Source organism: Odocoileus virginianus, chromosome 24, assembly GCF_023699985.2.
Source record: "Odocoileus virginianus isolate 20LAN1187 ecotype Illinois chromosome 24, Ovbor_1.2, whole genome shotgun sequence".
NCBI lineage: Eukaryota > Metazoa > Chordata > Mammalia > Artiodactyla > Cervidae > Odocoileus > Odocoileus virginianus.
Genome location: NC_069697.1, coordinates 29,097,374 through 29,169,462, shown reverse-complemented (window position 1 = coordinate 29,169,462; position 72,089 = coordinate 29,097,374). Strand labels below are relative to the sequence as shown.

The window sequence follows — 72,089 nt, the reverse complement described above, 5'->3', positions numbered from 1 at the left end:
TGAACTGAAAGAATTAGTATTGTTAAAATGCCCACAGTACTCAAAGCAATCTACAGAATTCAAGCAAGCCCTATCAAAACACTCATGAAAATTTTCACAGAACTATAACAAATAATCCTGAAATTTGTGTGGAATCATAACAGACCTCGATAGCAACTTCTGGAGAAAAATGAATAAAGCTGAAGGTACCAGGTTCCCTGAATACTGACTATATTACACAGCTATATTAATTTTAAAAAAAACCAGTATGGTCTTGGCAAAGAGATATATGGATCAAAGGAACAGAATACAGAGCCCAGAAATAAACACATATACATGTGATCAGTTAATTTACAACAAATAAAGCCAAAATACACAATAGGGAAAAGACAAGCTTCAGTAACTGGTGTTAGGAAAATTGGACAGCTACATGCAAGAGTATAAAATTAGAACATTTTCTCATACCACATAAAAAAATAAACATATATATACCTATGATTGACTCATGTTGATGTATGGCAGTTGTTCAGTCACTCAGTCATGTCCAACTCTTTGAGACCCCATGAACTGCAGCATGCCAGGCTTCCCTGTCCTTCACTATCTCCTGGAGTTTGCTCAAACTCATGTCCATTGAGTTGATGATGCCATCCAACCATCTCATCCTCTGTCATTTCCTTCTTCTCCAGCCCTCAGTCTTTCCCAACATCAGGGTCTTTTCCAATGAGTCAGATCTTCGCATCAGGCGGCCAAAATATTGGAACCTCAGCTTCAGCGTCAGTCCTTCCAATATTCAGGGTTTATTTCTTTTAGGACTGACTGTCCAAGGGACTCTGAAGAGTCTTCTCCAGCACCACAGTTCGAAAGCATCAATTCTTAAGCACTCAGCCTTTTTTATGGTCCAACTCTCACATCCATACATGAAGAGTAGAAAAACTGCAGCTCTGACTATACAGGCCTTTCTATAGAGCTTCCAAGGTGGCTTAGTGGTAAAGAATCTGCCTGCCAATGCAGGAAATGCAAAAGATGTGAGTTCGATCCCTGAGTTGGGAAGATCCCCTAGAGAAGGAAATGGCAACCCACTCCAGTATTCTTGCCTGGAAAATCCCATGGACAGATGAGCCTGGCAGGCTACAGTCCATAGGGTCACAAAGAGTCGGACAAGAGTGAGTGACTAACACACACATGCGGACCTTTGTAGGCAAACCAATGTCTCTGCTTTTGAATACACTGCCTAGGTTTATCACGGGTTTCCCAGGTGGTGCAAGTAGTAAACAACTTGTCTGCCAATGCAGGAGATGAAAGAGACATTGGTTTGATTTCTGGGTCAGGAAGACCCCAGGAGAAGGGACTTGCAATCCACTCCAGTATTCTTGCCTGGAGAATTCCACAGACAGAGAAGCCCTGGGTGGGCTACAGTCCATAGGGTCTCAAAGAGTTGACTGAAAGGACTTAACACACACACACACACACACATACACACACACACACACACATACACACACTAGGTTTGTCACAGTTTTTCTTCCAAGCAGAAAGCATCTCTTAATTTCACGGCTACAATCACCATCTACAACGATTTTGGAGCCCAAGAAAATAAAGCCTGTCACTGTTTCCATTTTTTCCCATCTATTTGCCATGAAATGATGGGACAAGATGCCGTGATCTTAATATTTTGAATGCTGAGCTTGAAGCCAGATTTTTCATTCTCCTCTTTCACTTTCATCAAGAGGCTCTTTAGTTTCTCTTCACTTCCTGCCATTAGGGTGATGTCATCTGCATATCTAAGGTTATTGATATTTCTCCCGGCAATCTTGATTCCAGCTAGTGCTTCATCTAGCCCAACGTTTAGCAAGATATACTCTGCATAGAAGTTAAATAAGCAAGGTGACAATATACAGCCTTAACGTACTCCTTTCCCAATTTGGAACCAGTCCATTGTTCCATGTCTGTTGTAACTATTGCTTCTTGACCTGCATATAGGTTTCTCAGGAGGCAGGTAAGGTGGTCTGGTATTCCCATCACTTTAAGAATTTTCCACAGTTTGCTATGATCCACACAAAGGTTTTAGCACAGTCAATGAGTCTGACTTTGAAAATCAGCAGGATTTAACTACAGAACTTCCACAGGACTGGGGAAACAGAGACTCTTGGCAGGCATAAAGAAAACCTTGTGCACACCAGGACCCAGGAGAAATGAGCAGTGGCCCCATAAGAGACTGAGTCAGACTTGCCTGTGAGTGTTTGAGACTCTCTGGTGGAGGCGTGGGTCAACAGGGGCCTGCTGTGGGGTCAAGGGCATGGACAGCAGTCCTGGGAGGTGTGGCATGCTGGCATAAGTCCTTTTGGAGGAGGTCACCATTACTGCCATTACCCACTACACATCCCCACCCATCAACAGAAAACTGGATTAAAGATTGACTGAGCTTGGTCCTGCCCACCAGAGCAAGACCCAGTCAGTTCTCCCCACAGCCAGTCCTTCCCATTAGGAAGCTTGCACAAACCTCTCATCCTCATCCTTCAGAGGGCAGACAGAATGAAAACCACAATCACAGAAAACTAACCAAAATGATCACACAGATCACAGCTTTGTGTAACTTAATGAAACCATGAGCCATGCCATGTAGGGCACCCAAGACAGACAGGTCACGGTGGAGAGTTCTGACAAAATGCGGCCCACTGGAGAAGGGAATGGCAAACCACTTCAGCATTCATGCATTGATGTATGGCAGAGGCCAACACAACATTGTGAAGTGATTTTCCTTCGTTTAAAAATAAGTAAGTTTGGGGAAAAAAAATAAACTGAAAATGGATTAAAGACCTAAATGTAAGACCAAAGATCATAAAAATTCTAGAAGAAAATACATGCAGTACCCTCTTTTACATAAAAACTAGCAGCATTGTTAGAGGCTGTCTCCTCAGGGAGGGTAAACAAAAGCAAGTACAAACAAATGGAATAAATGGGCCTAATTAAGTCAAAAGCTTTGCACATCAAAGGAAACCATCAACAAAACGAGACGACAACCTACTGAATGGGAGAAAAGATTTGCAAATGATATGTTTGATAAGAAGTTAATATCTGAAATATACAAAGAGCTCATACAACTCAAAATCAAAAAAGAAAACCCAATTAAAAAATAGGCAGAAGATCTGAATAGACTTTTTTTCAAAGAAGACATACATATTCCTAAGAGGCACATGAAACAATGCTCAACATACTATCCTTCAGGAAAATGCAAATCAAAACCAAAATGAGGTATCACCTCACAGCTGTCAGAATGGCTATCATCAAAAAGACAGCAAATAATAAATTCTGGCAAGGATGTGGAGAGAAGGGAATCCTCATTTACTGCTGGTGGGGATGGAACTTGATAGAGTTACTATGGAAAAAAAGGATGAAGGTTCCTAATAACGTTTAAACTAAACTAAAAACTACCACGTGACCCAGAAATTCTACTCTTAGGTATACATCCAAAGAAAATGAAAACACTAATTTGAAAAGATACTTATACCCCAATGTTCACAGCAGCATTATTTACAATAGCAAAATATGGAAGCAATCAAAGTGTTCATCAACCAATGAATGGATAAAGAAAATGTGGTAGTGAGATACACACACAGACAGACACACTAGAATACTACTCAGTCATAAAAAGGCATGAAATTTGCCATTTGACACATGAATAAACCTGGAGGGTACTAAGCTTAGTGAAGCAAATTAGAGAGACAAACACTGTATGCTTTTACTTATATGTGAAATCTAAAAAAGAAAAGAAAAAAATGAATGACTATAACAACAGAAACAGACTGATAGATATAAAGAACAAACTAGCTATCAGTGGGGAGAGGAGGGAGGGAAGGGGAAATATGGAAGAGGATTAAGAAGCACAAACAGTTCAGTTCAGTTGCTCAGTTGTGTCCAACACTTTTCAACCCCATGGACTGCAGCATGCCAGGCTTCCCAGTCCATCACCAACTCCCAGAGCTTGCTCAAACTCATGTCCATTGAGTCAGTGATGCCATACAACCATCACATCCTCTGTCATTCCCTTCTCCTCCTGCCTTCAATCTTTCCCAGCTTCCTGTAACCAAAGTATGGGAGCTTCAGCCTCAGCCTCAGTCCTTCCAATGAACACTCAGGACTGACTTCCTTTAGGATGGACTGGTTTGATCTCCTTGCAGTCCAAGGGACTCTCAAAAGTCTTCTCCAACACCATAGATCAAAAGCATCAATTTAGCATCAAAAGCACAAACTACTACATATTAAATAAATAAGATACAAGGGTGTAATGTATAGCACACAGAATATAGCCAATTTTTATAGTAACTTTAGATGGAATATAATCTATAAAACTATCAAATTACTATGTTGTACACCTGAAACTAACATTGTAAATCAACTATACTTTAGTTAAAAATAAAGAAGAAAATCTGGAGTTGAGCATCAGCAGAAGCACATGAACATCCAGAGCACAATTATGCAGAAAGAAACGAATAGCCTTGAAATTGTGTGCAGATTATAGGCAATACTCTTTCATAAAAAGTATGAAAAAATACACACACATACACATGCATGCACACAAAAAAAAACCTGGTTCTTTTTCTCAGGTTTAAAATATGTCATTTCTGGTCTATTTGAATAAGTTGCTTGCCTTTCTACTTACTCAGTTTTCCTATATATAGAATACTTAACAATCATAGTAACTACTTAGTACATTTTTGCAACTCAGTTTAGTAATTTTTTGCATCATGATAATAACAAAAATAACTAACACTATTGCATCTTTAAAATGTGTCACATGCTATTTTAAGTCTTTTACTTGTCTTATTTCTTCTGAAGACATTTATAAAGCATGTAAAGCTCTTAGTTTGAGCTGCGGTGTTGGAGAAGACTCGAGAGTCCTTTGGACTGCAAAGAGATCTAACCAGTCAATTCTAAAGGAAATCAGTCCTGAATATTCATTGGAAGCACTGATGCTGAAGCTGAATCTCCAATACTTTGGCCACCTGATATGAAGAACTGACTCATTGGAAAAGACCCTGATGGTGGGAAGGGTTGAAGTGAGGAGGAGAAGGGGATGACAGAGGATGAGATGGTTGGATGGCATTACTGACTTGATGGACATGAGTTTGAGCAAGCTCCAGGAGTTGGTGATGGACAGGGAAGCCTGGCATGCTGCAGTCCATGGAGTCGCAAAGAGTCAACACGACTGAGCAACTGAACTGAATTGAAAGCTCTTAATTAATACTATGTCAGGAGTTATACTCAATGAGGTCTGGAAAGCTTTCTGCTTATCTCAACCAAGTAGGAGAAACACATTTACTTAAGTAGTTCAGTCAACAATGACTGTTGTCCAGACACACTGCAACAAGGTATAAACTTATATTAACAGCTATAATAGAATGCAATAATTTACAGTCTAACAGTGTGACAAGACTGTTGTGGGAGTTATAAGGAGGGAAAAATATCACTTCTATCAGATGCTCAGGATAATCACTAAGGAAAGATACTATTTGACTCTGCTTTAGATAAGCAAGTCTTAGGAAAAGAAGTAAAAGAAAAAATCTTCCAGGTAAAAGGTAAACAGAGAGAACATATAATGTTTAGATGAAGACCATAGACTTCGAAGTTAAACACAGTTGAACTAGAATACCTACTCAGCTCCTCACCTGCCTTGTGACCTTGGGCATGCTATGTCTCTTTCTGCTGTTTTCTTGCCTAGAAAATGGATTTGATGATTGTAACCTATCATAGATTGGTTGTAAGGATTAAATGAGTTGTGAATCAAGCACATCGTCTAGCCCATTAGTGTTGATATATATCCCTTTAAATCGCCATTCACAGTAAACAGTAAGGGATTCCCAGGTGGCACTAGTGGCAAAGAACCCGCCTGCAAATGCAGGAGACATAGCAGACAGGGGTTCAATCACTGGGTCAGGAAGAACCCCTGGAAAAGGGCATGGCAACCCACTACAGTATTCTGACCTGGAGAATCCCACAGACAGAGGAGTCTGGCAGGCTACAGTTCACAAGGTCACAAAGAGTCTGACACAACTAAAGCAAATTAACATGTATGCACGTAAGCAATAAAGTGAAAGTAGTTCAGTCATGTCCGACTCTTTGTGACCCCATGGACTATTTAGTCCATGGAATTCTCCAGGCCAGAATACTGGAACGGGTAGCCTTTCCCTTCTCCAGGGGATCTTCCCAACCCAGGGATCGAACCAGGGTCCTCCTGCATTGCAGGCAGATTCTTTACCAACTGAGCTATTAATTGCTTGATTTTTAAAATATATATTATCAAGCAGAACTAACCACATTAAACACATATATTGACTATAAGATGTGCCTTAATTTTATAAATATTAAAATATGAAAAATGTGCATCTCAAAATCAAGGAAAGTATATTATCATCATTATGAGGACCATTATGCAATAAATCTTTAATGTAATTCTGTGTATTTAGATATGATCCTATTGCTAAAATCATTCCATTCTTACTGGTTTCTAGACATTTTGTAGTTCTTAAATCACAAATTATGGTTAATGTTTAGTTTTCTCATTCATGTGGTCTCTCTGTAAATGTTCTCAGCCCACAGTGGACATTACAAAGATTATGGAGTTAGTATCTGACCAACTTGGGGGTGGTTGAAGGTCTGAGTTCCTCATCACAGTCCCATCCTAGAGCTCAAAGGAATAAGCATTTGGCTCAATGCCAAATGAATGCCAAAACAGCATTTTTGCCTGAACTTTATGGCTGACAGCTCACTTCCTCCGTGTGTCTGGCAGTCCTATAGAAGTAACCAGTACAGCAGTGGTTACCAAACTTTGCGAGCATCTGAGTCACATGTTAAAACCAATTGCTAAACCCCACCCCCAGAGTTTCTAATTCAGTAGATCCAAGGGCAGAGCCCAAGAACTTGACTTTCTAACAACTTCCTTGGCAATACCAACACATCTGGTCTGAAGACTACTCTTTGAAAACTACTGATGTGGAGAAAATTGAGCCTCCAGAGCCTCAACCAGGGGCAATCTTCCTTTTGGGGGTCCTTGGCTCATCTAACTCTCACTCTAGTGGGATAGGTAAGTCTGCCTCAAGACCCAGAAGACTTGTGAGTCTCTCCAGCCCGCTGCTTGCTCTGATTTTAGCTGTTTTGTTTGGCATACTCTGCATCCAAAATGACACTGACATATTGCCCTGGGAAGAAGTGACTCTGATCCCATTGAGCATTATTAACCAGAGGAAGAGATGACAGGGGAGGGAGACTGCCAGGTGTCCCAGCTGTTGTCACTACAAACTGCCCTTGTCCCTGCAGGCTCCGGCAGCTTCTGCTGAGGGAAGCTGCTGAGGAAAGTCTGTGGAAACAGCACCCCAGCATCTGAACCCAGGAATTACAGCTTGAGGGTGAGAATGCAGCCTCCCTCATCGAGAGACTTCTGAAGAAATTGGCCAGATGCCCATTTTGTCTTCAGCTTCCTCTCAGCAAAAGTACCCAGAAATTAAAAATAAAAAAAGAGGGAATGCTCCTGAGGTTTTCCTAAGAAGCTTCAGCCTGACCTGCCATAGCCAATTACACATACAAATTGCCTTGAGCCACACTCACTGCAATTGTTCAGAAGCTAGATAGGAGAATATTCTGGATTTAGAAAATATCTGTTGACTGATACACAGAGGAATTAGAACTGTCAAGACCCTGAGCAATAAACAGTTAAAACATATAACACAAATAATTAAACGTATATGGCATTTTATTTGGGGGGGGCGGTGTTTGGTCAGAATAGACTTCTTTTTCTCATAATTGTTCACATACACTTTCTCCTGTTTTGTTATTGTAACAGTCACTGCTTTGATGACTTTCATTTGATTAACTTTGTCATTAACTGCATGGTTCATCCAAGCATTACCGCTTCACTGCAGAACAGCAAGAGGCTTCCCAGGTGGTTCAGTGGTAAAGAATCTGCCTGCCAAAGCAGGAGAGGCAGGTTCAATCCCTGGGACGGGAAGATCCCCTAGAGACAGAAATGGCAACCCACTCCAGTATTCTTGCCTGGGAAATCCCATGGACAGAGGAGTCTGGTTCATGAGCTCGAAAACAGTCAGACACACTTAGTGACTAAATAACAATGGAACTCAGGACTAGGACCATTCTCCTCCCATTATTCACTCCCTGTTTCTAACCTAGTGCTCAAAACACATGAGGTACTTAATAAACATTTTAAAAGTAATGAACTAATGTTAACATCAACTTCATTATTGTTTTATCCCTGATACCCTTTCCACAAGTGTACCTCAGTTGCTTTTTAAATTTTATACCATATGTAAAATAGATAGCCAAAGGGAATTTGCTGAATGACTCAGGGAACTCAAACCAGGACTCTGTAACAACCTAGGAGGGTGGGATGGGGCGGGAGATTCAGAAGGGAGGGGATAAATGTAAACCTATGGTTGAGTGACTGAACTGACTGACTGATGGTTAATGCATGTGAATGGTTGACAGAAACCAACACAAATTCTGCAAAATATTTATCCTTCAATTAAAAAATACATAATTTAGAAAGCTTCAAAAAGATCTCTATCCTGGTGATAACCACTCTTTGTATTTCAGAAAGCAGACTGAGATGGCTCAGCATGGACGAACATACGCATATACTTCTAGTCTTCACCAAAATGTGTAAATCTCTAATTAGGTTTAATTAGGTTTTTAAACAGATACTAAGCACTTATTAGAGTTTTTCATATCTTTTGTCTTATTTCTACTGTTGTGCTTTTCAAAAGCATGTCCAAGTATACTGACTTTCCCTACCCAGCAATCCTTTTCTTAAACCCTAATTCCTCTGTAAGCTGGCTTTCATCTACCCTTTTCTTCAGGAACTGCATACTGTTCATTCACCAAAATCCTATTCTTAGCAAATTTTAACTACCTCTTTATGGGGTTGAATGGTGCCCTCCCCCTACCAAGAGACAAGTCCACTCAAAATGTGTAAATGTGAAAAAGGGTCTTTGCAAATGTAATTATGTTAAGTATCTCAAGATCAGCTCATGCTAGATTAGGGTGGGCTTTAAATGCAATGACAATTGTCCTTGGGAGAGAAGGGGAGAGACAGACATATCAGAGGAGAGAGTCATGAGAAGATGAAGGCAGAACTTGGAGTGATGCATCCACAAGCCAAGGAACTCCAATGGTTGCTGGCAGCTGCCAAAAAGTAAGAGAAAAGCATGGAACTGATCCTCCCATTGAGCCTCCAGAAGGAAGGAACTTTGCCAACACCTTGACTTCAGACTTCTGGGCTCCAGAGCTTTGAGAAAATTTCTGTTTTATGCCATCAAGTTTGTGACAACTTATTACAGTAGCCCTAAGAAACTAATATATCATACAATGGAATACTAAATAGCAATTAAAATAAATGAAGTATTTTTCCAGCTTGAAATAAAACTCACATATAATACTGTGTACATGTAAGGTGTATAACATGAGGATTTTATATATATATATATATATATATACACACACACACACACACACACACACACACAGGCACATTTTTATATATACACATACATACACACATATATAAATGAAGGGATTGCCAAAATAAACCTAGGTAACATATCTTTCACCGTACATAGTCACCGTTTTTGTGTGTCTGGTGGCAACATGCAAGATTCTTTTAGCAATTTTTAAGTATGTTGATACATACAATACAGTACTGCTGACTATAGCCATCATGCTGTAACACTAGATCTCCAGAATTTATTCATCTTGTAACTACAAGTTTGCATCTTTTGACCAGTATGACTGTAGCCCCTCACCCCCCAGCCCCTGACAACCACCATTATACTCTGTAACTTTGATTTTAGAATTTTAGATTCCACATATAAGTGAAATCACACAGTATCTTTCTCTGTTTGACTTAACTTCCTTTAGCATAATGCTCTTAAGGGTCATCCATGTGACCACAAAAGGCAGGATTCCTTTCTCTTTTATGGCTGAATAAGAAAGAATGAACTACTGAAGTAATCATGTTGAATGAAGTTCAAAATAAAATACTGAGTAAGAGTTCATGCAAAAGTTCATGTTTTGCATACAACATGCAAACAAAGTGCATGTTGTATAATTTTATTTACATAAAACTCTAGAAAATCCATACTATAAGGAGAGAAAGCATATCAATGGTTGCCTGAGGATGGAAAAGGTGAAGATGACAGAGAGGAGCATGATAAAGCATTACAAAGGGGCATAAGGAAACTTTTTGAGTCATGGACATATTCACTACCTGGATTTTTTTAAATTTATTTTTAATTGGAGGATAATTGCTTCACAATGTTGCATTCACAATGTGAATCAGTCATAAGTATACATATATCCTCTCCCTCTTAAGCCTCCCTCCCACCTTCCCACCCTCCATCCCCATCCAACCCCTCTAGGTCATCACAGGTGGCTTTTGGTAATGACTTCATGGGTGTACAAATATGCCCAGATTTGCCAAATATGTGCTGTTTATTGTGTGTCAATTATAATTCAATAAATTTCTTTGAGAACTAAACTTTTTAATTTAATCTGAATTTAATCTTTGTGTGTGTGTGAGAGAGAGATCACATGTATTAAGCACTGCCAACTTACTTACTTTTCTCCTTCTCACTCTTGCTGACCTCTGTAGGAGAAGGCAATATCATGGCAGAAGAAGGGTTCCTTTCCTCTGTGGGATACCCCTTGTATCCTTACCAATGGTTTCTATCCATTTCTTTGGGAGAAGTCTCCGTACTGCTGATTGGTTTATCATTCAACATACATTTGACTTGCTTCTATATTTCAGACACGGTTCTTGGCATAGTAGATATAATCAATACTGAATAAGACAAAAGCTTTCATGGCGCTTATGTTCTATGAGATGAAACATGCAGACAAACAAACTAATAGGAATTTATATTAACATGGCAAGTAATTATTAAAATAAATGTAAATCACCAATAAAGAGCTAGTCAGTGGCAGCAACTGCTGCCTTAGATAGGAGACACAGAAAGACCTGTCTGAGGAAACATCATTTGCACAGAGAGCTGAAGTAACCAAGGTTGCCAAACCCATGTTTGGGAGAAGAATGCTCTGGGAAGAAGGGACAGCAAGAATGGAAACCATGAGCCAGATGCGTGCTGGGCACACTTGAGGAAAAGCAAGGAAGCCAATGTGACTGGAACAGAATGAGCAAGATGGCGGTGTGCAGGAAATGATGTCTAAGGGGTAGGCCTGACTTGGAAGCTCTGTGTACTTTGTTCAAAGCATGATGCAAAGGGAATATGGGGTTTTGAGAAGAAAGTTATGTGATCTGTATGCCTTTAAAGATGATCATTTTGGCTGCTGCAGGAAAATAATGGACAAATTAAAAGGCTTTAGCAGTAGTCCAAAAGAGAAATGATATGGCTTCACCTGGATGAGAAGTGACCAGATTCAAGATACAGCCAACAGGATTTTCTGAAGTGAGACAGAAAAAGAGGGGACTTGATGATTTCAGGGCTTTTTAATTAAGCAACTGGATGAATGGTGGAAGCATAGAATGTGGTGGAGAGGAACAGGTTTTCAAGGTGGGCAGAATCAAGAATTCAGTTTTAGATGGTAAAAGATTTGGAGTGGTTAGAGAGAACTAGGAGCCTGAGTTAGGTTATGGCAAGTATCTGGCCATAAAAGACTAAAAGTTCCTGTATGTGGAGTCACAAACAGGGAGGCAGGTCACGATGGGAATGGCCCCAGTGGCCTCTGAGAGGGAGGGAGAGAGTAATCTCTAATCAGAGCTTCTTCTGGTGACCAATCTTTTAAGTAGTTCATAAGAGTAAGAAGTGGTATTCAGGGAGAGCCTATGGTGGTCTTGGTGTGTCTCATTAGTAGCATTTAAAGCTCTAAAATCTCTCTTCAAAGCTAGGGGTAGGCAGTATAATAGATCTTCCCTAAATACTGCTGAAGACAGGTAGGGGCAAGCAATGTCCATGCCTATATCCATGAACCTACAATGGTCTTTTGCTACAGGGCTCACACACTGTGAGTCCTCTTCATATGTCAGACCTCTCCTCCTCCACTCTGTAATTTCTGCCTGAGGGATAGCCTGGGCAGGCTGTGGAGAACTGGAAGGTAACTTGTTAGGCCCTGTCTGCCTAAATACACACCACACCATAAGTCCCATTTTATCACAATCTCCTCCTGTTGGCACAGCACCCTCTCTGAGTCTGTTCTTCCTAGGGTTCCAGTTGCAGGGAAGTAGGTCCTTAGTCCCTTCTGTTCTCAGATTTCTATACATATTGGGAGATTTCACATGTGTGTGTATGCATGTTCAGTTGTATCTGCCTCTTTGTGACCCCATGAACTGCAACCCACCAGGTTCTTCTGTCCATGGAACTTTCCAGGCAAAAATACTAGAGTGGATTGCCATTTCCTTCTCCAGGGGATCTTCCCAACCCACAGATCGAACCCACATCTCTTGCATTTCCTGCACTGGTGGGCAGATTCTCTACTACTGCGCCACCTGGGAAGCCCCAATTTACATATACAATCATCAAATAGTAACAGGTTCCTCTCAGAGCTGCACATCTACATCTAACTTTTCTCTAATACTCATTTCCTGCCTTCTTTTTAGCACTATTACACCTATTTTTAGTATCTATAGATAAAAACTATTTTTTTCTGCAGAGAACTGTTTTCATCCCTTCTAAAACTTTACAGCCACAATAATTCACCAATCTTTGCTGCTCTTTCAAGTCAAAGACTTTTGGAATTCAAAACAAAACCATTTCTCTTAAGGTGCTGTGCTATGCTCAGTTGTGTCCAACTCTTTGTGACCCTATGGACTGGAGCCCACCAGGTTTCTCTGTCCATGGGATTCTCCAGGCAAGAATACTGGAATAGGTTGCCTTGTCCTACTTCAGGGGATCTTTCTGACCCAGGGATTGAAGCCAGGTCGCCTGCATTTGCAGGCGATTTCTTCATGTGTGAGTCACCAGGACCTAACTTCTGAAATCAAAAGACCTAACTCTTTAGACCCTCCCTATTTTGAAATTCAAAATAAAACATGGATTCTTCTGGGCTCATTCCTATCATCTCTCAGAAGTACAGAATGTCTAAGGCAATGGGTGGAGGTCAATGATGTAACAAAAATTCCCAGAAATTAAAATTTCACAGTATCATCTCACTATTGTATCATTTGTATCAAATGAAGCCTGGTTGAGGGTGGGAGGAGAGAGTCAGTTGTCTCAGATCTATGAGGTCACAGCTGAGGTCACAGAAGAGTTGAAAAGGGCTAGGTTGATAGGTGAGATGAAAGGAAGCCGTTGTGAGATGTGGCTCAAGGAGAAGAAATTCTAGGAGGTTAGGGGTGGGGAGAAGAGCTATTTGGGGTGCCCAGTTGGGTAAGTTTCTGGACATAATTTTCTTATTAGTTTCTGACTCAGTTTTGGAGATGGGAAGGATGGAAGGAGGGGTTCTGGGAAGCAACTTCTCAAAGGAGGATTTAACTCGGAGTCACTGATTTGACCTCTCAGCCCCAGGTGTTTTTGACAGTATCAGCTGTGGGGTTTCCCTCTTGCCTACAAAACACTTGAAGGCTGGAGCTGACAGACCTCCAGTGTGTGGTGCTACTCTTATCTGTCTGACCAGGATGGAGGATGGGATGAGAAATTGTCCATTCTTTAATTTATTATATACTACTTCCTAACCTTGTCTTAGAGCCACCGTTACCTCAAGCAGCCACTGGCCCACTCCCTGACCCAATCCCAGCCACCTATTATTTTTTCACTTAGTTTCTCTTTTCTCTACCCACCTTCTCACTGGAATTTCTTTACCTGGGGCAAACACTTCTTCCCTCACACCCTTATCTTTACACATATGTGTACACACATACATACAAACACACTGACCCATTCAAAATACAGGTGCTTCCTGAACTACTGAGACATCTGTCTTGGTAGTTCTCCAACAAGGAAGTCTCCTCTCATCATTTATCTGCCCTCTTCCCCATTCATTTACTCTTCTCCAGGACGTGGAGCTATCTCCATCTTCAGCTCCAGAGCATCTGGTTTCCGTTCAGACTAATGGCACAGCATGCCTTCCAAGATCAAGAACAAGAGGGAGGAAGGAACTCCAGGCAGCAGAAAAGGTAAATGGGGCTAATGACGACCTTCAAATGTCCTTAGATTGGATATTCTCTATGGGAGAAGAATCAAGGTCCCCTGTCTCCCACCCCTACAACGGCTGCACCTATTTCCTGGTTGGGTTGGAACTTTCATGTGTCCTTTCTCCTCTCCTTAATGGAAGGAACAAAAGCAAGTCATTCTCATTCTAATTAGAAGGTGGGCATCAATCTGAAATTCCTATAGGAGGAGTTAGTTGTGTATACAACCAAAGGGCATTTATTTATCCCAAGACCCATTTTCTCTAAGAAGTTCTTATGTCCTCTACAATGTAAATTAAGGCCAGATGCCCAAAACTTTGCTTTCCTTGTCCTAGGATGCAGAGAAGGGCCAGAATCTGCTGCTTTAGACTGAGTATGAGACTCAGGCAATATTATACATAAAATCTGAAACAAACAAACAAACAAAAAAAAAAACAAAAAAAAACTAGGTTTTCTGTGCACTTATAGGTCAAGAAAGATTCAGAAAGGAACTGGAGCCTTGGTTTGAGCTTTTGAAGTATGCAGAAGATGTTATATGAGTTTATAGGAAGCAGAAATGGACACAATATTGTAAAGAAGTTATACTCCAATTTAAAAAAAAACTACCTAATGTATGATTATATTTATAGGACATTCTGAAAGTGGTGCAACTACATGGAGAAGAAATAGATCAGTGCTTAGTTACCAAGGTCTGGGATTAATGGAAAGAGACTGATTCCAAAGAGATAAGAGAGAATTTGGGAGAGTGATGGGAGAGTTCTATACCTTTACTGTGGTGGTGATTACATGATGTTTGCATATATCAATGTGTAAAACTGTACACAATAAAGAATAATATTTACTGTATATAAACTATTCCTCATAAACCTGGCTTCATAAATTGTGATTCTAATTACTCAATGTCTTCAGCACCATTTTAGCCAACTTCCATGAAATGCATAGTACCACTATTTCCAAATGTATTGAGATGTTTCTCATCATCAAAACTTAAGAAATGCAGGAATCAAAAAATGACAGGATTTTGTGCAGTAAAGACATTAAAGACCAAAAAAAAAAAGAAATGAGTTTAAAGGAATTCAGGAAGAAAAAGAGTTAAAAATGTCTTCTAAGGATTCTAGGTAGCATATCTTATTAAGGTGCTCATAACAATTAACTGAGCCTCAAGTCTGAGAGCCACTGAGGAATTGCGAAGCCTGACACTTGGAGGAAGATAGAAACAAGTTCTAAGAATATGAGGAATAGTTATGTAGTTCTGCTACAGAACTACGAGGAGAAAATAGTTGGTAGATATGGAGTCACTGAGAGTTCTATTTGGGAAAGTGCACTGTTGTTCCTATTCAGTTGCTAAGTCGTATCCCACTATTTGCCAACCCACGAACTGTAGCACGCCAGGCTTCTCTGTCCCTCACTATCTCCGTGAGTTTCCTCAAACTCATGGATGCCTTTTAATCCTTTTTGTTGCCTAATTGCTCTGGTTAGGATTCCCAATATCCTGTTGAATAGGAAGGTGAGAGTGAGATTCCCTGTCTTTTCCTAACCTTATAGGAAAAGCTTTTAGCTTTTTACCATTAAATATGATGCTGGCTATAGGTTTGTCACATACAGCCTTTATTATAGTGAGGTGAATTTCTTCTGTAACTAGTTGTTGAGAGTTTTATCTTGAATGGATATTGAATTTTATCAAATTATTTTTCGGCATCTATTTAGAACACTTTATGGTTTTTATCCTTCATTCTGTTGATTTGGGGCTTCCCTTGTGGCTCAGCTGGTAAAGAATCTGTCTGCAATGTGGGAGACCTGGGTTCGATCCCTGGGTTGGGAAGATCCCCTGGAGAAGGGAATGGCTACCCACTCTCCATTCTGGTCTGGAGAATTTCATGGACTGTATAGTCCATGGGGTTGCAGAGAGTCAGACATGATAGTGACTTTCACATTCTGTTGATGTGTGGTGTATCACAGTTGATATCCATTTGCAGAATCATTCTTAGAGCCCAGGGGTACATCTCATCTGATCATAGTGTATGAGCCTTTTAATGCATTGCTGAATTCAGTTTGTTGGTTGAGGATTTTTGCATCTACATTCATCAGGAATATTGGTGTGTAGTTTCCTTCTTGTTGTATCCTTATCTGGATTTTGTATGAGAGAAATGTGGGCCTCATAGAGTGAGTCTGAGCATGTGCATGCCTTCCTCTTCAATTTTTTGGAAGAGTTAGAGGACTGGTGTTAACACTTCGTTTGGTAGAATTCACCCGTGAAGCCATCTGGTTCTCAGCTTCTCTTTGTAGGAAGAGTTTGATTATTAACTTCATCTTCTTACTCATTATTGGTCTGTTCAGATTTTTGTATTTCATCATGATTTGGTTTTAGTAGGTTGTATGCATGCGTACTGAGTTGCTTCAGTTGTGTCTGACTCTCTGTGACCCTATGGACGGTAGCCTGACAGGCTCCTCTGCCCATGGGATTCTCCAGGTAAGAACACTGGAGTGGGCTGCCATGCCCTTCTCCAGGGGAACTTCCTGATGCAGGAATTGAACCTGTGTCTCCTGCAGCTACTGAACTGCAGACAGATTCTTTACTGCTGAGCCACCAGAGAAGCCCGAGTAGGTTGTCTATTTCCAGGAATTTATACATTCCTTCTAAGATATCTAACTTTTTGGTGTATAGTTTTTCATGGTAGTCTCTTTGGTATTAGCTGTGATATCTTTTTATATCATCTTGATATATGTTTTTATATTTTATTTTATTTAAGTCTTTCTTTTTCTTCGACATATTTGTTGAGTGCTGTTTAATTCCCACATGTTGTTGAATTTTAAGAATTTCCTCTTGTTACTGATTTCCAGTTTAATATCATTGTGGTGGGAAAAAATACATGGTATGATATCAATATTAAGTTTGTTAAGCTTGCTTTGTGGCCCAGCAAATGACCTTGCCTTGAGAATGTTCTGTGTGTGCTTAAGAAGAATGTGTATTTTGTTATTGGATGCAGTGTTTTGTATAGACCCATTTTGTCTATAATGCCATATATTTGTTATTTCCTTCATAACTCTACCTGTGTGATCTCTTCATTATTAAAAATGGGGTACTGAAGTCTGCTCTTATTATTATTTTTGTCAGTTTTTCCCTTCAGTTCTGCTTACATATGCTATATATATTTAGGTGCTTCAAAATTGGATGTATATATATTTACAACTGTCATATCATCTTGATGAACTCTTTATTATATAATGACTTTGTCTCATATGACAAAGTGTACAGTTTCTGATTAAAAAAATCTGTTTCGTCTGATACAAACATGGCTAGTCCTGCTCTCATTTGTGTACCATTTGCCTGAAATATCTTTTCTCATCCTTTCACTTTCAGCTTATGTGCTTGTGTGATAACATATAGGTAGACTGTTTTGTTTTTTTTTCTCCATTTATTTTTATTAGTTGGAGGCTAATTACTTTACAACATTGCAGTGGTTTTTGTCATACATTGAAATGAATTAGCCATGGATTTACATGTATTCCCCATCCCGGTCCCCCCTCCCACCTCCCTCTCCACCCCATCCCTCTGGGTCTTCCCAGTGCACCAGGCCTGAGCACTTGTCTCATGCATCCAACCTGGGCTGGTGATCTGTTTCACCCTAGATATACATGTTTCGATGCTGTTCTCTTGAAACATCCCATCCTCGCCTTCTCCCACAGAGTCCACAACTCTGTTCTACACTTCTGAGTCTCTTTTTCTTTTTTTGCATATAGGGTTATCGTTACCATCTTTCTAAATTCCATATATATGTGTTAGTATACTGTAATGGTCTTTATCTTTCTGGCTTACTTCGCTCTGTATAATGGGCTCCAGTTTCACCCATCTCATTAGAACTGATTCAAATGAATTCTTTTTAATGGCTGAGTAATATTCCATGGTGTATATGTACCACAGCTTCCTCATCCATTCGTCTGCTTATGGGCATCTAGGTTGCTTCCATGTCCTGGCTATTATAAAAAGTGCTGCGATGAACACTGGGGTGCACATGTCTCTTTCACATCTGGTTTCCTCAGTGTGTATGCCTAGAAGTGGTATTGCTGGGTCATATGGCAGTTCTATTTCCAGCTTTTTAAGAAATCTCCACACTGTTCTCCATAGTGGCTGTACTAATTTGCATTCCCACCAACAGTGTAAGAGGGTTCCCTTTTCTCCACACCCTCTCCAGCATTTATTGCTTGTAGACTTTTGGATAGCAGCCATCCTGACTGGCATGTAATGGTACCTCATTGTGGTTTTGATTTGCATTTCTCTGATAATGAGTGATGATGAACATCTTTTCATGTTTTTTAGCCATCCGTATGTCTTCCTTGGAGAAATGTCTCTTTAGTTCTTTGGCCCATTTTTTGATTGGGTCATTTATTTTTCTGGAATTGAGCTGCAGGAGTTGCTTGTATATTTTTGAGATTAATCCTTTGTCTGTTGCTTCGTTTGCTATTATTTTCTCCCAGTCTGAGGCCTGTCTTTTCGCCTTGCTTATAGTTTCCTTTGTTGTGCAAAAGCGTTTAAGTTTCATTAGGTCCCATTTGTTTATTTTTGCTTTTGTTTCTAAAATTCTGGGATGTGGGTCATAGAGGATCCTGCTGTGATTTATGTCGGAGAGTGTTTTGCCTATGTTCTCCTCTAGGAGTTTTATAGTTTCTGGTCTTACATTTAGATCTTTAATCCATTTTGAGTTTATTTTTGTGTATGGTGTTAGAAAGTGTTCTAGTTTCATTCTTTTACAGGTGGTTGACCAGTTTTCCCAGCACCACTTGTTAAAGAGGTTGTCTTTTTTCCATTGTATATCCTTGCCTCCTTTGTCGAAGATAAGGTGACCAAAGGTTCGTGGATTTATCTCTGGGCTTTCTATTCTGTTCCATTGATCTATATTTCTGTCTTTGTGCCAGTACGATACTGTCTTGATGACTGTGGCTTTGTAGTAGAGTCTGAAGTCAGGCAGATTGATTCCTCCAGTTCCATTCTTCTTTCTCAAGGTTACTTTGGCTATTCGAGGTTTTTTGTATTTCCATACAAATTGTGAAATTATTTGTTCTAGTTCTGTGAAAAATACCGTTGGTAGTTTGATAGGGATTGCATTGAATCTATAGATTGCTTTGGGTAGTATAGCCATTTTGACAATATTGATTCTTCCAATCCATGAACACGGTATATTTCTCCATCTGTTTGTGTCCTCTTTGATTTCTTTCATCAGTGTTTTATAGTTTTCTATGTATAGGTCTTTTGTTTCTTTAGGTAGATATACTCCTAAGTATTTTATTCTTTTTGTTGCAATGGTGAATGGTATCATTTTCTTAATTTCTCTGTTTTCTCATTGTTAGTGTATAGGAATGCAAGAGATTTCTGTGTGTTAATTTTATATCCTGCAACTTTACTGTATTCGTTGATTAGCTCTAGTAATTTTCTGGTAGAGTCTTTAGGGTTTTCTATGTAGAGGATCATGTCATCTGCAAACAGAGAGAGTTTCACTTCTTCTTTTCCTATCTGGATTCCTTTTACTTCTTTTTCTGCCCTGATTGCTGTGGCCAACACTTCCAAAACTATGTTGAATAGTAGTGGTGAGAGTGGGCACCCTTGTCTTGTTCCTGATTTCAGGGGAAATGCTTTCAATTTTTCACCATTGAGGGTGATGCTTGCTGTGGGTTTGTCATATATAGCTTTTATTATGTTGAGGTATGTTCCTTCTATTCCTTCTTTCTGGAGAGTTTTAATCATAAATGGATATTGAATTTTGCCAAAGGCTTTTTCTGCATCTATTGAGATAATCATATGGTTTTTATCTTTCAATTTGTTAACGTGGTGTATTACATTGATTGATTTGCGGATATTAAAGAATCCTTGCATTCCTGGGATAAAGCCCACTTGGTCATGGTGTATGATTTTTTAAATATGTTGTTGTATTCTGTTTGCTAGAATTTTGTTAAGGATTTTTGCATCTATGGTCATCAGTGATATTGGCCTGTAGTTCTCTTTTTTTGTGGCATCTTTGTCTGGTTTTGGAATTAGGGTGATGGTGGCCTCATAGAATGAGTTTGGAAGTTTACCTTCTTCCGCAATTTTCTGGAAGAGTTTGAGTAAGATAGGTGTTAGCTCTTCCCTAAATTTTTGGTAGAATTCAGCTGTGAAGCCATCTGGTCCTGGGCTTTTGTTTGCTGGAAGATTTCTGATTACAGTTTCAATTTCCTTGCTTGTGATGGGTTTGTTAAGCTCTTCTATTTCTCCTGATTCAGTTTTGGAAAGTTATACTTCTCTAAGAACTTGTCCATTTCTTCCAAGTTGTCCATTTTATTGGCATAGAGCTGCTGGTAGTAGTCTCTTATGATCCTTTGTATTTCAGTGTTGTCTGTTGTGATCTCTCCATTTTTGTTTCTAATTTTGTTACTTTGGTTCTTCTCCCTTTGTTTCTTAATGAGTCTTGCTAATGGTTTGTCAATTTTGTTTATTTTTTCAAAAAACCAGCTTTTAGCTTTGTTGATTTTTGCTATGGTCTCTTTAGTTTCTTTTGCATTTATTTCTGCCCTAATTTTTAAGATTTCTTTCCTTCTACTAACCCTGGGGTTCTTCATGTCTTCCTCCTCTAGTTGCTTTAGGTGTAGAGTTAGGTTATTTATTTGACTTTTTTCTTGTTTCTTGAGGTAGGCCTGTAATGCTATGAATCTTCCCCTTAGCACTGCTTTTACAGTGTCCCATAGGTTTTGGGTTGTTGTGTTTTCATTTTCATTCATTTCTATGCATATTTTGATTTCTTCTATGATTTGTTGGTTATTCAGAAGCGTGTTGTTTAGCCTCCATATGTTTGAATTTTTAATAATTTTTTTCCTGTAATTGAGATCTAATCTTACTGCACTGTGGTCAGAAAAGATGACTGGAATGATTTCAATCTTTTTGAATTTACCAAGACTAGATTTATGGCCCAGGATGTGATCTATTCTGGAGAAGGTTCCGTGTGCACTTAAGAAAAAGGTGAAGTTGATTGTTTTGGGGTGAAACATCCTATAGATGTCAATTAGGTCTAGCTGGTCCATTGTGTCCTTTAAAGTTTGTGTTTCCTTGTTCATTTTCTCTTTAGTTGATCGATCCATAGTTGTGAGTGGGGTATTAAAGTCTCCTACTATTATTGTGTTACTATTAATTTCCTCTTTCATACTCGTTAGTGTTTGCCTTACATATTGCGGTGCTCCTATGTTGGGTGCATATATATTTATAATTGTTATATCTTCTTCTTGGATTGATCCTTTGATCATTATGTAGTGTCCATCTTTGTCTCTTTTCACAGCCTTTATTTGAAAGTCTATTTTATCTGATATGAGTATTGCGACTCCTGCTTTCTTTTGGTCTCCGTTTGCATGGAATATTTTTTTCCAGCCCTTCACTTTTAGTCTGTATGTGTCCCTTGCTTTGAGGTGGGTCTCTTGTAGACAGCATATACAGGGGTCTTGCTTTTGTATCCATTCAGCCAGCCTTTGTCTTTTGGTTGGGGCATTCAACCCATTTACATTTAAGGTAATTATTGATAGGTATGGTCCCATTGCCATTTATTTTGTTGTTTGGGGTTCACGTTTACACAACCTTTCTGTGTTTCCTGTCTAGAGAAGATCCTTTAGTATTTGTTGAAGAGCTGGTTTGGTGGTGCTGAATTCTCTCAGCTTTTGCTTGTCTGTAAAGCTTTTGAGTTCTCCTTCATATCTGAATGAGATCCTTGCTGGGTAGAGTAATCTAGGTTGTAGGTTATTCTCTTTCATTACTTTAAGTATGTCCTGCCATTCCCTTCTGGCCTGAAGGGTTTCTATTGATAGATCAGCTGTTATCCTTATGGAAATCCCTTTGTGTGTTATTTGTTGTTTCTCCCTTGCTGCTTTTAATATTTGTTCTTTGTGTTTGATCTTTGTTAATTTGATTAATATGTGTCTTGGGGTGTTTCGCCTTGGGTTTATCCTGTTTGGGACTCTCTGGGTTTCTTGGACTTGGGTGGCTATTTCCTTCCCCATTTTAGGGAAGTTTTCAGCTATTATCTCCTCGAGTATCTTCTCATGGCCTTTCTTTTTGTCTTCTTCTTCTGGGACTCCTATGATTCGAATGTTGGGGTGTTTCACATTGTCCCAGAGGTCCCTGAGGTTGTCCTCATTTCTTTTCTTTTTTCTTTTTTCCTCTCTGCTTCATTTATTTCCACCATTTTATCTTCTAACTCACTTATACTATCTTCTGTCTCTGTTATTCTACTCATGGTTCCCTCCAGAGTGTTTTTGATCTCATTTATTTCATTATTAATTTTTAATTGACTTTTATTTCTTCTAGGTCCTTGTTAAACCTTTCTTGCATCTTCTCAATCTTTGTCTCCAGGCTATTTATTTGTAACTCCATTTTGTTTTCAAGATTTTGGATCATTTTTATTATCATTATTCTAAATTCTTTTTCAGGTAGATTCCCTATTTCCTCCTCTTTTGTTTGACTTGGTGGGCTTTTTTCATGTTCCTTTAGCTGTTGGGTATATCTCTGCCTTTTCATCTTGTTTAGATTGCTGTGTCTGGAGTGGGCTTTCTATATTCTTGTGGTCTGTGTTTCCTTTTTATTGTGGAGGTTTCACCCAGTGGGTGGGGTTGGACGATTGGTTTGTCAAGGTTTCCTGGTTAGGGAAGCTTGTGTCAGCGTTCTGGTGTGTGGAATTGGATTTCTTCTCTCTGGAGTGCAATGGAGTGTCCAGTAATGTGTTTTGCGATGGGTCTTTGTGTTAGGTGTGACTTTGGAGAGCCTGTATGTTGACACTCAGGTCTATGTCCCTGCATTGCTAAAGAATTTGCGTGGTATGTCTTGTACTAGAGCTTATTGGCTCTTGGGTGGTGGTTGGTTTTAGTGTAGGTATGAAGGCTTTTGGATGGTCTCTTATTCCTTAATGTTCCGTGTAGTCAGGAGTTTTCTGGTTTTCTCAGGTTTTGGGCTTAAGTCTCCTGCCTCTGGATTTCAGTTTTATTCTTCCAATAGTCTCAAGACTTCTCCAACTATACAGCACTGATAATAAAACTTCTAGGTTAATGGTGAAAAGATTCTCCACTGTGAGAGACAACCAGAGAGATTCACAGAGTTACATGAAGAATAGGAGAGGGAGGAAGGAGATAGAGGTGAGCAAGAGGAGAAAAAGGGGACTCAAGAGGAGAGAGACAGATCTACACAGTTATCTGTTCCCAAAGTGTTCTCCATAGCCCAGACACCCACAAAGATTCACAGAATTGGATTGGGAAGAGAAGGGGAAAGGAGGAAATAGAGGTGTTCTGAGATAGAAAACAGAGAGTCAAAAGTGGGAGGGTAATCACCACACTCCTGAATAGAAATGGGAACTGAATATTGGATTCTTAAATGTCCAAAATTTATATCACATACTGAAAAACAAATATTAAAAATCTAGTGTAGAGGTTAGACTCCTTGAAATACAATATTTAAAAACAAAAACACAAAAAAAATTTAGAAATGTATATGAAGTTTGGTTTAAAAATAGGGTTTCTCTCTCTCTCTCTTTTTTTTGGCAAGGTTATAGTGAAATGAAAATGAAAATTAAGGAATAATAGAGGAGTATTAGAGGACTTTAAAAGGAAATAGAAGAGAAAAACAAGAAAAAGAAAAAAAATTTTTTCCCTAGTTAAAAAAATCGTAAAAATATATGAAAATGAAAGTTGAGGACTAATGGAGGAGTAATAGGGAATTTTAAAAGAAAATAAAAGAGAAAAAATAAAAAATTAAAAAAAGGAAAGAAAAAAAAATTTTTTTAATAAATTAAAAAAATATATATATATATATCTAGGAATTCCTCTGGAGTTGTGGTCAGTGTAGGTTCAGTTCAATTTCAGATAGCTCCTCTTTCCAGCTTACACTTCTAGATATCTATAGGCCCCTTCTGGTGTAGTCGGTGTTACCTTCAGGGATTTTAATCTGTTGCACTGGTCCTTTCTGAAGCGGTTCCCTTTGTTTATTTGGCTTCTGTTTGCCGTCTCTTCGGTTTCTAATTTCCGCCCTGACACAGGCGGGCGGAGGTGATCTCTTATTTAGGTTCGCTAGTTCAGTTCAGTCCTGCTACGGGGAGGGCGGGGCGCTGCACACAGATACCGCTCTGTGTGGCTAGCACTCACCGGCCACACTGGGTTTGCCCCGCTCACGGGTATCAGTGCTTTCCCCGTCTACACTGCTCAGGCTCCCGGCTACTCTATGTGGAGCAGGCCCTGCATTCAGTGCGGTTCCAGTTTTCGGGTACTCCACAAAAGCGCGGATTCGGTTGCGCCTGCGTTTTGTGCCTTTCCTGGCCTGAGTGGCCCAGGCAGCCAGAGGCTTGGGCGCACTCTCCCCGGGTATGGCGCGCTTTTCCCCTCCGCGACCCCAGCGCGCGCCGCCAGTTGGGTCTCAGGAAGTCTTTAGATAGGAACCGGGGGCCTGTTTGCAGTGTGGGAGGGGGTGGCTTCTCAGGGGCTGAGTTTGCCCTTTTCCCCTTCCCCCTGCCTCCTACCTCCAGCGGGGACGGGCCGGCTCTTTTCTGGACTTTCTCAGTCCCTTTGTTTTGCGAACCGCAGGCAGTGTGTTCCGGCCGGTTAATTTTGTCCCACCGTTTAAAAAAAGCTCCCTCCGATTGCTCTCAGGGTCTTCGGGCCGGTCCTTACCCTAAGCAATGCCGCCCGCTCCTCTCCGTTCTGCCCCCGCTTGTTGCTGGCGGGTGCGGGCGTCTGGGGTACTTTTCTGCTGGGAGTTGCTTTTAGGCACGTAATCTGTGGGCATTATTTAATTTTTCCTCCCAGTTAGATTGCCGAAAACTTCCCCCAGTCCCGCCAGTGCGAGGGTTTCCTGGTGATTGGAAACTTCCTCTATTAAGACTCCCTTCCCGGGACGGGTCACCGTCCGTAGCTCTTTTGTCTCCCTTTTTATCTTTTATATTTTGTCCTACCTCCCTTTGAAGACAATGGGCTGCTTTTCTGGGCGCCTGATGTCCTCTGCTAGCGATCAGAAGTTGTTTCGTGAAATTTGCTCAGCGTTCAAATGTTCTTTCAATGAATTTGTAGGAGAGAAAGTGGTCTCCCATCCTATTCCTCCGCCATCTTGGCTCCTCCCCCAGCTGGACTGTTTTAATCCATTCAACTCATCTGTTTGACTAGAGAATTTAATCCATTTAGGTTTAAATAATTATTAATATGTAGCTATCAGTAATTACCATTATTACCATGTTGTTGTATTCTATTCTGCAGTTCCTTTGTTTCTTCCTTCCCTTCTTGCTATCTTGTTTTGTGATTTATTGAAATTCTGCAGCAGTTTGCTCTGATTCCTTTTATCTTTTGTGTATCTTCTAGAGGCTTAGGTTACCATGAGACATATTCTACAGTATGTCTTTTTAAGCTGGTCTTTTTAAGCAACTGCATACAAAAACTCTACATCTTTTCATTCCCCTTCACATTTTATGTTACTGATATCACTATTTAGATCTCTTTATAATATGTATCCATTAAAAAATTACTGTATTGATAGCTATAGCTACTCTTAATACTTTTTAACTCTCACACTAGCATTACAAGTGATTTAAGCACCACCATTACAGAATTAAAGTCTTCAAATTTGACTATATTTATCCTATTTCCAGTGAGATTTATACTTATGTTTTCCTCCTGCTGTTTAATATCCTTTCAACTTGAAGAACTCCCTTTAGCATTTGTTGTATGCCAAGTCTGGTCATGATCAAGCTTTTGTTTGTCTGGGAAAGTCTTTATCTCCACTTTATTTCTGAAGAGTAGCTTTGCCAGATAAAGTATCTTGGTTAGCAAGTTTGTTTGTTTGTTTTTGATACTATGATTCTATCATCTTACTCCCTCCTGGCATACAAGGTGTCTGCCGAGAAGTACTCTTTTGGGCCTTCCCTGTATGTGGTAACTCACTTTTCCTTGCTGCTTTCCAAATTCTATTGTCTTTGACCTTAGACAATTTGATTATAATGTCTCAATGAAGATTTCTTGATGTTTAGCCTCCTTGGAATTTTTGAGCATCATGGATCTAGATGTTAACTTCCCTACTAGATTTAGCAATTTTTCTGTCATTATTTCATTAAATAAGCTTTCTACCATTTTCACTTTCCCTGTTCCTTCTATGGCTTTCAAACTGCCCATATTATGTCATTTGATGGTGTACCATAAGTCATACAGACATTCTTTACTCTTATCAGTTCTTTTCTTTTTATTCTTTTCAAATTATTTGTCTTCAAGTTCAATCATTCTCTTTTCTTCTTGATCAAGCCTGCTGTTGAAGCCCTCTATTGAATTTTTCATCACAGACATTGTATTCTTCAGTCCCAAGAGTTTCTGTCTGGTTCTTTTTTTATAGTTTTCATTTCTTTGTTGAACTTCTCATTTTGCTCACGTGCTGTTTTCTTGATTTCCATTCATTGTTCATCTTCTCTTGTGGCTTAAAGATTCTTTAATATAACTGTTTAGAATTGCAATTGATCTCCATTTGTTTGAGATCCATCACTGGATCTCTTTGTTCTTCTGGTGATGTTATGTTTCCTTGATTCTTCATGTTCCTTGAATTCTTGCATTGCCATCTCTTTATTTGAAGAAGCAGTCCTCTCTTCCAGTCTTTACTGACTGGCTTCGAAAGTGAAAGATCTTCACCAGTCAGCCCAGCTAAAGATTTTGGGAGTCTTTCAGGTCTTTCCTATGGGTGCACTCACCTCTGTATTCTTGTTACCTCTTGAGGAGAGGCCTTCTGTTAATCCCAAAAAGTCAGTCTGGGTACTGGCAGCCTCCTATTTATTTTCCCCAGAGTATTCAAGTTTCTTCCAAACGTTCCCTCTCCCATTCTCATATAGCTGAGCCAGCTGCTGATATCTATACAGTGTCTGCAGAGGCTAACATGGACCATCTCAGGGTTATGTGAAACACTAGGAGCATTTGTCAGTCAGTTGAGGGAAGTAACCGACAGGTGAGAAGTCCCACAGTGTTCTAGATAACCCTCTTGGTGGAGTTCACCTAGATCTAATAGGTGATCTGCAGCTGGTTCTGGAGATCCATGTGGTGAATGCCATGAGTGTCCACTGCTTTCTTCTCTTCAAACTCCCCCAGTACTATTCAGCTGTGCCAATCACCTTAGCCATCTGGGTGGAATGAGATAGAAGTGGGCCTCCTAGTCAATGCCTTAGAAGCCTGGGAAGTCAGAGAGCTCATTCCACTCTCACTTCCTTCATAGGAGAAATCACAGGTTGAGAGGGTCCCTACTGGCACTAAGCTATGCTGCCTTTGGGGAGGAGTGTCTTGGGGGTGGGAGGTAAAGTGAAACTGTCTTTCCTGCCTTCTTCAAAGCATCTATTCATGGACTTCTTTTGCTTGAACGAGGTTTTGGAAGCTCTCCACTGGATTCCTGATTTCCCAAAAGGTACTTCCATCCATGGATGGTTGTCAAAAATTGATGTTTATGGCGTAGATATGAGGGCTGGTAACCTTTTATTCTGACACCTTGTTTATGTCACCTATCTAGTGACTCATCAGATTTTTATCACCCTTTCTTTCCAGAAAATCCTTTGAAGACACAATGAGACCAAAGGTGGGTGAGACTTCCAAATATACTGGTCCCTTTGGGCTTCCCTGGTAGCTCAAATGGTAAAGCATCAGCCTGCAATGCGGGAGACCTGGGTTTGATCCCCGGGTCAGGAAGATCCCCTGGAGAAGGAAATGGCAACCCACTCCAATACTCTTGCCTGGAAAATTCCATGGATGGAGGAGCCCGCTAGGCTACAGTCCATGGGATCGCAAAGAGTCGGATACAACTGAGCAGCTTCACTGGTTGGGAATCAAGGTTCCTGGGGAAAGCAGAGATGAAAAAGCTGTGGCCAGGAGGAAGGAAAACTAACAAGAACCATATCTTGGAAGACTTGGGCACTGTAGCTCAGAATGCTCTTGACCAAGTGGTGGGTCATTGTGCACCAAGACAAGTAACATCTTCAAAGCCACAACTACACTAGATGACTTCAAAAGCAGGCAGGCTATATATGTGGGTATTAATAAGGTGAGTCAACATAGGAGTCTGTTTATATCTGTCACCCACTGGCTAGATTAAGAGATGACAAGGGGTATGGGCTGAAAAATGACTCAGTAGGGCTGAAGGAGACTTAGGGCTGCCTGACAAATGGCATGCCTTCGAGTGTCCATCTCAACTCCAAAAAATGCCTCATATTCTATCTGTTTCATGATGTGTCAGTTCAGATTCTGGGAGAGTTAAGGTAATGTTCCCAATATGTGTATCTTATTTCAACAGGAAGTAGAATTAACGATCACTGAAACCCTGTGGGACCAGGTGAGTACAGAGGGGTCCTCTTTGACAGCACAGTGAGAGACGGGGGAAAGGAGAGAGGAAAGAAAGAAAGGAGCTTAAGAAAGGAGCACATTTCCTTCTTTCCCCATGAGTAATTTGCTGATTGACAGTAAGGAATTCCCATGCACCCTCCCATCTTGTTCTACTATTCATCTAGTCCCAAATCCTCAGACACTCCTTGTGTCTGTGCATCTCAATATCCGTTCTCAACATCCACTTCTCCATTAGATAAGCCTTTTCGAGTATGTTTTCTCTACCAGCATTGTATAAGCACTGTAAATTAATAATTTAAATCTCATCCACTAGCAAGTACCTTAGGGCAAGTACTGAAAAACCCATATATTTTAACTCTCAGATGAGAAGAAGATAATTTACCATTTTGATACAAAAATTAAAGATCCTAACTCCATTTCTTATTAGAAAGAAATATTTTACCTCTAGAGCCACTCAGATGATCTGACAAATTGTCTGCCAATGGCCCTTGATTCCTATGTCATAAAAAATAAAGATTTGGCCCTTCCAGAATGAGGTACCTTCAAAATTAACCTCTCAAAAATAAATAAGTCAACCTAAAGAGTAGACAGATTTAATTTCATTCATTTGAATGAAAAGTTAATTCCATAAAATGACTAATTTCTGCATAATTACTAGTGAGCTGTTGTTTCTGAGGGAAACATGCCTACTGTTTCTGGAGTTCCTGTTTCTAACATGATTATCATCGTGTCATTAGCACAGAAGAGGATTCTTTTCTTCCATCGACTACGGCAAAAAAGTCTATACAAAGACATTAAAAGACATAGAATTTGCTTAAGTCACTCATACATAATTTAAACATAATTTCAATAGGTGGGACATCATTCAGTTTTGATTATTTACAGTGATAAACTGCTTTGTTACTGAATTTCTTGAGAGTATTTTAATAAAGATTCTGAAGAAGAATAAACACCAGATTCACACTGCAGCATCAGAGACTGCCAACATGATTTTTTTAATGCTTCAGAATGTTCTACAGACCACCAAATTTATTGACAATAATTTAAATGAGAATTATGGCCAGCAGCAGAAACATATTCATGGAGCTTTCCTATCCTTTAACTTAATATATTTGAGAGATTCAGACCTGTTATTGGAGAGGTCTGAGGTGTTGAAAAGAAAAGAACATGAGTTTGTACTTGGATGTGAAGAACTGCCCTTTCTGTGGTTATGAAAAACATAGTGTTTTAATGTCATTTCAAGGAAATTAGATCAAATCATTAAAATTGCTTTAAAGAGATCAAGTAGAAAAAATATTTTATAGAAGACAGATTAATCATATGTTTGGTAATGAATGAAACTGTTGAATCTATCAAGAGTGTTTTGGGTTCTGAAAACTTTTTGAGTTGAAAGAGAAATACAGGTTCATTAGGTCACCAATGGGAATTTGTTGCCTTCAGTCTTCAAAATGAGGCAATGCCATGAGCAGTTACTCTCAGAATCCACATGATTAAGCCCTGCATTTTGAAATTGCTTTAAAATAGACTCGTATTTAGAGAATGTAAGAGAAAATTCTTTTAATTCTATAAAAGGAGATGCCTTTTTCACTTTGATGAAATTTCCTTGTTTTCCCAGAAATAGGAAAATGACAACCAAGGTGACAATTCTCAAATATAAAAACACAAGATTTCACTTTATATTTAAATGGTCTATTAGTGCAGAAGCTAGCTATGCTCATTAATAGCCAAAGCAAAGTGCTATAAACTTTCACAGAACACAGATTTTCACTTGGAGTTTCTGAGACCTTTCCAAAATTATCAGCTATTTCAACTTCCCAATCTTGATATTCTAGTTGCATTTAAACTCTGATATAGAGATGAGAATTAGAGGGAAAGTGATCACTTTGAACCTAAGATATCAATTATTCACATGAAACTAAGCAGAAAAAGACTTTAAATCAAAGACTATGAATTATTTAAATGAAAAAAAAAATTAAGTGAAAGTCTCCATAGCCTCTCTCCTGCAAGGCCCCACTGAACAATACTATGTAACGTAATCAACTTTTTTATTCTCTGTCTTTCAATGACTTTTCTCATAAGTTTTATAGAAAGAAAAACACAATTAAAATGTATGAGAATAACTAGTATTCTTATAATTACTGTATTACTGAAGAGTTGATTATAATAAGGGTCAGAAAACCTTCCTATGGGGAACCAGTACATAATTGGATACTTAAAACATAATAAGAGATGAATATAAAACAAATATAAATATATAAGAGATTTATATAAATATATAAGAGATGAATATAAAACTGCAGATGATGACTGCAAGCCATGAAATTAAAAGACACTTGCTCCTTGGGAGAAAAGTTATGACCAACCTAGACAGTATATTAAAAAACAGAGACATTACTTTGCCAACAAAAGTCCATCTAGTCAAAGCTATGGTTTTTCCAGTAGTCATGTATGGGTGTGAGAGGTGGACTGTGAAGAAAGCTGAGCACTGAAGAATTGATGCTTTTGAACTGTGGTGTTGGAGAAGACTCTTGAGAGTCCCTTGGACTGCAAGGAGATCCAACCAGTCCATCCTAAAGGAAATCAGTCCTGAATATTCACTGGAAGGACTGATGCTAAAGCTGAAACTCCAATACTTTGGCCACCTGATATGAAGAACTAACTCTTTTGAAAAGACCCTGATGCTGGGAAAGATTGAAGGCAGGAGGAAAAGGGGACGACAGAGGATGAGATAGTTGGATGGCATCACCAGTTCGATGGACATGAGTTTGAGACAACTCTGGGAGTTGGTGATGGACAGGGAAGCCTGGCGTGCTGTAGTCCATGGGGTTGCAAAGGGTTGGACACAACTGAGCAACTGAGCTGATAAAACAAAGAATGAACACAGGGTTGATGAGAAGCAATAAGCTGATAACTGGCACAGCCTATCCCACTGACTATTCAGATTCTACATGCTCCCTTATAAGCATGTGAAAGTAGGAAAGTTACTAGGCCATTCAGGTGTGACCTATATCAAATTCCTTATGATTATACAGTGGAGATTATAAATAGATTCAAGGGATTAGATCTGGTAGACAGAGTGCCAGAACTATGGACAGAGGTTTGTAACAGTGTACAGGACACAGTGACCAAAATCATTTCAAAGAAAAAGAAATGCAAGAAGGCAAAGTGGTTGTTTAAGGAGGCTTTACAAATATCTGAGGAAAGAAAAGAAGCAAAAAGCAGGGGAGAAAGGGAAAGATATACCCAACTGAATGCAGAGTTCCAGAGAAAAGCAAGGAGAGACAAGAAAGCCTTCTTAAACTAACAATGCAAAGAAATAGAGGAAAACAACAGAATGGAAATGACTAGAGGTCTCTTCAAGAAAACTGGAGATATCACGGGAACACTTCAAGCAAGGATGGCATGATAAAGGACCTAACAGAGGCAGAAGAGATTAAGAAGAGGTAGCAAAAATACACAGAAGAATTGCACAAACAAGGTCTTAATGACCTGGATAACCATAATGGTGTGGTCACTCACCTACAGCCAGACATCCTGGGGTGTGAAGTCAAGTGGGCCTTAGGAAGCATTACTACCAACAAAGCTGGTGGAGGCGATGGAATACCAGCTGAGCTATTTAAAATCCTAAAAGATGATGCTGTGAAAGTGCTGCACTCAATATGCCGGCAAATTTGGAAAACTCAGCAGTGGCCACAAGACCGGAAAAGATCAGTTTTTATTCCAATCCCAAAGAAAGGCAATGCCAAAGAATGTTCAAGCTACCATACAATTGCGCTCATTTCACAAATTAGCAAAGTAATGCTCAAAATCCTTCAAGCTAGGTTTAGCAGTACATGAACTAAGAACTTCCAGACGTACAAGCTGGATTTCAAAGAGGCAAAGAGGGAGGAGCCAAGATGGCAGAGGAATAGGACAGGGAGACCACTTTCTCCCCTACAGATTCATCGAAAGGACATTTGAACGCTGAGCAAACCTCACAAAACAACTTCTGACCGCTAGCAGAAGACCTCAGGTGCCCAGAAAAGCAGCCCATCATCTTTGAAAGGAGGTAGGACAAAATATAAAAGATAAAAAGAGAGACAAAAGAGCTAGGGGTGGAGACCCGTCCTGGGAAGGGAGTCATAATAGAGGAAGTTTCCAAACACCACGAAGTCAGAGAAACCAGAGGTCAAATTGCCAACATTCGTTGGATCATAGAGAAAGCAAGCGAGTTACAGAAAAACATCTACATTTGCTTCATTGACTATTTTAAAGCCTTTGTGTGGATTGCAACAAACAATGCAGATAAAGAGACAGGAGTACCAGACCACCTCACCTGTCTCCTAAGAAACCTGTATGCAGGTCAAGAAGCAACAGTTAGAACCAGACATGGAACAACAGTCTGGTTCAAAAATGGGAAAGGAGTAGGTCAAAGCTCTATATTGTCACTCAGCTTATTTAATTTTCTATGCAGAGTGTATCATGCAAAATGTCAGGCTGGGTGAATCACAACTTGGAATCAAGACTGCCAGGAGAAACATCAATAACCTCAGATATGCAGATGATATCACTTTAACAGCAGAAAGTGAGGAGCCTCTTTATGAGAGGGTAAAAGAGGAGAGTGAAAAAGCTGACTCAAAACTCAATATTCAAAAACTAAGTAAGATCATGGTACCCGGTCCCATCACTTCACGGCACAGAGATGATGAAAAAGTGGAAACAGTGACAGATTTTATTTTCCTGGGCTCCAAAATCACTGTGGACAGTGACTGAAGCCATGAAACTAAAAGATACTTGCTCTTTGGAAGGAAAACTATGACAAACCTAGACAGCATGTTAAAAACCAAAGACATCACTTTGCCAACAAAGGTCCATATAGTCAAAACTATGGTTTTTTCAGTAGTCATATACAGATGTGAGAGTTGGACCATAAAGAAAACTTGAGTGCCAAAGAATTGATGCTTTCAAATTGTGCTGGAGAAGACTCCTGAGAGTCCTCTGGACTGAAAGATCAAACTAGTCAATCCTAAAGGAAATCAACCCTGAATATTCACTGCAAGGACTGACGCTGAAGCTTTAATACTTTGGCAACCTGATATGAAGAGCTGACTCACCTGAAAACCTGTGATGCTGGTAAAGATTGATGACAAAAGGATATAGGGATGGTAGAGGATGAGATAGCATCACTGACTTAAAGCACATGAATCCAAGTAAACTCCAGACAACAGGGGAGCCTGGGGTGCTGCAGTCCAAGGAATTGCAAAGAGTCAGACATAACTTAGCGAATGAACAACAAAGCATGTTAAAATTCCTGAATATCAACAAAAACAAATCTATATTTCAACTGAATAAAATATACCTATCTGTCTTAAAGTCCTCATCCTTTCCCCAAAATGAAGAAACTCAGACTACCAATAGTCACGGTCTCCATCTATATCTGGGTGAAGAATATAGGTGCATGTTTAGTTTTAGAAGAATCTGCCAGAGCTTTTCCCACAGTGATCACACACTTCTGTACTTCTTCCAACAATATATGAGAGTTTGAGCTTCTCTATGTTCTCACCAACACATGGTCTTGGCCTACTGGTGTATTATAATCTAAATGCAAATGTGTTGATTTCCACAGCTATGTTTAGCTTCAGAACAAACACCAATGAAATGAAGTACAATAGTGGGTTTCATTGACATTCCTTTCACAGCTTGGCCTTCTTTAAATAACTTCCTGTATTTCACCCACCTACCATATGAAGAAATGGTGGCCCAGAAATATGAGAGTGAAATTCAATGAGATTTATTTCTTTAAGCTAGGAAGCCATAGTCTGTTAGCATTCATACTCTACAGCCTAATAATGACTGAGAGATTCTATATATAAAATCCCTTTGTAATAAAGTCTGTAACATTAATTTTTCCATAATTTTTTGTCTTGTCAGGTGCTAATGGCCTTTAAGGATATACAAAATGAGGTGAGATTAAATTTCCACTCTAAATTCCCTGGCCATATCACTTCTCTTGCTTCTGATTTTCCTGTACCCTTCTGTGCTGTTGACTTTGATCAAGCTTTTAGTTTCATTTCTTTATCTAGGGATTTCTCCCTTAAAAGACTAGCACTCATTTGTCAGTCTAGTAAGTAAGACCAGAAGATGCCTAACAATTCCCTTATGAAAATATGATAATACAGAGAGAAAAACATATCTATCAGAACTACTCTCAGCAAGAATGCTATGCAGTTATGTGAAACAGATAGGTGACTGAGTTGGGGGGATCCAAATGACATGGTAAACTATTAAGATAGTATGTTTATTAATTATAGGGTGTACAAATTAAGAGTCCAGAGCTAAATTTCGCTCTGCAACAACCCTCCTCTTCTGCTCTTTCATGCAGGTTCTAGAATTTTTTCTATACAAACACTAATTAAATATCTAAAAATATAGTCCAAAAATGGAGTATATTATTGGCTTACTCCAGACATTGAGTTACTACATTTGCTTGCTCAAGGTGTTGATGTGTCTCAGTCCTACCAAGGTTGGACCAAAAGGACCTGAAAGAAATTTCCTCTACTTCACTAACTGGATCACTCTTAGCCTTTGAACTAAGCCTTTTTCTATAGTTCAAGAAGCCATTCCATTGTATCCTGCTGCTGTGTCTGGAACTTACTCTAGGAAAAACTACAGCAGCCTCCGCCTCCATCTGGCTGGAGGTAAAAGGGAGAAGAGATCAAAATCTTGGTATTTTCACAAAGTATTTCTCAGCCTCAGAGCACCTCCACGTTACCCAGAATTTTAGTCCCCTGTGTCCTTCCTAAGTGTCCTCCAAGCAGGACTTGAGCTAGTGAGAGGAGGAGGTTTGTCCATAAGTGGGACTCACATGTGTTGATTTCATCCTTTCAAGGCCCATAAACAAAGTTAAGTGTCCCACCTGACATCTCCTGTGCTGAAGCTCTATTCTAGGTCTAGTGGTTCTTCATGGGGTTCATCAGACACAGACCCTGCCCTCATGGAACACCTGGGCTGGTGCAGACTGTTATGTCAGTGTGACAAACACCTTGAAACAGGCACATGGAGAGAAGAAAGTCAAGCAAAAGATATCTGGGAGAGACAGAACTAGAAAGCACTTCCTTGCCCCAGAGCACTGTTATGTAGAAACACCATCTAGCCAGCTCCTGGGAGCTCAGGGGCCCCAAAGTACATAGCATCAGCAGCTATTTACTCTGGGATGAGTAAGAGGGAATTTTTTAAAAAACAGATACTTAAAGGTTCATCTCAGAGAACCAATGTATACACAATGAGGAGTCAGCTCAGTTCAGTGGTTCTGTCATGTCCGACTCTTTGAAACCCCATAGACTGTAGCATGCCAGGCTTCCCTGTTCATCACCATCTCCCTGAGCTTGCTCAAACTCATGTCCATTGAGTTGGTGATGCCATCCAACCATCTCATCCTCTGTCATCCCCTTCTCCTCCTGCCTTCAATCTTTCCCAGCATCAGGGTCTTTTCAAATGAGTCAGTTCTTCACATCAGGTGGCCAAAGTATTGGAGTTTCAGCTTTGGCATCAGTCCTTCCAATGAATATTCAGGACTGACTTCCTTTAAGATGGACTGGTTAAATCTTCTTGCTGTCCAAGGGACTTTCAAGAGTCTTCTCCAACACCACAGTTCAAAAGCATCAATTCTTTGGTGCTCAGCTTTCTTCATAGTCCAACTCTCACATCCGTACATGACTACTGGAAAAACCATAGCTTTGACTATATGGACCTTTGTAGGCAAAGTAATGTCTCTGTTTTTTAATATGCTGTCTAGGTTGATCATAGCTTTTCTTCCAAGGAGCAAGGGTCTCTTAATTTCATGGCTGCAGTCACCATCTGCAGTGATTTTGGAACCCCCAAAAATAGTCTCTCACTATTTCCATTGTTTCCCCATCTATTTGCTATGAAGTGATGAGACTGAATGCCATGACCTTCATTTTCTGAGTTTTAAGCCATCTTTTTCACTCTCCTCTTTCACTTTCATCAAGTTCTTCTTCACTTTCTGCCATGGGTGGTGCCATCTGCGTATCTGAGGTTATTGATATTTCTCCTGGTAATCTTGATTCCAGCTTGTGCTTCATCCAGCCTATCACTTCTCATGATATACTCTGCATATAAGTTAAATAAGCAGGGTGACAACACACAGCCTTGATGTAATCCTTTACCGATTTGGAACCAGTCTGTTGTTTCAAGTTCAGTTCTAACTGTTGCTTCCTGACCTGCACACAGATTTCTCAGGAGTCAGGTCAGGTGATCTGGTTTTCCTGTCTCTTGAACAATTTCCACAGTTTGTTGTGATCCACACAGTCAAAGGCTTTGGTGTAGTCAATAAAGCAGTAGATGTTTTTCTGGAACTCTCTTGCTTTCTTGATGACGCAATGGATGTTGGCAATTTGATCTCTGGTTCCTCTGCCTTTTCTAAACCCAACTTGAACATCTGGAAGTTCGTGCTTCACGTACTGTTGAAGCCTGGCTTGGAGAATTTTGAGCATTACTTTGCTAGCGTGTGAGATGAGTGCAATTGTGTGGTAGTTTGAACATTCTTTGGCATTGCCTTTCTTTGGGATTAGAATGAAAACTGACCTTTTCCAGTCCTGTGGCCACTGCTGAGTTTTCCAAATTTGCTGACATACTGAGTGTAGCACTTTCACAGCATCATCTTTTAGGATTTGAAATAGCTCAACTGGAATTCCATTACCTCCACTAGCTTTGTTCGTAGTGATGCTTCCTAAGGCCCACTTGACTTCACATTCCAGGATGTCTGGCTCTAGGTGAGTGATCACACCATTGTGGTTATCTGGGTCATGAAAATCTTTTTTGTATTGTTCTTCTGTGTATTCTTGCCACCTCTTCATAATATCTTCTGCTTCCATTAGGTCTATACCAATTCTGTCCTTTATTGAGCCCATCTTTGCATGAAATATTCCTTTGGTATCTCTAATTTTCTTGAAAAGATCTCAAGTCTTTCTCATTCTATTGTTTTCATCTATTTCTTTGCATTGATCACTGAGCAAGGCTTTCGTATCCCTCTATCCTTGCTATTCTTTGGAACTCTGCATTCAAATGGGTATATCTTTCCTTTTCTCCTTTGCCTTTAGCTTCTCTTCTTTTCACAGCTATTTGTAAGGCCTCCTCAGACAGCCATTTTGCCTTTTTGTATTTCTTTTTCTTGGGGATGGTCTTGATCACTGCCTCCTGTACAATGTCATGAACCTCCATCCATTGTTCTTCAGGGACTCTATCAGATATAATCCCTTAAATCTATTTGTCACTTCCACTGTATAATCGTAAGGGATTTGATTCAGGTCATACCTGAATGATCTAGTGGTTTTCCCTACTTTCTTCAATTAAAGCCTGAATTTGGCAATAAAGAGTTCATGATCTGAGCCACAGTCAGCTCCTGTTCTTGTGTTTGCTGACTGTACAGAGCTTCTCCATCTAGGCTGCAAAGAATATAATCAATCTGATTTCGGTATTGACATCTTGTGATTTCCAGGTGTAGAGTCTTCTCTTGAATGAGGAGGGAGGGTGAAAGTGAAAAGAAAAGTGAATGTCACTCAGTCATGCCCTACTCTTTGTGATCCCATGGACTGTAGCCTGCCAGGCTCCTCTGTCCATGGGATTCTCCAGGCAAGAATACGGAAGTGGGTTGCCATTCTATTCCCCAAAGGATCATCCTGACCCAGGGATCGAACCTAGGTCTCCTGCATTGCAGGTACATTCTTTACCATCTGAGCCACTGGGGAACCCTGAAGAGAATGAAAGAGGCCAGAAAACAGAGAGCACAGAAAGGCCAGAGAGAATGAGAGAGGAGAGGCCACTGCATGAATCATTATGACTGTAGGTAATGAAGTGTGCATCTCCCACCCCTAATAAGGCCAGAGTTTGTCCTATTTATTATTCAGCAAACATTTACTGAATATGCTATATGCAGTGCATTGTGTTTGATGTGAGGGATACAAAAACAACACACATTCTTTCAGGAAACGTCAAATTTCATTACATTTCCAAGAAGCCCACATGTCTCACGCAGACATCCCTATAATCTTACCAAGTCTAGCTGGTACACTGAAGAGGAGAGTGGCCCCTGACTCTCTGACTTTCTCTCATTTTTCTCAGCTGCAGGAAGATGCCCGGATTCGAGGTAAAGAGCAATATTTCAAGGTTTGGGTAAACCAAGGGTGAGGGGAGGGAATAAGGAGTTCATAATCAAAGTCTCAAGGTGGGAGCTTCTATTTGGCTGGAAGCTGGAGTCTGGGCCCCGCTAGTCTCTCCTCTTTTCAGTCCAGTTATCTGGACAGGGACAGCAGGATCCCTTTCTCCCTTGGAAAGGTTGTTGAGGGCCAGAGGACACTCTCAGCCCTGTCAGACAAGGCACTTGTCAGGAGAGGAGAGACAACAATTGGAGGGAAGCTTCCCAGCTCTGTGTTTAGGGTTTAGGAGGCACTGAAGATTGGGGAAGCCAAAATGGAATGATTATTTAGGGTGGTCAAATTATAGTACTCAAATGATCATATGCAGATTTTAATGTTTCAAATTAAAACACGCAGGTGCTGTCTTAGTTGCTCAATCATGTCCAACACTTTGCAACCCCGTGGACTGTAGAGCACCAGGCTCCTCTATCCATGGTGATTTTCCAGGCAAGAATACTGGAGTGGGTTGCCATGCCCTCCTCCAGGAGCCTAGAATTATAGCATAGATTTAGCCATAGTTGGTGTTCCTTCCTTTCCAAAATGGAACTTATAAATCAGGGCTTTTCAAATATTTGAATGTATACAAATTACCTTGGTACTTCATTCAATAGGCCTGAGACTCGGGTTCTTTATTTCTAAGAAGCTGTCATGTGATGCTGGAACCTGTGGTTCATGAATCAGACTTTGAATACCAAGGATATAAATGAGTTCACTGAAATATCCTACTAAATATAAAACAGATAACCAACAAGGACTTACTGTATAGCACAGGGAACTCCACTCAACCTCTGTAATAACCCATATGGGAAAAGAATCTGATAAAGAATGAATATATGTATACATATAACTGAACCACTTTGCTGTACACCAGAAACTGACACAACATTGGAAATCAACTCCTTTTTTTCATTTTTAATTCAATGTATATTATAATATTTGTCCATAAGAACATTTATAACTGATCATCTAATTTGGGTTAAATGTATTGCTGTGCTTAGTCGCTCGGTCATGTCTGACTCTTTGTGATCCCATGGACTATAGCCCACCAGGCTCCTCTGCCCATGGGATTCTCCAGGCAAGAATACTGGAGTGGGGTGCCATTGCCTACTCCAAGAGATCTTCCTGGTCCAGGGATCAAACCCATGTCTCTTATGTCTCCTGCACTGGCTGGTGGATTCTTTACCACTAGTGACACCTGGGAAGGCCAAAAGTATCACTACTCAGTTTTGTCTTTTGAAGTGTTCTCCAAACAGGACTTGCTCCGTGATGCAAGCTATTGTGTTATCATTCTGTAGCATATGCTATCTCTGTATGGTTTGGAGGTGATCTTAGCTTTGGGAGGTGCACATAAGATTAATAGCATTCAGTGATTCGTGTACTGGAAGTATCCATAAGTTACCACCCAGGAATCTCTGCTGAATTCTGAATATCAGTTTCCATTCCTCAGGCCCATGCAGGGCAGCAGACAGGACCAAAAATACGGAAATATGGCCAAGCAGAATCCATCATGAGGTACAGGGAAAACTTCTCTTAGCTGCTGAGCCCTAAGGGTCAACAGGTCAAAAGGGCTAAGTTTATCTAAGCTTGAAAGAAGTTCTCTTTTATTCAAGGAAGGCTGTTTTCCAAATAGGTTACTACAGGCCCTGGAATACCTGCTTGATGACCCAATGTAAAAAACATGGATTTAGGATCTTGATTGTTGTTGTTATTGTTTCCTGCTTCCTAAAAGGTGGGTGGGTGGGTGAATGCAGAATAAGATGAGAATAATTCATCTCATTGTATTTTCTGTACTAAAAAAAAGAGACAAGGACCTAATCTAGTGTCAGTGCCCTGGGACTGAGGAATCTGACTAACTCCTAATGCCCAGAGCTGGTTAAATGGGGATCCGGTGGCCATGATTCAATATATACTTCGTAAGTGACCAGATATCCAGTGTCATGTTCTGCAACTGCCTCTCTGACAAGCCTATAGTTCTTTAGCTTCTCCACAAGTTCTGGTCTCTCCCACTTTGACTGGCCATACTCCAAACTAAGGATGTGAGCAGGGCTCAAGGCTCCTAAGGAGATACTTCAGACCCCTGCAATGGAATGATTCCTTCCTGTGTCCCACTCAGGGATGAGCTCCGCGACACCCACATCATCTGCATCCAAGACTGGGTAAGTGACCCTCTTTTGAGAGTCCCTAAGGGAGATAGCATCCACCTGGATATGGGTGTAGTGACTAGGAATACTGCCGTCTTCAGAACACTGTACTTCCAACATGTATCTCAGAAGAGGGTCCCCCACTACTCTAAATTAATGGTGAACCACAGAGCCGGGGCTTCCTCCTTCATCCTCAGCCCCACCAGAAATCTCTGGAATTTCAGCATCAGTCTGCACCTCACCATACAGATTTTGGGAGATTCTATTCACTCAATTTAAGGAAAAAAAAGGAGATGTAGAAAGAATGACAGATAAGAAAGGAACACCACAAAAAAAAAAGTAAAAAATGAGGAACTTAGAAAGAGGACTTAGAAAAAGAAAATTTTTAAAACTTGAAAGTCCAGTGTCTCAACATTCCATCCAAAAACAGACTAGGAGAAAAAAGATCAGGCTATACCACCAGAGATTTAATTTAGACACTAGGAAAAACTTTGATAGTGAAAACTGAAAAACAGAGTACTGGGTAGTAAGAAGCAGCAGCATGTTCTGGAGAGGAATTCGGAAGTACTTTTAAAAATCACTTTGACCTGTTTCAGATACGGTTCCACCTGAGCCAGAAATGGATAAGGTGAACTTCCTAGATCCCTGTTTCAACCCAATTTGATCCTACTCTAGAAAGTCGACCCTAGTGAAGTAAAAAAGCATTCCTCTTAAAAAGGTATATCACTATAGTTTAAATTGATCATTGCTGAAAGCATGAAAGGAATAAAGGACTGGCAATCTCGTATTTACATAAATCTTATATGTAATTATTATAAACCTTTACATATGAGGAGCACTTTTGATTGGTCAAAACCATATTGGATCAATGATTTTACTTTATTTCAGTATCCCTCTCTGAGGCAAACATGAGGAATTTACCTGACTTTCCTGATGAAAACATAGGCTCTGATAACTTAAGACACATCTCCTAATCCCACTAAGGGCTCTCTCTTATAGGACACAAGATCATCAGGGAATTGCAATTCCCAGAGCTAGTGATGCCCATTCCTGGTGGAGTCTGACAACAGAATAAATCCTTAAGGACAGTGGAGGCCAGGGAGGGGGCCCCAGGGATGAGATCTCTCTCCCTCACACATTCACAGCCTCCTCTTATTTGGTACAGAAGCACCAAGACTTCAGATGCTGCAATGACCCCAAAGTTGGGAAGACTGCTGCCAGGCACTGGAGAGCAGCCATCAGGGATCCAGGCCCCAAACCTGAGAGGACAGTCCTCTGATCAGTCAGCTTGCTGCCCTAGACCCTAATCCAACGATCAACGAAGACCACCTTCAGGTATTTCACCGAGGTCTTTCCCCTGACCTCCACCCTTCACATCCTCAGGAACCCAGGCCTCATCAAGTCCTCACTCCAATATGGCAGAGCAGCAAACTCCACCCCCTCTCCAAAGCTGGGGTTACCTGAGGGACAATCGGTTGAGAAGGTAGAAGCCTGAGGGCAGGGCCTTGCTGGAATCTTTCAGTTTCTTGATTGAGGAAGAGCCAGACAGAGTGAGTCAGGTACAGATAGTTCTGTATAGGGAGGAGTGCTCAGAAATCGAGAGAGACAATTATGGGATAGAGAAATGGAAAGATAAAAAGTTTAAAAAAACACTAAGAAACATGAGGCCCACTATCCCCTTCAGGAAAGTGCTCTGGAAACCTAAGTTATTTTAAGGGCTTAATTCAGAATCAAGAGTCAAACACTGTAGGTCCACAACAGACTCCATTGTCAGGATTTTCACTAAAAGCAGTTAAGTAAACTGCCTCAAAGGAAATGCTTAAGTGATAGCCCATTTCCTCAGCCTTTCAAACTCCCTGACTCTCTAGTTTCATGACATCTAATCTCATATGGATAAAAAGACCATTCTCAGATATTTATCTGTGTCACAGACTAAGCTAGTGATACCCTCTCTATGGCCCTATGTAAGGCTTACTGGGAACTCATAAAAACAGAACCTGAGTGACGAATGATAGAGAAAATCAGGCTCATCTGCATGTGTCTAAGTACAATGACTCTGTGTATTTTCCTGAATAGTCCCGTTTCAAATATTTTATCTCATTTCCCCCATATAGCATCAAAATACAAAATGTCCCAATATTTTGGCAACAAGATCACACCTTTCTGAAAGAATATATACAGTTACAAAACCTCTGTCATCATTCAAAACTCACTTTTGACTCAGAAATTAAGGCAGAAAATTTCCTTTCTCTTTAGTATAGCATAGGCAGCAAGTGTAGGACAGCAGAGTGTGGGCACCTACACAGAAAGAAAATGGTGTACAACCAGTGGGTCCCCTCCCTCAGTGTGTGTTTGATATCCTGGCATGCAGTCATGAGGGCAGAAGTATCATCTGTAGGGCTGATTTTAGTTTCAGTGCCATCTTCCTGGTAAACTAAATTTCTTTTCTTCTCATCCATATGACTGTGACATCTAGGGCACAGCTTTGGTCGCCTTAAAAACAAAGTTATTGGGCAGGCATCACCACTGATCTGGAAGAGGGAGTGATACTCATGGGCAGAGATGCCAGGGTCTATGACTACAACCAGGAACCTGGAAATCAGGTGAGACCCACACACATCACAACTGCCAAGCGAAGAAAACAGCAAACAACAACTGATAAAAATAAATGTGGTGTAAAAGACGTCTATCCTATTGGTTCTTACTGGGTAGTGGAATGTACTGCTTGAATGTCCAACTATGGTCTTGCATTTGGTTCAGAGGACAACAGCATAGATTAGGAGAAGATCTGGATTCTAAAGTCACAAACTCATTTTAATTTTACCCAACTTATGGACTCATAGGTCTCAGTTTCCTCCCCTATAAATAAGGAAACATAACTAGAAAATGCTGGAGGCTCCTTTCATTTCTAATATCTTGTGATCTGACTAGCCTCACAGTCTATGACTCCAACATGGCTATCCCCCGAAACTATAGAAAAAGCCAACTAGTCCAAAAATACTTCCTGCAAGAAAAAAACTACTTAGGATATTTATCAAAGATGTTGCAAACACATATAAAGCATATATCATGACATAAAAGGTGGAGTTTTTAATTCTTACTTGTTCTTTTCCCAACAAAATTTAGACAAAAAGAAAACAACATATTAAAAATGATACAACATAGAATTTAAAACCAGTGGTGAGAATTTGTCATAATACCAGTAAAATAATAAATAAAAATCCATTATAACAATAAGTTTTAAAAAATCATCACCTCATTAGATACTGACTTGGCATTTGTTGAGAGACAAATGTTAAGTTATTAAATTAAGACTACAAAAGTAATGGAAATTTTTTCACATGATAGAGGGACCCCATAATTTCAGGGTTGTATTGAAAACAAAAACTACACAAGGATTCCTTATATTTTCATGCTAATTCAGAAGTATTTAAAATGCTTTCAGTGGTTTTCCAGTTCCCAGAGCAGATAAATATAAATCCCTGTAAGACATTTTATAGAAGTTGACAGACAGCAAAATTCATCAAGAAAAATGGGCAAAAAATTTTTAAAAAGGAGTATTGATGAAGTTGCCTTCAAAATTTTACTTCTAAAAGTCAAGAGAATGAGAAGACAAGTCACAGATTGGCAGAAAATATTTGCAAAAGACACATCAGATAAACAAAAATATACCAAAAAATATTTAAAACTCAACAATAAGAAAATTAACAACTCAGTTTAAAAATTGAGAACAGATTGCTCGCTAAAGAAGATATACAGATAGAAAACAAGCATATAAAAAGACACTCAACATCAATGTCATCAGGGAACTTAAAACAAAAATAACAATTAGATACCACAAGATACCTATTACAATGGCTAAATCTAAAAACTGACAATAAATAACTGGTGAGAATGTAGAACAACAAGAGCTCTCATTCATTGCTAGTGGGAATGCAAAATGGTGTAGCCACTTTGAAAGACAATTTGGCAGTTTCTTAGAAAATTAAACTTACTTTGATTATATAATTCAGCAATCATGCTCCTTCATATTCCCCAAATGAGTCGAAAAGTTATATCCACACAAAAATGTACACATAGATGTTCACAGCAGCTTTATTCCCCGAACTTAGAAGCAAACAAGATTTCCTTCAATAGGTTAATGGAAAAATTAACTACTACATTCAGACAATGGAACATTATTCAGCCCTAAAAAGCAATGAGCTATCAGCTCATGGAAAGACATGAAGGAAATGCATATTACTAAGTGCAAGAAGCCAATCTGAAAAGGCAGCATACTGTATGATTCCAAGAATATGACATTCTGGAAAAGACAAAACTACAGAGATGGTAGAAAGATAACTTTGGTGTGGGATGTTGATAGGAGAGGAAGTTGCATGGGTCAGGGAAGGCATATAAGGCCTGTACTTTGTGTTCAATTTTGCTTTGTATCTAAAACTTAAGAATTTTTTTTTTAAGAATATTTTTAAAAGTATAGTGGATCACATTGTCATGAGGCGGAAGACTCATGTTACCCAGAGTGAGGAAAATGCTAAACTCTCTTGGCTAGCTGACTCGCATTTCAAAAGGTAATACAACATCAAAAAGGTTAAATTTGCAAATGATACAGTTTCTGAAGACCAGGAGGCTGTGGAAGAATTTTTTAAATACCTATTAAGTGTTACACAGGGAAAGGGTTATGTGGAAGACAAAGTTTTCAACACTGATGAGACTGACTTGTTTTACAAGGATGTTGGCAAATAAACACATATAATAAAAATAAACTCCAAAGCCCCTGGTTTATTTTTATTTAGTTTTTTTTCCATTTATTTTTATTAGTTGAAGGCTAATTACTTTACATCATTACAGTAGTTTTGTCATACATTGAAATGAATTAGCCATGGATTTACATGTATTCCCCATCCCGGTCCCCCCTCCCACCTCCCTCTCCACCCCATCCCTCTGGGTCTTCCCAGTGCACCAGGCCCGAGCACTTGTCTCATGCATCCAACCTGGGCTGGTGATCTGTTTCACCCTAGATAATATACATGTTTCGATGTTGTTCTCTTAAAACATCCCACCCTCGCCTTCTCCCACAGAGTCCACAAGTCTGTTCTATACATCTGAGTCTCTTTTTCTGTTTTGCATATAGGGTTATCGTTACCATCTTTCTAAATTCCATATATATGTGTTAGTATACTGTAATGGTCTTTATCTTTCTGGCTTACTTCACTCTGTATAACCGGCTCCAGTTTCATCCATCTCATTAGAACTGATTCAAATGAATTCTTTTTAATGGCTGAGTAATATTCCATGGTGTATATGTACCACAGCTTCCTCATCCATTCGTCTGCTGATGGGCATCTAGGTTGCTTCCATGTCCTGGCTATTATAAACAGTGCTGCGATGAATATTGGGGTGCACGTGTCTCTTTCAGATCTGGTTTCCTCGGTGTGTATGCCCAGCAGTGGGATTGCTGGGTCATATGGCAGTTCTATTTCCAGCTTTTTAAGAAATCTCCACACTGTTTTCCATAGTGGCTGTACTAATTTGCATTCCCACCAACAGTGTAAGAGGGTTCCCTTTTCTCCACACCCTCTCCAGCATTTATTGCTTGTAGACTTTTGGATAGCAGCCATCCTGACTGGCATGTAATGGTACCTCATTGTGGTTTTGATTTGAATTTCTCTGATAATGAGTGATGTTGAGCATCTTTTCATGTGTTTTTGTGCCATCTGTATGTCTTCCTTGGAGAAATGTCTGTTGAGTTCTTTGGCCCATTTTTTGATTGGGTCATTTGTTTTTCTGGAGTTGAGCTGGAGGAGTTGCTTATATATTTTTGAGATTAATCCTTTGTCTGTTGCTTCATTTGCTATTATTTTCTCCCAATCTGAGGGCTGTCTTTTCACTTTGCTTATAGTTTCCTTTGTTGTGCAAAAGCTTTTAAGTTTCATTAGGTCCCATTTGTTTATTTTTGCTTTTATTTCTAAAATTCTGGGATGTGGGTCATAGAGAATCCTGCTGTGATTTATGTCGGAGAGTGTTTTGCCTATGTTCTCCTCTAGGAGTTTTCTAGTTTCTGGTCTTACATTTAGATCTTTAATCCATTTTGAGTTTATTTTTGTGTATGGTGTTAGAAAGTGTTCTAGTTTCATTCTTTTACAGGTGGTGGACCAGTTTTCCCAGCACCACTTGTTAAAGAGGTTGTCTTTTTTCCATTGTATATCCTTGCCTCCTTTGTCGAAGATAAGGTGACCATAGGTTCGTGGATTTATGTCTGGGCTTTCTATTCTGTTCCATTGATCTATATTTCTGTCTTTGTGCCAGTACCATACTGTCTTGATGACTGTGGCTTTGTAGTATAGTCTGAAGTCAGGCAGGTTGATTCCTCCAGTTCCATTCTTCTTTCTCAAGTTTACTTTCAAAGCCCCTGGTTTAAAATCATTTAAGACTGTGCAATTAATTATTTGTAAGTATATACAAGATGTCTTTAGGCAGAAACACATAAAACAAGGTTATGTACTGATTACCTGGTAAAAATGTGGACTGAAGGTTTACAGGACTCTGATCCTGTATTTCCCCTAGGAGCAAAAAGTCTGTATTCACTAATTCAGTTGTTCACAGTGACTTTACAGAACTATCATGAATAATTAGAACTGATTGTGCTTACAGTTGTATAAAAACCAGAAGCAACCAAAATGTTCTTCACTAGTTGAATAGGTAAACTAGGGTACATTCAGACAGGGATGTAATTCAGTGATAAAAAGAAATGAGCTAGGTTCCCTTGTGGCTCAGCTGGTAAAGAATCCGCCTGCAATACAGGAGACCTGGGTTCGATCGTTGGGTTGGGAAGATCCCCTGGAAAAGGGAAAGGCTACCCACTCCAGTATTCTGGCCTGGAGAATTCCATGGACCATATAATCCATGGGGTCGCAAAGAGTTGGACACGACTGAGCGACTTTCACACACTTTATCACAACTATACATAAGCACAGTACCTTAACTGACAAACTTGTTTCCCACAGTGAGAATGGGTTAACAATTCTGATGCTACTATTCATGTATACTGGAATTAAATAAACAGCAGGAGGTAGGAACCAAGATTCTCACTCTTGAAATGGGAGATTGCAGATAAGCAGGGAAGACTAGAATGATCCATATAATAGAGTTGGAAACATCAGTATGAACTTATGTTTAGCTTAATACAGTTACAAATGGTTTCATATAAAAATACTTATAGATATGTTTATACAGATGGGTTAGAATGCACACATACATTTTCTTGCTATCAACTGAGAAGGCCTGACATATTAGAAGCAACAAATCACATCGACCTCTCAGATCTTGTATCTGTATCTGATTTCTAGTATACTGGTTTCTAGTATTAGTAGTCATTGGAAAGAACCAGGGCTCCTTGAAGAAATGGCTTATTCTAGGGATAAAACAGGGAATATACAAGATGAATTTGAAGCATCTTATAGTACCGAAGAGTATGAAAATGCTCAAAATCACAAAGACACACACACACAAATAAATAATGGGTGTTTGTCAAAAGATCACAGGAACCAACTGAAAGAGGTCTCAATGACCAAAGCCAGAACAATTTGAGCAAAAATAAAGTAGTACTGGATAAAACACAAAATATGTGATCACAATGATGTAAATAAATGACTGAACAGATAAATGGTGGATAAGAAACAAATCTCCCATGCAGAATTTCAAATAATTTATGCAAATACATCACCCTCAAGGAGGTGAAGAATAATCTCATTCCATAATTATGAGGTGTGCATGGTAACTTCCTCCCGAAGAGAATAGTATGGGGGAAAAAAGTCAACTTGGAGGAAATAAGAGTAACTACAATGCATAAATCCGAAAAACACTAGCTGAGACACGTGAGCTAGGTAACCTTCAACAGTGATAAGGTTTGTTGGCTGTGTGCACTCTTGATATGACATGATGAAAATGATACTTTACCTTTGTGATCTTCCTCCCTAAAACCTTTAACCCCAATCAAATCATGAGGAAAACATCAGACAAGCTCAAATCTAGGGACATTCTTCAAAATACCTGACCAGTATTCATCGGAAGGACTGATGCTGAAGCTGAAATTCCAATACTTTGGCCACCTGATGCAAAGAACCGACTCATTTGGAAAGACCCTGATGCTGGGAAAGATTAAAGGCGGGTGGAGAAGGGGACGACAGAGGTTGAGATGGTTGGATGGCATCACCAACTCAATGGACATGAGTTTGAATAAGCTCCGGGAGTTGGTGATAGATAGGGAAGCCTGGCGTGTTGCAGTCCATGGGGTCGCAAAGGGTCAGATATGACTGAGCAACTGAACTGAACTACTTAGAACTGTCAAGATCATCACAACAAAAAAAGCCTAAAAAACTGTCACAACCAAGTAAGTCTTATGGCAACATGACAACTCAATATAATATGGTATCCCTGGATAGGACCCTAGGGCAACCAAAAAAGAGGACATTATGTAAAACCTAAATAAATTTGAACTTTTAAACTATGGAGCTCAATGAATAATTTTCAATATTATTTCATTAATTCTAATGTATACTTTTTAATGTAAGATGTTAATAGCTGAAACTAGATTCAGGGAATATGAAAAATATACTATCTTTTCAATTTTTCTATAAATAGTTACTTCAAAAACTAACTTCTGAAAAATATAGTTAATTTAAATATTAAAAGAATAACAATAAATATTGATAGTTAATAGGTTTCTCACTGTGGTATGGGTCAAAAATTCTGAAATGTATTTTAGAATTTTTTTTGTATACATTTTACAATGTAAAATGTATTTTTGTATACATTTTACAAATGTATTTCTAAAGTATAGTTTTTTAATGTATTTTAGAAGTTTACAAAGGATTTGGAGGCAAATAGGAGCCAAGGTTCTCACTGTTAGAAAAGAGAATACCAAATACGGAAAGGCTGAGATAAATCTGTATGTTTATATAATACATTTATATAAATGTGTTCATAATTATACACAAACACATTTTTCCTAGCTCTATCTGCTAAGAGAGTCTAGAGGCAATGATATAACAGTGACATAATGATGACTCACCTAGGATTCAGATCTTATTTTCTAAATATATTTTCCTTTTAAGAAACCAGGGTATCTTGGAATAAAGACTGATTCAAGGCTAGGGCAAGGAAAGTAGAAGATGAATCTTTCTGTGCTCTAAAAGGAAGTGATTAAGTAATGATAAGTGTGTTAGTTGCTCAATCGGGTCCAACTCTTTTGTGACCCCATGGGCCATAATCCACCTGGTTCCTCTGTCCATGGAATTCTCCAGGCAAGAATACTGGAGTGGGTTGCTATAACCTCTCCACAAGTAATGATGGGACACAAAAAAAGGGAAGAGAAGCCAACTTGGAGGGAAACCCTCTGGGCATATCTGAGATAACTTGAGCATAACAATAAACAATAATAGTAACTATAGTAACTATATTATAGTAATATACTATATAATATAGTAATATATATATATAATATAGTAATATATAATATAATATAGTAATATACTATATAACTATAGTAACTATATTATAGTAATTATAATCTATGAATAAAATAAGAACCCATGAGTATGTACTGAGAAAATGAGAAAGAGAGATAGGAAGAAAGACTATAACTGCAGAAGGATGTAAACTAATAAAGAAGGGATGAAGGAGTTAGGAAGTTATTAAACAATATTATCTATGGGGTAAAAGTTTAATGGGACTTCCCAGGTGGCACTAGTGGTAAAGAACCAACCTGCCAGTGCAGGAGACATAAGAGACATGGGTTCGATCCCTGGGTCAGGAAGATACCCTGGAGGAGGGCATGGCAAGCAAAGAACAAGATATTTATATAGTCTCAAAATACCTCTCAAGAAATTAATTATAAAAGAAAAGGTTACTTTACAGTGAAGAAACTATGTAACACCATGCTATACATTTTTAGGTTTTATACACACACACACACACACACACACACACACAGACACACACACACACACACACGGGCTTCCCTGGAGGCTCAGATGGTAAACAATCCACCTGCAATGCAGGAGACCTGGGTTCAATCCCTGGATCAGGAAAATCCCCTGGAGAAGGGAATGGCAACCCACTCCAGTATTCTAGCCTGGAAAATTCCAAGGACTGAGGAGCCTGGCAGGTTATAGTCCATTGGCTCACAAAGAGTTGGACACAACTAAGCAATTAACACTTTCATTTTTCATATATAAGTACACACATACATATATATACACACAAATATATATCTAACATATGTATGTAATACTTATATATATTTTATACATAATACATATATTCTAATTTACAATAAAAACATTTTTATAAAACAAGCAGGATAACTTGAAGAAAATAAGAGCTAATACTTTATGTGCCTGAAATGAATTAACAAGCCTTATGACAAGTTGCGAAAATTAAAGGAAAAAATTAAAACATATTTAGATTACTTTCTTACATTTTATCTTTATGGTATACACATATTTTCTACCATAATTATATTAATCCCATCAAATATAACTTTGACATGTATGTCATTTAGATTACACTCTATGTTAATTAGAGAGAATAGAAATAAGACTAATCTAGAGAGTTTGAGGGATCCAATTTGGGGTCAATATTAGAATTTTTGATAACAAAATGCTCTGCCTTAACTAGAAAACCAGTTGGGGGGGATGCAAAAACAAAGCATAACTCTATAGAGAGTGATCTTTCCAAAATGAAATATATTTAACACCCCAGCTTAAAGCACTTCAGTGATGCTCCATCACACACATAGCCAAGTCCAAGTTTCTACATAGAGTAAAGAACACTTGATTACCACGTGGTCCAGTCTAAATTTCTACCCTCATAATATTCCTCACCACTCTGTCAAAAATTCCCACTGCAGGCACAATAGGTTACCTTCTGTTCTCAGAGCAGATCACGTTTTCCATCTTGGGACAATGGATATAGAGTGCTGTCACTCTATCCTCACTTGGAATTTAGTTCAGTTTTCTAAACCTTGGCATAACTCTTACTTATCCTTCTAGTCTATCTCACATATCACTTTCTCAAGGAAGCACTTCCTTATCTGCCAAATTGGAATACAATTCCTAAAATACACCCTACTTACAGTGATATATTTCTTATGAAGTTATGTTTTGTAGTGCTTCTATCTATGGGCTCTGGATAAGGCTGCCTTGATTTGAATTTTAGCTTTGCGATTTAACAGCTGTGATATGTAGTACAAGTTAGCTTGGCATTTCTGGTCTTAAGCTTCCTCACCTAGAAAACATAATTATTATACTCCTCATAGTCATACCATAATATATAGTATATACTCCTCATATTTTGACCACCTAATGCGAAGAGCCAACTCACTGGAAAAGATCCTGAGGCTGGAAAAGATTGAAGGCAGGAAGAGAAGGGGACGACAGAGGATGAGATGGTTGGATGGCAACACCAGCTCAAGGGGAATTGGAGCAAACTCTGGGAGATGGTGAATGACAGGGAAGCCTGGCATGCTGCAGTCCATGGGGTCGCAAACAGACATAGTTTAGTGACTGAACAACAACTCCTCATATTATATTCCTCATAAAGAGTACTGAAAGAAATAATACATGTACATGTAATAAGTGATAAATATAGTCCATAAGAGGATGCCATTCTATTTTATGTACATAAAAGTAGATATAAATAGCTTTTGGACCCCTGACACTGCTGGGATGAAACAATTTGGCCTAACATGGCAGCTCAGCTAGTAAAGAATCTGCCTGCGATACAGGAGACCCCACTTTGATTCCTGGGTCAGGAAGATCCTTGGAGAAGGGATAGGCTACCCATTCCAGTATTCTTGGATTTCCCTAGTGGCTCAGATGGTAAAGAATTTACCTGCAATACGGGAGACCTGGGTTTGATCCCTGGGTTGGGAAGATCCCCTGGAGGAGGGCATGGAAACCCACTCCAGTATTCATTATGGGTTCCCTGGTGGCTCAGATAGTAAAGAATCTGCAAATCTGCCTGCAATGCAGGAGACCTGGGTTCAATCCCTGTGTCGGGAAGATGCCAATCTTAAGTGAAATCTCAATGAAATTTAACATGGTAAGAGAGTTTCCTTAAGATTAAAGATCTCTATTGTTCTTTCTTGGTGGCTCAGATGGTAAAGAATCTGCCTGCAATGCAAGAAACCTGAGTTCAATTTCTGGGTTGGGAAGATTCCCTGGAGATGGGAATGGCAAACCACTCCAGTATTCTTGCCCGGAGAATTCCATGGACAGAGGAGCCTGGTGGGCTACATACAGTCCATGGAGTTGCAAAGAGTTGGACACATCTGAGCAACTGCACTTTCACTTTGAAACATTCAAAATCATCTTATAGTTTCTTTAAAGTCAACGTTTTTAATACAATTTTAGGGTTTTTTAATGTTATTAGAATAGTTCACTAGTATAAAATGACTGCATTGGGTAAAAATTACACACAAGGGTGTTTAAATAACAGTTCTTGACAGTCTGGGGTTTAGATAATTCTCTTTTCTAACCAATCAATACTTTATAATGGAATTCAATTGAACTCCGCAATCTTTGGCTAAATTGTAATAGTGTACCTAGACATTCAGTATAGAAAACAGAAAACACTTTTGTTTTCATTTTTTTATTAGTAAAAGAAAATGAGGAATTGTCAAGGATTTCTTTTCCCCTTCCTCCACCATTTTTTTTTTTTTTTTGTATTGGTGAACTGTAGAAAGTATTTTTACATTTATGATCTGAAGAAAATTTATAAACCCACATGTGATGCTTTTAAAAAACCTATAAATAGAAGTCCACTTTTCCAGAGCATGGCTTGAATACAATGTCGTTCCCTAGGATACATTCTGCATAAAAGTCTTACAATCCCTGGGGCAAACACAGCACCAGTTTTGTAACAGTGAAGAGTAAATCTGACTCCATATGAGATCTGTTTCTTTTACTTTAACCTTTGTATTCTACTGCCTTTGCTGCCAGATAAGAATGCTGCCCATATCCTGAAATAGATAGGACAGCCCATTCTCAAGATTCTGACCTTTTATTTTTCCATTCATACAGAGATAAAAAGTTGCAAAATAAAGGATAACATTAGTCTTGCTGAAAGTTTACAAGTACAGCATGACCTGACCTATGGGGGTAGCTGTTAAGAACAAGGGATTCCCCCACCAAGAAGTTTACACCAACCCTCCTTCACCTTGCTTTTAAAAATGTTTTGCTGAAACCCTTTTGGGTGTTCAAAGTTTTGGGGGACATGAGTCAGCAATTCTCCTTGTATGGCCCTGCACTAAACCTTTCTCTATTTCAAACTCCAATATTTCAGTTTGCTTGGTCTCACTATGGATCGAGCACATGAACTTGTGTTTAGTAAGTTTTTTCAAACCAGAAATAGGAAGTTGGAAATGTGCTGTTATTGTTAACAGAAAATATTTAAAGTATTGCAAGTATGCAAGAAAAGATACAGAATCTGAATAGCCACAGTCCAACAGTTATCTTGGCAGCAAGTGTGCAGTATTTGGTTACACTGAAACAAATGCCTTAGGACTGTCTGTCTTTTGCTGAACAAGCCTCAGCTATATACACTCAGAGAGTTGAGTATTTATGAGAGAAATTAATAGAAGCAATCACTCAAATGTCATCTCTGTATAGGGAATGGTACTTATCCTGATATTCCTAAAGGACTTTGTTGAAAGATTTAGAAACCTGGGATATTAATACTAGGAACACTATCAATTCATTTAATTTTTCTGGGCATAAGAGAACGGTGCAGAGGTGGACAGAGTGTGGTTTGCCGGATCCTGTGAAACCAGATTTTTTCGTCTTTCTCCTTCCCCCACCCAAACATTTGAAAAATGAAAAGATTTAGACTTTCTCTTTAAGTCACCTCACACTGCCCAATTATCACAGAGGTAAAAGTGGAGGATCCAGAGAAAAGCAACTAACAGACGAATGATAGAGAAATATAAGACAGCTCAAACTGAGACTTTTGGGGAACTCAAGGCTTTAGTTAAAAAGTTAGGCCATCATTCTAGAAATCTCATGTTTTCTGAGTTATAAAGAATGTAGACACCTTACTTCTGATCATGCAGGGCCAGCATTATTTGATCAACATTCCCTTTGAGAACTAGAAAAAGATAAATGAAAAGGAAAATGCATTTGTTTGAAAGTACTGGAAAGTCTCACAAGTCTGTCAAGAGTCAGAGAATAAGACCTCACAGGGAAGAGAAGAACACCGAGATGAGCTTGATATTCTGCATTAACTGTCTCCTCAAGGCCTTTGTCTATTTTTAAGTGGTACATGACCAAGAGATTGAGAAGCCTAGCAGAAACTGATAGCTAAGAGGCTGAGAACATTAGCTGAGCTTTTGGCAGTTCATGGGTATATGGACACAAAACTTGAAGTTCAGGGATACCAAAGCAGCCAGGATTTATTGGGCCAAGATTCCCAAAAGAAGCAAAATGTTTTAAGGTGAGCCTGATACTCTGCATCAATTTTCCCCAGGAGATACGTTTATGCCATATGCAGCACATAATAAGAGGATAATAAGATGAACAGAAAGTAGAGGCTACAAGGTTGAGAAGCCAAGCAGATCTATCTGTAGAGCTGAGGACCCACCAAGAAGGGGTGAGTGGTAATTATTCCTTTAGTTAGAACAATGGAAGGTCATGGAAGCACTATACCATAAGAGTAATACTGAACAAGAAATAGAACAAAGCAAAAGTCATTCTTTTCTGTACTAAGATAACATAAGCCAGAGTCTCTCAATTTCATTTCTAAAAACGTCAGATATTCCATAAGACAAGACTAAATGAGTCAAAAAAAAAAAAAAAAAAAGACCATAGGAACAGACTCACTGGAGATCTCAGAGCAGTTATTAGACATGCATTTTATTTTTTTATATTCATTCATCCATTTGTTTGTTCAATAAACATTTGCCTTTTTTCCTACCTTTATATAATTGACAAATAACATTGTGTGAGCATAAAACACACAGCAGGATGATCTGATACACATGTATATTGTGAAATAATTACCACAATAACGGTTCTGTCCCTGGGTCAGGAAGAATCCCTGGAGCAGGAAATGGCAACACACTCCACTATTGTTGCCTGGAAAATTCCATGGACAGCAAAGCCTGGCAGACTACAGTCTATGGGGTTGCAAAGAGTCAAACATGATCAAGTGAATGAGCATAGCAAGGTTAATTAACACATTCATCACCTCAGGTAATTACCATTTTGTGGATATATGCTGAGGACATTTAAGACCTACTCTGTTAGAAAATTTTAAAAATGTAATACAATGTTAACTAATCACCATGCTGTACAATAGATTCCCATAATTTATTCATCTTGTAATAAGAAGTTCATACCCTCTGGCCAGCAACTCATTTCCCCCAATCCTCAGCCCCTGGCAACCACCAATCTTCTCTCTCTTTCTAAGAGTTTAGATTTTTTTAGATTCTATATATAAGTAAGATTATACAGTATTTTTCTTTCCCTTTATGACTTATTTCACTTAGCTTACTGCCCTCCAGGTCCATCTATTTTGGCACAAATGGTAGGATTTCCTTTTTATGGCTGAATAATATTTCATCATATAGATATACCACATTTTCTTTAACCATTCATCCATTTGCATACACTTAAGATTGTGTCCATGTCGGCTCTTGTGAGTAAACTGCAGCGAACATAGTAATGCAGATATCTCTTCAATTAATTACTTCTCTTCCTTTGGGTATATACTCAGAAGTAGCATGCTGAATCATACATCAGTCCTATTTCTTTCATTTTTTGAGGACCCTCCATATTGTTTTCTATAATGGCTACACTAATTTATATTCCCAACAACAGTGCACAAGGGTTCCTTTTTCTCCACATCCTTGGCAACACTTGTTATCTATTCAGACATGCATTTTTTAAATGACTTTGATTAATATGTTCAAGAAAATACATGACAAAAGGGAGAATGTCTCTAAAGGACTGGATTCTATAAAATATAACCAACAGTAAACTCTAGAATTGAAAAATATAATAACCAAAATTAAACAGATTAGAAACAAGAAGATAATAAAACTAGACTGTGGGTCAACAGAAAATATCCTAACTGAAAGAGATTTTTTAAGAGAGAAATATAGCATAAAATCATCAAAGTCTTGTGGGAAATAGTAAAGATCTAATATATTTAGAGTTATAGAAAGAGAGGACAGACAGAATGGGACAGGACATATTAAATTTCCATAATTTAATATGGAAACATAGTTAAACAGAAGTTGAAAAATTAGAAAAGTGAACATTATAGTAATATAGAGATAGTAATTACAGGAACTGGGGCTAAGGGAACAAAGAGAAGAGGTTGGATCATCAGCAACTGAAAGCCTGCAAGAGATTCTCTGTGAGCTGGGACTCAGATCCCTAAGGTGGTTGCTTTCCATCTGTGCTGCCATCTCAGGAGCTCAGAGAAGGGGGTGTCTTACAGAGCTGGGAAGGGGTGCTTTCTTGCTGCTGCTATATCTGAGAGGGCATGGGGAAACTAGTTCCAGCAATGCTGAAAAAAGCTGAAACTGGAACCCCAGCTATTGCTGTGGTGGGCACGGGGTGGGGGTGATGTTAACAGAAACATCAAGTAGTCTGCCTTTGGTGCCACAGCCTAAGAGGAGTGGTATTTCAAAGAAGAAATATACTTTCCATATTCTGCACATCACAAAGCACAAGAGTAGGTTTAGAGACAAGAGTAGTTCAGTAATCACTATGAAGCTCCAGAAAGATCAATACAAAAGAAACCACATCCAGGCATTCGTAATAAAATACTGAAAATCAAAGACACAAAGAACAATTTTAAAACAGCCTGAGACAAAAGACAAATTGCCTTTAAACAGTACAGAGACAGGCTGAGACCTGGGGACCTTTGCTACAGTGCTTGCACCTGGACAAATATCTCCTCTAGAACAGAATACATAAAGGACTGAAATTAACTGCAAGCATGTGCAGCTGGGGCAAATCAAAAGCAACAAGATACAAAAAGACCAAAACCCAATTGCTACTTCTGAGGTGTCAGTAGCAAAAACAGGGTATGACCTAGGACCCCTGCAAACAGCACCATCAAGGGAGTGGGCAGACCATCTAAGCCACCCACTGGCCTGAGCCATGTGTCTGCCCTTACCCTCAGCCCATTAAAGGGACTAGGTCACCCCACCATCTCACAGAGCGAGCAAGGGCCCCTGTTACTTGTTTTCACTTCCTCCAGCTACAGTGAGTCCCAGTAAAGCCTTGCCTGAATTTCTTGTCTGACCTCACATCAATTTGTATTGATTAAATAAAGAGTTTAAGAACCCAGGCTGGTAAGGGTACCACCTTTAGACATGGGGCAACTGTGGTCCAGGCCTGAAACTGTGTTTTAGGACTTGTTTGACCTCCTTCCCCGCCTGTTACTCTTCACAGGATGAGGGTCTTGCAGAGGTAAGTGGATACAGCCAACCACAGCCAGCACACTCTGTATCTCGTGCTCCAAAGATCTGGGCCTCAGAAATCTCTGCCCAAACAACCTCAGGGTGTTTCTGGGTCTCAGGACCCTCTTTCCACCGAAGCGCAGGCACCAGGCCAGAGGAGTGAGCATCGAGTTCGACGGTATGTACTGAATTATGCAACCATGTACAGACTCCCTCACTTCATGAAAGACCCAAGGGCCTCCATCTGTACTTTTTACTCGGGAAATAAAGTAAATACGAGCCTGCCTTCCAAGGAGCCAACATTAGACTGAAACTGATTTCCCAACAGAAGTGATGGAAGCCTAGAGACTGTGGGTTAATATTCCGGAAAGCATGAAAGAAAATAAGTGAAACGCGCTCTATAATCAAAATGTACCTCAAAGGGAAAGAAAACATACCTCATAAAGCCCTGGTGAGGCGAGACAAGAGGAGGCCCACGCCCCACACGCTGCCTGGTTCCACACCACGGTTTACCATGTTGTTTGGCACCAACAGACGGATTCGGCTCCTCCAGATCAGGTAGCCGGTGGCAAGAAGCGAGAGGACTGTGAAGAAGGTTCGAAGCTTAGAGGCAGCCTGCCCCAGGGCCAACGCAAGCATACCTCCTCGTGGCCCCGCCTGCAGCACTCACCAGTGCCTTGGTCCCTGGCCTCCATCCAACCACGCGGGCCAGCTCCGCCCACCTGGCAGCACCATAGTAACCGTGATGAAACGTAAAGCTGGTTTCTCCAAACTGGCTCCTTCGGCCATGGCGCTAGCATAATGGAGGACAAGCTGATGGAAGTCGTCGAGACCTGGGAGAGTGAGGAGCAGAAGAGGTGTGTGGCATCCTGAGAATCATCAAACCCCGCAACCAAGTGCTGGTCCGGTCCATCCCCATCCTGAGCCATGGCGGCTCCTGGGAGGTCACTGAGGGCTACTGGGTCCAGCAGAGTTTAGCACTGCACGCCCTGCAAAGTAACTATTGGTTAGTGAGAAGATGTGAGTGTAGATAAAGTAAAAGCTTTGGTTTGTCTAATGGCGTATAAATATGCTGTGTTGATGTGCCACTTGGCGGTGCTAAAGCTGATGTTAAGATCAATCCCAGGAATCATACTGATAATAAAGTGGAAAAGATCACAAGGAGGTTCACCATGGAGCTGGCAAAACAGAGCTTTATTGTCCTGGCATTGATGTGCCTTCCCCAGTCAGGGTCACAGGTGAGCGAGAAAATGTCCTGGATTGCTGACACCTGCCAGACCCTTGGGCCCTGAGATATTAAATGCACATGCCTGCTATTACTGGTAAATCCATCTGTCAGAGTGGCATTTGCAGAGGTATCTCTGCCACTGGTCATGGTGTTTGCCATGGGATTGAAAACTTCCTCAATGAAGTTTCTTACATGAGCATTTTACAAATGACACCAGGGTTTGGAGATAAAGCATTTTTTCAGGGATTTGGCAATGTGGGCCTATACTCTCTAGCATATTTACATCGTGTTGGTGCTAAATGTGTTGACGGTGGTGAAGTCGATGGGAGCATATGAAATTCAGATGGCACGACCCAAAGGAACTAGAAGACTTCAGATTGCAACATGAATCAATTCTGGACTTTCCCAAGGCAAACCCTTGGAAGGAAGCATCTTGGAAGCAGACTGTGACATACCAGTCCCTGCAGCCAGTGAGAAGCAGTTTAGCAAATCCAGTGCACTGAAAGCAACGAACAGTGCTGAAGCTGCCAGTGGCTCAACAACTCCAGAGCCTTAGTTTTTTATGGGGAACAACAGTATGGTTATTTCTGATCTCTCCTTGAATGTGAAGGGCTTCCCCAGTGACTCAGACAGTAAAGAATCTGCCCACAATGCGGGAGACCAGGGTTCGAACCCTGGGTTGGGAAGATCCCCTAGAGAAGGGAATGTCAACCCACTCCAGTACTCTTGCCTGGAGAATCCCATGGACAGAGAAGCCTGGCAGGCTACAGTTCATGGGGTCTCAAGAGTTGGACACAACTGAGCGACTAACACACATGCACACATTTGAATGCGAAGGGAGTGGCTGAGAAATGTAATCATGTCAGCTGTGGCCATTTGACCTTCAAATATGACATATTCTAACCACCACTTGCTCATGTTTTTTCAAGAGAATTTAGAAAGAAAATTTGGAAGGTGTGGTGGAAATATTCCCATTGTACCCACAGCAGATTCTAAAACAGAGTACCAGGTACATCCAAGAAAGATATTGTGTAGTTTGCTTTAGCTTACACTTTGGAATTTTCTGCCAGGCAAATCATACCCACAGCCACAAAGTATAACCTAGCTGCCTATGTCAGTGTCATTGAGAAAACCTTTGGGGTATACAATGAACCTGGTTAACTTCTTCACTACCCTATTTATCCATAACTTCTGTAAAACTATCGTTAAGTTCTATAACCACAGATATCTTTTTCTGTTACGGACATTATTCTCAACAAGTCAACCCAAATTAGCCCTTTAAGAAAGAAATTAAGGTTTAGAATATCATAGACAGGTTGAAGAGTGTGAAAGTATTACAGAAATTAACTGTGCCAGGGGGCTGTTTGGGATATTATACATTTAAATAAAAAGACTCTTTTCATCTAGTCATGCTCCCTTGCTCCATAGCTTGTTCTCAATATGTTAGTTACCTGTTGTTTGACCTCAGTAATCAGTTGCTTGCAATATTTTGCTCTGGCCAAGTCTGAGATAGGACTATAACTTCGCATTTAAGAAGTGGGTGTGTATCATTTTCAGAAAGTGGTATGGTCCTTAAGTGAGTTTTATTACTTCACATCAGCAAAATAACTCAATTTCACAGGTTGCAAGCAAAAATAACAGTGTTTCTCTTTATGCAATCTATTATTTTAGAATGAAATAAAGACACGATGCTGTAATAAAATTTCCTTTAATCGCTTAAGCTTATACTAGAAGCAATGAATGCTTATAAACATGAGTTTAGAAAGCTAGCATTTTTATGGTATCAGCAGTATCATTTGTAGCTCATCAGTTCTGTATTGTTATCCTGCAAACATAAAAAGCTAGATGGATAATTGCTACAGTTTTGAATATAACAACTATCCATCTATAGAGGATAGATGGTGGAAGCTGTTTTTGTTATGGCTCTTTGAATTTGCTAAATGCAAATATGACATGCAGTCCAAATAATGCAGTAATCTCCTTATGATGTTAATTAGTTTTTCATTTCTCTAATTATCTATTGAATTCAAGTAGAGTATAATAATTCAAGTAGAGTAACCCAGAAAAATACTACTTAGTCTCCTTGTCTGGAGTCTGCCTGACAGCTCTAAGCATTGCCAATTTCCCCAACCCTGCCTGATTTTGTATCCCTTTTCTTTTAGAGGCCTCACATGTACACACAAGCTTAATTAACACAGTGGAGCTTAAAACACTGAGTTGAGTGTTTTGTTTGGGATTTTTTGGTTAAGGCCTTTTGAACAGCAGAATATCAGTGAAATACTATACATTATTTATGTAATGAGTGGGTCATTTTTAAAAAACAGTCATTCTCTTTCAGAAATTTCTAATTACTTTGTAACTTTATGACTTAAACTGGTAATAAAAATAACTGTTTAAAATTTACCTTTTCAAAACAAAAAAAAGAAAGGGAAATGTTTTCAGACAAGAAATAGCTGAAGACATTTGGCACCAGTATACTGTCCCAACAGAAATAACTGAAAGTTTTTCTTTATACAGAAGGAATAAGTCCCTAAATGGAAACATTTTGAAATAGAGGAATAAATCTAGAGCAGCTAAAAGTTTGAACATGTAGGTAAATTTAAATGGCTATTGATCCCATAATAACAGTAATGTCTTGAGGCATTATATACACATGTACATATGTATACATACATACACACATAATCAAAATACATGATAATAACTTTACAAAAGGCTGGAGAGGGGTGAAAGTTTAAAACTATGCTGAGATCTTTATATTGTCCCAAAAATACTATAAAGTACTCATTTACTGGAAGCATATGCAAATATGGGACTTCCTAGGTGGCTCAGTAGTAAAGAAAACACCTGCCAAGCAGGAGACACAGATTTTATCCTTGGGTCAGAAATATTCCTTGGAGAAGGAAATGGAAACCCACTTCAATATTCTTGCCTGGGAAATCCCTTGGACAGAGGAGCCTGGTGGGCTACAGCCAATGGGGTCACAAAGTGTCGGACATGATTTAGTGAAACAACATTCAACATATGCTAATATCCAGGGTAATAACTAAAACAAGGGTAAAATTTTGTTCCTTAACAGAAAGAAAAGATTTTTCTTTTTTCTTTTCAAAGACTAAAAAAAAATGTTAATCCAAAAGAAAGTAATAGAGAAAAAGGATATCAAACAGGTATGACAGTAGTAAGATGGGAAGTTAAATCCAACACATCACTAAGTATATTAAATGTGATGGACTAAATACTGACTAAAAGAGATTATCAACCAAATTCTGCTTTAAAGAGTTACATCTTAAATATCAGATACAGAAAGTTGACAACAAAAGCACAAAAACATGCTACATCTTCTAAATTAAAAAAAATAAAAAGCTTGTAAGGCAGCAATAGGGGCTACCCCTGTGGTTCAGCTGGTAAAGAAAGTACCTGCCAATGCAGGAGATGCAAGAGACACAGGTTCATCCCCTAGGTCAGGAAGATTCCCTGGAGAAGGGAATGGCAACCCACTCCAGTATACTTGCCTGGAAAATTCCACAGACAAAGAAGCCCTTGGGGTTGAAGAGTTGGACATGACTGAGCACACACACACCACCACCACCAAGGCAGCAATAAGAACTTGGTCAAAGGCTCCCCTATGTCTTTTTCCAGGGAGAGATGTTCGAGTTGGAGGGGTAAGCCTAAGATTATTGAAGTGGGGTGGCACTTAACAATCAATTCTAGTTTGTACACATGAGGCAATATCAATAACCTACCCAGAGGTGCTTTTGGAAAATACTCAGTGTAATTCAAAAGAATAGCTGTTGTTCACTTGATAAGGCATGTCCTACTCTTTGCAACCCCATGAACTGCAGCATGCCAGGCTTCCCTGTCCTTCACTATTTCCCCAAGTTTGCTCAAATTCATGTCCATTGAGTTGGTGATACCATCCAACCATTTCATCTCCTGTCACCCCCCTTCTCCTCCTGCCCTCAATCTTTTCCAGAATCAGGGTCTCTTCCAAAGAGTCACCTCTTCACATCAGGTGGCCAAAGTATTGGATCTTCAGTTTCAGCATCAGTGTTTCCAAGGAATATTTTGTGTTGATTTCCTTTAGGATTGGCTGGTTTGATCTCTTTGCTGTCCAAGGGACTCTCAAGGGTCTTCTTCAGCACCAGTTCAAAAGCATCAATTCTTTGGTGCTCGGCCTTCTTTATGGTCCAAAACAACAGAGATAGTAGCATTTGAGAAGCAATATTCTCTTCAGCTCAAACATACAGGTATAGTCCTGGGCCTGGGATCACTGGAGCTGCTGACAATAAAATTAAATCCTTTTAAAAGTCCAGTGTCCAGAAATTTCTTTTAAAAGGCTCCACATTTACCACTCCTCATTTTCAGGTCAGACACACAATGACTTAGTTGAGTTAGGAAGCCTTTTATGATCCTATCATGTCTTTAATTAAAATGTCTGAATTTCATATTCTAATTGTTAAATTAAGTCACTGCTTTATGGATTTTAAAGGGTCCTTAAAATACCTGTTTCCAGGACCTTGATAGTATTTCAGCAGCTGTTTCAGTTAAAGAGTAAGCAAAGTACTAAGGAGAAATAAGCGTCTATTTTTACTGAAATCTTTTTTGAATCTTCCATAAACATTGGGAGTGGCCCTATGTCAACCACCTTTTAGCATTATGTCACTCTTTATTCTTGGGAGATTCTCTCCTAGGCCAATTTTGAGTAGTTTTTCTCCTGTTAACAGCCGGGATATTGCATTAGTAACTTCCACAGCAGAGACTTTGGTGAGTGACAGGAGACTATGTTTTGGTAACAGGCATTGTTGCATGGCTTGGACACTTCCATTCCTATCCATAGCATGTATCCAACTGGCTGCCTTCAGAAAGTAGACCAATGTATCACCTTGGTATGCCAGTTCTCTGAGCCAGTAATTAGGTTATTTTGCTGAATATCTATGTGATCTACTCTAATTTTCTTTCTAAAAAGTCTTCCACACCTGTTCTTTACATACAGCATTCTTTAATTGTTCATCCATCAGACATTTATTAGCTAGACCATCGGGCCATTGGCTATGGCCTAAGTCCGTGATAACCTGACTTTTTATGTACTATTTTACTGATTAGGACTTTGGTCTAGAGCAGAATTATTTTTGTACTGCTAGTGAACTGCTTTCAGTTCAGTACATTGTGCAGAATACTTTTGCCTTTTCAACTAGGGATTTACTGTCCACTGGGCACATAGCTGGAGAAGGAAATGGCAACCCACTCTAGTATTCTTGCCTGGAAAATCCCATGGACAGAGGAGCCTGGCGGGCTACAGTCCTTGGGGTTGCAAAGAGTCAGACAGAATAGCCACTGAGCAGTCACGCATGGCCACATAGCAGCAGGATGCTACAAGAAATGTTATTTTTCAATACAGGAGCTCCCACTGGTGGAGCAAGCAGACTATTACACTTCCACGAGAAGGGGGTCATAAAAGTCAGATCATTCAGATTCCTACCTGCTTAGCTGCTGCTAAGTCACTTCAGTCGTGTCTGACTCTGTGCAACCCCATAGATGTCAGCCCACCAGGCTCCCCCGTCCCTGGGACTCTCCAGGCAGGAACACTGGAGTGGGTTGCCTACTCATGAATATTAAACCATGTACAAGCCACTGTGTCCTTGTCTTTTGAAGTAAAATGCTGATTCAAAAATTAATGATTGGGAAATGTGAAGATACAGAAACAAAGAATAGTTGTTGGACTAGGGAACTGATAACAATTTAGACTATAATTCTGCCACATAACAGTATTACCAGACTCCCAGTTCCCTGAAAGATAGAAAGGTCTGACACACATTCGTAAGTTGTTTTATAGAAAGCAGACTCCCCTCCAGATGAAAATTGCTGACCACAAGAACATACACCCTAGACTGGTTGAAACCAGAAGGCTGATGATGCTTGAAACTTCACCTTGATGCCAACCAATCCCAGAACTGTCCACAAGCTGATCACGCCCTGCTCCCTGGACATTATAAAACTATTCACTACCTCCTCTGGGGTGGGTCAGATGGTCTTCAGGGAATTATCCCACTGCAGCCCCTTTTACCTGGCAAAGCAATAAAAGCTACTCTTTTCTACTTCACCCAGAACTCTGTCTCCATTTCTATTTGCCACTGGTGAAGAGAGGCTGAGTTTCAGCAACAAATAAGGTACACTCACTCCATCTCAGCATATTCCTAAGTATAGCATTTACATTTTTCCAAGGAATTTTGTTGTACAGTGCTCTATATGAATGTCTTTCTTAAATCACTCATATCTTGGTAATTGGTTGTCCTTCAGCCAAATAGGTTGTTTCCACCAGAGCTTAAAAGCATGCTAGGAGCTGTATGTGAAGTGGGTTGTACTTCAGTTCAGTCAGTTCAGTCACTCAGCTGTGTCCAATTCTTTGCGACACCATGAATCGCAGCAAGCCAGGTCTCCCTGTCTATCACCAACTCCCGGAGTTTACTCAAACTCTTGCCCGTCGAGTCGGTGATGCCATCCAGCCATCTCATCCTCTGTCGTCCCCTTCTTCTCCTGCCCCAAATCCCTCCCAGCATCAGGGTCTTTTCCAATGAGTCAACTCTTCACATGAGGTGGCCAAATTATTGGAGTTTGGACTTCAGCATCAGTCCTTCCAATGAACACCCGGGACTGATCTCCTTCAGGATGGACTGGTTGGATCTCCTTGCAGTCCAAGGGACTCTCAAGAGTCCTCTCCAACACCACAGTTCAAAAGCATCAATTCTTCGGCGCTCAGCTTTCTTCACAGTCCAACTCTAACATCCATACATGACCACTGAAAAAACCATAGCCTTGACTAGATTGACCTTTGTTGGCAAAGTAATGTCTCTATTTTTTAATATGCTACCTAGGTTGGTCATAACTTTCCTAGTCACAGCATAATTTTCTAATTCAAAATACCACTAACTGCCATTGGGTGGCAGAATTAGACTTTTGCTAACAACTTCAGTCTACATGAGTGTTAATAGTAGACATGTGTAAAACCATTGGCCCATTAGTATTATATAGTCACAGAGGTGCAGCTTGTATTATTACCCTTTGAATATCCTCAAACATATCCTTTGTTCCAGTTTATTCATATTTAGTCTTTTTCCCTAGTTAACTCTATGAGAGATGACAGAATACCCAAATGTGGGTGTGTCCACTAGAACCTATATCTCCAGAAGACCTTGTCCCTTTTCTTGTTACTAGGACCCACTACAGATAGTAATTCATTCCTATATTTATGAAATATCACTAGAGGCCTCAACTTGGTATATCCAAGTTGTTTCAGCCCTAAGTCATCCTTGACTACTCCTTCACAAGGTAATTTCCAAATTCTCTTTACTTCCTTTCCAAAGAGGAAATTTTATAATCAATAATATTGATAATAATAATATTATTATCATAATTATTATATTGATAATAATATTGAGGATATTATCAATGTCATGAATCAGCTTACTTTTGGAAGTGATCATATCTAAATCTCATCAGGTGTGACAGTGACAGTACAGTGTGTGATTCAGGTGCCCTTGTAGAAGGGCAGTAATTGAATAATGGAGTCCATCTTGCAGGAAGAGGAACTGTATTTGGCCTGCTTTCCAGAATGAGGTATAAAAAAACAAGTCACTTTAAGCAAAGCATTGACGTTTAACCTGCTGAACTATCCCCATATCTGGCATAGCCAAGGTTGTGGATAGAAGCACTTAAAAATTCAATAGTCAATAGTCAGCTGTTTGATGTTTTCCATAAGCCATATAGGAATATTACGAGAGAGTTAGAGGAGACTTGCACTCCTATTCTTATGCTTCTTAATAAAGCTGAGGTTCACTGTTCTCTTGTACTCAGGTACTGACTAATAATTACTATAAAAGAGGGTGCGGGCAGTGCTAATAGATCCCACTTAGCATGTAATTGGAACCAAGCAAAGGGTCAACTTTCCCAACATTTGGCTACAAGCTGATAATAGCAAGGCCCTCTATTCAAGTATCTCCTCTCTTCAACACATTTGGGCCAGTGTGATGTCATCTCGAGATGTACATCTCTCACTTCTCATTTTCTGTCTACACTTTTACTTGACCTTGGTACCTTCTGCCACAAAATCAGCATAACACCTCAAGGTTTATTTTAGGTCCCTGAACATTGCTTTCTGATTTCCCTGCAAATACAACTGACATCATGTAACAGAATTCCTAGAGAAGTCAGTATGTTTTCAGTGTTAAAAAGCATGGAAGTTATCATAATACTAATTTGGGGATGATCATGGACAAATTTAAGAGATGAAATCAGAAAGATTAGAAATGAGGTTTTTCTTGCCTATACACAGAACTGCCAGAGCCAAGTATCTTCAACCGCCATATGGTTTTCAATTTAAAAAAAAAAAAGTATTCTGCTTAATAAGCTGAGACATTTGGAGACTTGATATCCTTTTTCACACTGTAGCAGCTAATGGCGCAATGTGCTGTGTTCAATCACATGTGTCTGACTCTGAAACCCCCTGGCAGCCTGCCAGGCTCCTCTGTTCATGGGATTTTCCAGTCAAGAATACTGGGTAGAGTGGGTTGCCATTTCCTTCTCTAGGGGATATTCTTGGACCACAGATAGAACTTGCATCTCCTGCATTGCAGGCAGATTCTTTACCACTGAGTCACCTGGGAAGCCCTCTATTTCTTATGCTTATATGCAAAACTGACAGAGGGAGAATGAAAATCACTAGGAAACACTGCAGTTTGAATGATAACATTACAACACATCATAAACTATTATGACTCAACACATGATCTATTCAACAAGTAAATACTTCTTTAAATAAAATCTTAATCACTAAGCCTTAAAATTGTCCTACAGCTATTGCAAGGCCTGAGTATATATAGATTCTGCTGCTGCTGCTAAGTAGCTTCGGTCGTGTCCGACTCTGTGTGACCCCATAGACGGCAGCCCACCAGGCTCCCCCGTCCCTGGGATTCTCCAGGCAAGAACACTGGAGTGGGTTGCCATTTCCTTCTCCAATGCATGAATGTGAAAAGTGAAAGTGAAGTCGCTCAGTCGTGTCCAACTCTTAGCGACCCCATGGACTGCAGCCCACCAGGCTCCTCCGTCCGTGGGATTTTCCAGGCAAGAGTACTGGAGTGGGGTGCCATTGCCTTCTCCGATATATAGATTCATCATACTACAAAAAGTTTACTGGGCAGTTTAAGCAAATGACTTGTTACTGAGTTTTTCTCCTTTAAGTTTGTCATAATTTTCTACTCATTTTATCTTCAACTCACATGTACTTTGGAGTAGGAAATGGCAACTTACTCCAGTATTCTTGTCTGAAAACTCCCATTAACAGACGAGCCTGGTGGGCTATGGTCCATGGGGTTGCAAAGAGTTAGACATGACTGAGCATGCGCGCACGCACACACACACACACACACACACACGCGCGCGCGCGCGCATGCACCTGCGCTGTAACTTCAGCCGTGTCTGACTCTTTGCAACCCTATTGGCCATAGCCCGCCAGGCTCCTCTATCCTTGGGATTCTCCAGGCAAGAATACTGGAGTGATTTCCATGCCCTCCTGTAGGGGATCTTCCTGACCCAGGAATTGAACCATGTCTGTTACGTCTCCTTCATTGGCAGTCTGGTTCTTTACCACTAGTGCCACATGGGAGGCCCACATACACATATGCATAGTGTCAACTGAAAAATAGTTTTTATAAGGAAAATAGTTAAACATCCTCTGCCTTCTCTTTTCCTATGAAACTCCTTAGCAAGAGTTCACATTTTGTAGTTCTGGTCATTGCTTCAACTTAGAAATTCCAAAGGCCACATTTAAGAGAGTCCCATTGACACCACTGACTACAAAGTCTTACCTCAAGTTCTCACCACAGGGAATAACTGCCTCTACTTCAGCCATCCTCTGGGCAAGTGATGCTTGGGAGTCAAACTCCGACTACCTAAGCACAGCTGGGGATCAATTAGACTGATGTATTCTATAAATGGTTGAGGCTAACCATTTAGAAAAACAGGTACAAATGAAGAGGTGGCAGGATGATGGTGTCTCAGACAATCTGAGAGAATTTCTCTATATTATTTCATTTTAACAATGAAGAATACAAGAAAACATTATCAGTAGAATTGTATAACGTCAGTCATAAAGCCAGATGTAAAGCAAATATTTTCTCCAGATTATTTTCAGTCTTAGCAGGTGAATCAAACATAAGCCCTGCAGCCACACTGGGGAACAGACTGTCTTCTGAAGCAGATATACAGGTAACATACATTTGGGTACTGGGAAAGGACCTGGGATGTTTTCATGACTGAACAGCTGAAAAGTAAGGACTCAAAGTCCGCCTTAGATGGGTTATGACTTTATTGGGAAGAAGGCAGTAAAGGAATGGCCAGGGACAGAAAAATAGACTCAGCCACTATGACAAGTCCTACAAGTGACCCAAAGGTCCAATTCTAGCACATCAGACCAAAGCTGGAACTCACAGATAACATCCAGTGTTCAAATAGAGTATTTCTGTATATCAGACCTGAGCAAGTGAAAACCAAGTCAAGGGACACAGAAAAGTCTTGGTCCTGGAATATTGAGAAAAGTGTATTAGGATGAAAGTCAAAGGATAAATCCAAATATCTGCACAATTGAGATATATAGGACTGAATGCTAACTCTGTTTCCCTCCTCAGGAAGCCTTCTTAGGGGAATTAACATATACACACTATTATATATAAAATAAGCAACAAGACCTACTATATAATACTCCAGTGCATGCTCAATCATGTCTGACCCTTTGTGACCCTGTGGACTGAAGCCTGCCAGGGCCCTCTGCCATGGAATTTTCCAGACAAGAATACTGGAGTGGGTTGCCATTTCCTCTTCCAGGGGATCTTCCCAACGCAGGAACTGAACCCACGTCTCCTGCACTGCAGATGGATTCCTTACTGGATGTACTGTATAGTACAGGGAACCATATTCAATTTCTTATAATAAGCTATAATAGAAAAGAATCTGAATATATGTATATATCACTGAATCACTTTGCTATATGCCCCAAACCAACACACTGAATTGGCTGTACTTCAATTAAAAAATAGTAAAAATAAATAAATAAAATTTTTAAAAAGAAGCCGTAGAATAAGCACAGAAATATTATTTAGTAAGGATTTCTTCTTGTGGCACAGGAAACAGCCACAACTGGTGATTCTAAAATAATTTAGGTGTCCTGGCAAGCTCTCAAAGTTCTAGGAATTTGGGACCCTGCCCTGGGTGCCTGCTCAGTTGTGTCCAGCTCTTTGCAATCCCATGGACTGTAGCCTGCCAGGCTCCTCTGTCCATGGAATTTCCCAGGCAAGAATACTAGAATGGGTAGCCATTTCCTTCTCCAGGGGATCTTCCTGACCCAGGGCTCAAACCAACATTTCCTACATTGCAGGCAGATGCTTTACCACTGAACCACCAGGGAAGCCCACTTGTCTCCCTACTTTACTACCATGCCCGAGTGAGTGGTCCATGCCATGAACCCTGGCACAGTACTCCTTTAAATCACCTCTTCCTTATTCGAATGGAGGCCTGACACTTCATGGAATACACATCCACCCCAGAAAGTAATTTTAGGACAGGAGCCAAGGGTCCACGTTCTCTTTTCCTTGTCATTTCTTGAGTCTGGCTGCCCTTTCCTCCTGAACAATGCTGTCCTCAATAACTTCAAGTTATTTGATACTTGGACACATCAGTGTGATTCCAAATGCCAGAGTGTTTCCAAATGCCATCTCTTCAACTGGAAGATGAGAAAAGGAGAACAGCTACCTTTAGTGATTTCAAAATGACTTTATTACACCCCCTTCAGTAAAGTAAGAGGATCAAAAGTGGAAAGAACAGCTTTAACTGTGATAGAGGATCATCCTACCTGAGGACATTATTTTTGTAGGCTAAATTATAATTACAAATAATAATGATTATTACATTGAGTAATACTATACAGATTTTTTTTAAACACAATTCATGTGTTATCACACCTAATTCTCATAACAACTCTAACAGGGTAATCTATTGTGACCCCAATTTTCAGCAAGGAAACAGAAGTCTAGGAAAATTATGTAACATGCACAAGGTGGAGCTGGGATTTGATCCTAGTCTAATGCGAGAGCCTACATCTTCAGACATTGTACTAGGTTTTTTACCCATATACTGAGCTCTAGGTATTAAGAAATGTCAATGTTTTACCAAACATATCTTGCTGCTTCTCAACCCTAAATCTCTTGGTACACAGCTTTGTTGTTGTTGTTCATTTGCTTAGTGGTGTCTGACTCTTTGCAACCCCATGGACTGCAGCATGCCAGGCTTCCCTGTCCTTTGCCATCTCCCAGAGCTTGCTCAAACTCATGTCCATTGAGTCAGTGAGGCCAACCAACCATCTTGTCCTCTGTTATCCCCTTCTCCTCCTGCCTTCAATCTTTCCCAGCATCAGGGTCTTTTCTAATTAGTCCACTCTTCCTATCAGGTGGTTAAAGTATTGAAGCTTCAGCTTCAGCATGAGTCCTTCCAATGAATATTCAGTACCAATTTCCTTTAGGACTGACTGGTTTGCTCT

At 39.7% G+C, this 72,089-nt stretch overlaps 1 protein-coding gene and 1 pseudogene across 1 annotated transcript; both read left to right on the top strand.

Annotated features, from left to right (window-relative positions):
• Positions 1-12,055: 12,055 nt before the first annotated feature.
• On the top strand, positions 12,056-43,491 carry C24H12orf54 (chromosome 24 C12orf54 homolog). The gene is given in 10 exon segments (XM_070454501.1): positions 12,056-12,096; positions 13,994-14,113; positions 27,683-27,713; positions 28,425-28,463; positions 34,385-34,417; positions 38,594-38,618; positions 40,781-40,823; positions 41,974-42,106; positions 42,108-42,143; positions 43,285-43,491. Coding segments are annotated over 9 exon segments (459 nt in total). The 5' UTR covers positions 12,056-12,096; positions 13,994-14,048; the 3' UTR covers positions 43,339-43,491.
• On the top strand, positions 43,361-60,667 carry LOC110146776 (glutamate dehydrogenase, mitochondrial-like; annotated as a pseudogene).
• The last annotated feature ends 11,422 nt before the right edge of the window (positions 60,668-72,089 follow it).